The 68,403-nt window shown below is 53.6% G+C and overlaps 4 protein-coding genes across 7 annotated transcripts in view; 2 read left to right on the top strand and 2 right to left on the bottom strand.

Moving 5' to 3' along the window:
* Positions 1 to 526, bottom strand: part of LOC127461997 (estradiol 17-beta-dehydrogenase 8-like) — a 4,646-nt gene extending 4,120 nt beyond the window's left edge. Inside the window, exon 1 of the mRNA XM_051770258.1 lies at positions 395 to 526. Within this exon, the coding sequence (XP_051626218.1) occupies positions 395 to 446 (52 nt within the window). The 5' untranslated portion in view covers positions 447 to 526. The remainder of the gene's footprint in view (positions 1 to 394) is intronic.
* Positions 527 to 619: 93 nt separating this feature from the next.
* Positions 620 to 5,391, top strand: LOC127462000 (zinc finger protein with KRAB and SCAN domains 1-like). 2 transcript variants are annotated; one of them, XM_051770261.1, is made up of 3 exons: positions 620 to 850; positions 4,004 to 4,079; positions 4,757 to 5,391. In XM_051770261.1, the coding sequence occupies exons 1-3, from the start codon at positions 830 to 832 to the stop codon at positions 5,272 to 5,274; spliced, it is 615 nt and encodes a 204-aa protein (XP_051626221.1). In that variant the 5' UTR covers positions 620 to 829; the 3' UTR covers positions 5,275 to 5,391. The 2 variants fall into 2 exon arrangements, with proteins under 2 accessions (XP_051626221.1, XP_051626222.1); XM_051770262.1 differs by lacking the exon at positions 620 to 850 and adding an exon at positions 1,946 to 2,193.
* A 39,251-nt stretch (positions 5,392 to 44,642) lies between these two features.
* On the bottom strand, positions 44,643 to 56,313 carry LOC127461992 (ankyrin repeat domain-containing protein 26-like). Of its 3 annotated transcripts, none has more exons than XM_051770243.1 (11): positions 55,221 to 56,313; positions 53,676 to 53,790; positions 53,257 to 53,430; positions 53,062 to 53,168; positions 52,264 to 52,354; positions 51,832 to 52,007; positions 51,573 to 51,666; positions 50,829 to 51,110; positions 50,335 to 50,570; positions 45,207 to 45,431; positions 44,643 to 44,748 (listed from the first exon to the last, which is right to left on the bottom strand). In XM_051770243.1, the coding sequence occupies exons 1-10, from the start codon at positions 55,328 to 55,330 to the stop codon at positions 45,230 to 45,232; spliced, it is 1,587 nt and encodes a 528-aa protein (XP_051626203.1). In that variant the 5' UTR covers positions 55,331 to 56,313; the 3' UTR covers positions 44,643 to 44,748; positions 45,207 to 45,229. The 3 variants fall into 3 exon arrangements, with proteins under 3 accessions (XP_051626203.1, XP_051626201.1, XP_051626202.1); XM_051770241.1 differs by lacking the exon at positions 55,221 to 56,313 and adding an exon at positions 54,205 to 54,609; XM_051770242.1 differs by lacking the exons at positions 50,335 to 50,570; positions 55,221 to 56,313 and adding exons at positions 46,108 to 46,343; positions 54,205 to 54,609.
* Positions 56,314 to 63,568: 7,255 nt separating this feature from the next.
* On the top strand, positions 63,569 to 67,115 carry LOC127462011 (G2/M phase-specific E3 ubiquitin-protein ligase-like). Its single transcript, XM_051770267.1, has 4 exons — positions 63,569 to 63,649; positions 66,291 to 66,415; positions 66,493 to 66,849; positions 67,064 to 67,115. The coding sequence occupies exons 1-4, from the start codon at positions 63,569 to 63,571 to the stop codon at positions 67,113 to 67,115; spliced, it is 615 nt and encodes a 204-aa protein (XP_051626227.1).
* Positions 67,116 to 68,403: the final 1,288 nt, after the last annotated feature.

Below are 68,403 nucleotides of genomic sequence, written 5' to 3'. Positions count from 1 at the left end.
GGGGTATGGGAACCGCCCCTGGCGCCCCCTGGCGACCCGGAGGACCAATGACTGCCCGATGGCACCAGTGGGGACCACTTTAACCAGTGACCCCTCCCAGTGTCACCAATAACCCCCCCAGTGTCACCAGTGGGGTCTGTGACCCCTCCCGGTGTCCTCCCAGTGTCACCAGTGGGATCTAGTGTCACCAGTGACCTCCCCCAGTGTCACCAGAGTGGTCTGTGACCATCCCAGTATCACCAGTGACCCTCCTAGTATCACCAGTGTCACCTTTAACCCCTCCCAGCGTCCCTCCCGGGGGTCTCCCCGCCCTAAGTTCCCCCCCACTCCAACCCTGGGGGTCTCCCCTTCCCTCTCGCCCCCAAAACACCACAAAATCCCCCCCAAAACCCACCCGTGACCAGCGCCACGACCCCCGCCAGTCGCCCCGCCGACCTCCCCAACATGGCGGCGCCGGAAGTGAAAACCGAGACGGAGGCGCGCACGCCGCGCCGCTCTGCCCGCACCAACTCTATCGTCAGTCCTCCAGCCGCAGTTTTTCGGCTTTGCCCGGTTTTTTTTTCCCCCTTTTCCCTGATTTTTCCCCTCCCATAAACAACTGAATCCCATAAACACCTGAATCCCCTCGTGGCATCGCCAAGTCCTGGATTTCACCCTCTGGGCTCCTCCAAATGTTTCCATTTTAATCCACCAACCGCATGGTTTGCTACAACCCTGAATAACAGTATTAAGAAAAAAAACACTCCGGAAATTCCAAAAATTCTCCCGGAATTCCGCGATCCGCACATGTGAATCCCACCCCAACCTCTTGGGGCGACCCAGACCCCACATGCCGGATTTTAGGACGGGGGTGAGGCCGCGTTTTTGGTCCCAAATTGGGGGGGGGAGGGGAAGGTTGGGAATTGCAGACCCCGTTCCCGAGGGGATGATCCCATGGAAAACACAGGATGATCCCTTGAGAAAATTGGGATAAAGCATGGAAAAAGAGGCCAGAAAGAGGTGTTTGGGGTGGGAATCAGGGAGGATTTGGGGGTCTCAATTTGGGAATTCTGGATCTCATTTCCAAGGGGATGATCCCACGGGAAAACTGGGATTTTGGGGTCCCAGGCCGGGAATTGCAGATCCCATTCCCGGCGGGACGATCCCGGGACGCTCCCGCGGGAATACTGGGACACTCCCAGGGGAACACAGGGATCCAGGGGGTCGGGAATGGGAGGCTTTGGGGTGGGATTCAGGGACGATTTTGGGAATTGTGGATCCCATGCCCAAGGGGATGATCCCATGGGAAAACTGGAACCACTGAGTCCAGAACTGACCTCAGCAGTTCCAGCAGCGGGGAGGAGATGGAGGGGGGCTTCAGGTGGGCAAACCTGACAGTGCTGACAAACAGGGAGACCACAGCCAGGGGAGGGAGGCCCGTGGAAAAGGCTCTAAAAAACCCTCCCCGAAGTTCACTCCCTCTGCTCTCTGCACTTTGGGGTTCTGGGGGTCCCCCCGTTCAGGCTGTTGCAGGTCCCTCGTGTTTTGGGGGCCCCCTCTCCGGGTTCTGCCTTTTCCGGGCTGCTGCAGATGCCGGGAATCCCAGGGGTCCCCCCTCTCGGAGCCCCCTCTTCCAGGGGCCGGGGGTCCCCGGCCCCCCCTCTGGGCTCCCCCTCTCCGCGCTTCCCCTCCCGCCCCCCCAGGCTGCCGGGGGTCCCCCAGCTCCGCTGTCGCCCCTCTCTGCTCTCCCCACTCCGGGGGCCCTAAAAAAGGGGCTCGTCGCGTCCCCCCCCGCCGGCACCGGGCTGACAATGGGGGCGGCGGGGCCTGACCCCGCAACACCGACCCCCACCGCGGGGGGTCCCCGCATCCCCCCGCCCACCTCCCGCCTCTGCCGGGAACCCACCCCGGGATCCCCCCCAACAAAACCAAAACACCTCCCGAGGTCCCCCCGAGGGCCATTTGCGGCTCAGCCCCAAACATCCCCCCAAAACCCCCCGCACACCCCCAACCCACCGCAGCCGAGCTCCCCCTCCCCGCCCGCTCAGGGGGGCGATGCTCCTCCTCTTCCTCCTCCTTTGCCTCTGCCCGCTCCTCCTCCCCCCGCTCCATCCCCGAGCCGGGAGCTCGAGGTGAGTTGGGGGGCCCCGATGGCAAAGGGGCAGAGGGGAAGGAGAAGAGGGGCTGGGAGCCCCAAAGTGAGCGAGAGAGGGGGTGGGTCAGTGCCAAAGCAGCGGGGGGCGACGGGCAAAGGGTGGGAGAGGGGAAGAAGGGGAGGTGGGAGAGCGGCAAAGGGGTTCCCGTGGGGGTCCCTTCGTGTCCCCACAGCTCGATCCCTGGAGAGGAGGGACCCCCGGGCCCCAGCGGCTGATGGGGGCCGGGATGTTTGTTGGGAATTCCCGGCAGGCCGAACAAAGGCCCCGGCCACGCGTCGGGAACTCTTTGATTGTCCCCAACAGTGGCGGGAGTTCCCCAATTCCCGCCCCCCAAAGTGGGGAGGTGGGAGAGGGGGAAGCCTGGGAGTGTTTTTTGGGGTGAGTGTTGGGGCTGTCGGGGGGCAGAGTGCTGGGGAAGGGGGTTTTGGGGGATGCCAGGGCCGAGGAAAGGGGAGTGCGGGGCTCTGGAGAGGTGGGATGGGGGGTCCGGGGAGATCCCCTGCCCAGGGGTCGGCGGTGTGGGGGAAAGGGAGGTCCTGGGGGTCGGGAGAATGGGCAGAACCCGGGGTTCAGGGGGTCCCCCCGTGTTCCAAAGAAAAGGGTCCTGTGGGTTGTGGAAAAGGCAGGCCTGGGGGTGCAGGGGGTAGCAGCGTGAAGGAAAAGCAGGGCCTGGGGGCTGGGAGAGGCGGGCTGGGCGGGAAAGGGGGTTGCAGGGGGGTCTTAGTGCAGAATAAGGGGGTGCCAGGGGGTTCCTGTGGCCAGGAATGGGGCTTTGGGGGTGTCCCAGAGGGAAGGCAAAAGGGGGGCTGTAGGGACTGGGAGAGGAGGCCCAGGGGGTCTCTCGGGTCCTTGTGTCCAGGAAAGGAGGGTGCAGGGGCCTCCAGTGTGAGGGAAAGGGGGTTCAGTGGGTGGGGAGAGCCGGGATGTGCAGGAAGGGCAGTTCAGGGGGTGCCGGGTGTTGAGGAAAGGAGGGGTTGGGGAGTGGGAAAGGCAGGAGTGGGGGTGGAGGGGGTGGCAGGGTGAAGGAGAAGGGAGGGTGTGGGGACTTGGAGAGGTGGGATGGCTGGGAAAGGGGGTGCAGGGGGGTCCTGGAGCTGAGGAATGGGGTGAGAATGCCAGTGTTGGAGAGGAGGTGCAGGGGGGTCCTGATGGGCAGGAATGGGGGTCCAGGGAGTGGCAGGGTAAAGGAAAAGGGAGTCTGGGAGAGGCAGGATGGCTGGGAAAGGGGGTGCAGGGGGTTCTGGAGCTGGGGAAGTGGGTGCAGGGGGTGGTGGTCTGGATAAGGGGGTGCAGGGGGGATCTGATGTCCAGGAATGAGGCGTTCAGGGGGTCCCTGGGACACTCTAGGACTGCCCTGCAGGATAAGGCAGGAGTGGGGAAGTGGGGAGACAGGGAGATTTGGGGGTCAGGGTGGTCCCAGGGTCAAGGCAAGGGAGAAAGGGGGAGAGCTGTGAGAACTGGGAAGGGGCTCCAGGGGGGCCCAGGGTCATGAAACTGCAGGACCTCCAGCAACCCAGAGAAAGGGTCCCCCAGAATACCAAAGTGGGAAGACCCCTGGGATTCCTGGGACCCCCAGCAGCCCAGAGAGGGCGGGACCCTGGAGAGGGGGGCCCCCAATACATGTGGGACCCCCAACAGCCAAAAAAAGGGGGGCCTCCAGAACCCCAAAGTGGAGAGACTTGAGAGGGGGAACTCAAGGATGGGTTTTTTTGGTCTGAACTTTGGAGTTTCGGGGGGCTTTTTGGGCTGAAACTTGGTGTTTTGGAGGTTTTTATGCACACAGGATGCCCAGTGACTTCTAGAGATGGACTTGGGTAGGAGGAACCCCCAACCCAATGCGCTCAGCCCTTGTTTTTCCCCTCCATCAGGATTTCTCCTTCCCAAAGCTTGGCCAGATGAAGGAGGCTGCGAGGAAGAGGAAGATGCCATGGGCCCCCCGGGCAGGTGAGGAGGAAGTCAGTGCCCCTTTGCCCTGTCTTGTCCTGTATCTCCCAGCCCAGCATCGCCCCCGGCTGCAGGACAACCCCGCTGCCGCCGCCGTCCTGCCGGGGCCGGATTTGGGGGGATGTCCTTGGCCTTCCCTCTGGGCCGGAGGCAAATCCTTTCCCTGAGCTTCTTACTTCCACTTCTTGTTCCTTTTCCTTCCTTCTTCCTACTCCTTGTTCCTCCCTCTCCTTCTTCCTTATGTTTTTTCCTTTCTCTCCTTCTTTCTTCTCCTTCCTTTCTCTCCTTTCTCCTTTTTCTTTGTTCTGTCTTCTCCTTCCTTTTCATCATTCCTTGTCTCCTTGCTCCTTCCTTCTCTCAGGACCAGCGTGGCCAGCAGGACCAGGGCAGTGGTTCTTCCCCTGTACTTGGCACTGGTGAGGCCACACCTGGAGTGCTGTGTCCAGTTCTGGGCCTTCTTCATCTTTCCTTCTTCCTTCCTTTTTCTTCCTTTCTTCTTCTTTGTTTCTTCTTCTTCTTCCTTCCTCTCTGTGTTTCTTTTTCTTCTTGCTCTTTCCCTCCATATTTCTTCCTTTCCTTTTTCCTTCTCTACCCTCCTTTTTGTCTGTCTTCCTTCTCCTCCTTCTTCCCTCTGGGCCGGAGGCAAATCCCCTCCCTGTCCTTCCTTCCTGCCCCAGGCCCCGAGCTGAGGACGGAGGGCACGGAGGACAAATCCCCCCAGCAGAGCCTGGTGGGAGAGGCCGTTTTGAAGGGCTCCACGGCACAGGAAGGCAGCGGGGAGGAAAAGGGCCGGAGATCCCTCAGGAGGAGGGGCTCCAAAGCCAGCCCTGGGTGCTCTGAGGAGGAAAGACCCGGCCTGTGCCGGGAAGGCGGCCGGAGCGTGAGCCGGAGCTGCGAACTGGTGGTCCCTGAGCAGCCTCCCAGCAGGGAGAAGCCCTTCAGGTGCTTGGAATGTGGGAAGAGCTTCAACAGCAGCTCCAAGCTCCTCGCCCACCAGCGTGTCCACACAGGGGAACGGCCCTTCGAGTGTGAGGAATGTGGGAAGACCTTCCTCTATAGCTCCCACCTCCTCACCCACCGCCGGGTGCACACGGGGGAACGGCCCTACAAGTGCTTGGAATGCAGGAAGGGCTTCAGCGTCAGCTCCCGCCTGATCTGTCACCAGCAGATCCACACTGGGGAATGGGGGCCCTGACCCTACAAATGTGGGGAATGCAAGAAAAACTTCACATACAATTCTCAACTCGTCGCCCACCAGCTCATGCACACGGGGGAGAAGCCCTACGAGTGTGAGGAGTGTGGGAAGACGTCTCGGAGCAGCTCGGAGCTCCTCAAGCACCAGCAGACACACACGGATGAGGGGCCCTTCTGCTGCACCGACTGTGGGAAGGGCTTCAAACAGAACTCTGCCCTCATTACTCACCGGCGCATCCACACTGGGGAGAGACCCTACAAGTGTGGGGAGTGTGGGAAGAGCTTCAGGCAGAGCTCTGACTTGACCAGACACCAACGGACCCACCAGTAAGGGAAGCCCTGTGAGTACCTCGACTGCGGGAAGAGGGATCCATCTTGGGAACAGGTTTGGTGACCCACATTCCCAGTGACCCACCTTGGGAAGACCCCTGGCTGGTGGACTGTGGCAGGATAGTCCCAGCCTGGCCAGACCCAAGGTCCAATCAAGCTCATAATCAAGCTGTCACACAAGATCAACTGCTGGAGCCAGGGGGTTGTCTCAGTGTTAACTCTGCTCAAACCATCCTGATTGGTCCAACGTTGAACACACACCCTGCTGGTTGAAGTCTGAGTTGACAGATAAGCTGAGAGCTGGCCTGGAAAGGTGGGCCTGGCACTCAATCACTTTATCCTATAAAAAGTCCAGTCCCCTCTCATGCAGTCGGGTTCTTTCTGACAAAACCCTCCCTAGGGGGTGTGTGGAGATTCCTCCCTTGACTGGGGATGCCCTCCAAGGTCACTCCTCAAGGCTGAGAGAAAGAGCTCTCCCCACAGGCATTGGTCTGGGTGAGTTACATCAGATCTCTACTTAATAATTATTTCTGTTTGCCAGCTTTAATAGAACTGCTTCAATAAATGCTTTGTTACAGTGCCCTGTCCTACTTCATGCTGTATTAGACTCTACTAGTAGATTTTTAGTGTTTATATTGTTTTAATGTTTCTGTTGTGCAGTAATTAGTTCTGATTAAGGGTTTTTGTCTGATCAGTCGTATAAAGTACATTATTCATTTTATATAAATATTCTTGTTTTACCATCATTAAAACCTGCGGGACAAAGTGATTTAAGAGCTCTGTAATTCCTTTAAAGTAAACACAGTCCAGGGCTAAGAGAGGATTGAGCTGCACCCAAACCCTTCCCTGGGAAGGAGTTCAGAAAGCCAGGGAGTCCTTCCTGCACCTCCAGACTCTCTGGCAAGGCTTTGCTTTTTAAAACTTTGTTCGAGCCTTCCACTCTCCCATGATGGGGTCTCCACATCCTCCTGGTTCCCCTTGTGTCGTGGTTTGACCCTGGCCAGATGCCAGGGGCCTGTTGAAACCACTCCACTACCCTCCTGTCTGAGTGTAAATAGACTGGAATGTTTTGCTAAGGAGGATGAGTTATGAAGTAGACCAAAGTCCTCTCTCTCAGCAATTGTAAATCCAAAATTAAGAGGCTCCAATCGAGGAAGTATGGAAAAAAGGAAGAGATAACAGCCCTTTATTAAAGGATATTTGTGTATTGGCAAAACCAGCAAAAGAACACAAAACCAACTAAACAATAATCCTGTGCCCAAAAAGTCCCCTTCAAAAAAAGGAAAGAGTTTGATACTTCCCTGTGCTCTGGCGCAATTCCAATCCCGGTTGATAGGACAGGAGCTGTTGGATCCCCGGAGGGGCGGGGCCTGCAGTGCTGGGTGTTGGCCAGCAGGGGGCGCTGTTGGATCTCTAAGGGGCGGGGCCTGCAGTGCTGGGTGTTGGCCAGCAGGGGGCGCTGTTGGATCCCCAGAGGGGCGGGGCCTGCAGTGCTGGGTGTTGGCCAGCAGGGGGCACTGTTGGATCCCTGGAGGGGCGGGGCCTGCAGTGCTGGGTGTTGGCCAGCAGGGGGCACTGTTGGATCCCTGGAGGGGCGGGGCCTGCAGTGCTGGGTGTTGGCCAGCAGGGGGCGCTGTTGGATCTCTAAGGGGCGGGGCCTGCAGTGCTGGGTGTTGGCCAGCAGGGGGCGCTGTTGGATCTCTAAGGGGCGGGGCCTGCAGTGCTGGGTGTTGGCCAGCAGGGGGCGCTGTTGGGCCCCGGATCGCAGCAAAAGCCGAAAATGGAGATTTTCCCCCGAGGAGGGGAAGGGGAAAAGGGGAAAGAAGGGCGGTTTCTTTCCCACTAAACTCACGCTGTCTGTGCCTGGCTGTGGTCAGGACTCCCCTTGTTTCGTCGATGAGCACAAAACTCTCCGATGAAATCTGAGCAGATTGGGGCTGGAGACAGAGCAGTGTGCAGGCAAGCCGAGGCCGGAGAGCAGCCAGATGACCAGGTCGAGAGCAAAACGGCCTCAGAGCTTTTTCCAACACACACCCCCCTTGCCTCTGTTAAGGCAAAAAGTGAAGTGCCACTTTCCAAGGAGAGGAGGGGAGAAAAAACCTCCTCAGGAGCCCCCCCCAGCCCCAGAGAGAGCTGTCAGGCTGGAATGTAGTTCTGCCAGCCAGCTCCTTTGGGTAGGTAATCACCCAAGGCAGAAAACTGTCCTCCCCATTCAACATCCCTCCCCCACAGGCAGCAGGGGAAAAAAAATTCCTGTTCAGTTTTTTAGAACAAGTAAACCCGTGACACTGGGGAACAAATCCCCCAGTTTATTTCCCCCATCTCTACACTGTCGTCTCCTTTGAACACTAGGCTGGGCAGGGATTCTTACTGTCATTGGATCTCTGTGAACACAAACGGAGCTGTCCTTGGGGGCTGAATGACTGCAAGGCTCATAAGTTAACACAGCAGTGAGGACTTGTGCTCCACATCCCAGCAGCTGTGCCACAGGGAACTGTGTTACTGGTAAATTTCATTGAATCTGGCGCAGTGCTACAGACAGAGCCCATTCATCCTGGGTTTGATCCTACTAATTTTCTTCTCATCGAAACCCCCTTTCCATACTTGTTGGGTTTAACAGCCTTTGCAACACCTTGCAAAGCACCATGACACAAAAGAACTGGTTAATATTCAAGGATCACTTCTATCGAGCTCAAGAGAGTTTCATCCTAAAAAGCAGGAAGTCAGGCAAAAATTCCAGGAGGCCTGCATGGATGGCTTGACAAGGAGCTTGTTGTTCAAACACAAAAAGGAAGCTTACAGAGAGTGGACGCAAAGAAAGAAAACAGAAATGTTATCTGGGCATGCAGGGGTGAAGTTGGTAAAGCCAAAGCCCAAATGGAACTGAATCAGGCCAGTGATGTCAGAGACAACAGGAAGGACTTCTTTAAGTCTGTAGGTGACAAAAGGAAAAGCAGGGAAAATGTGGGCCCATCTCTCAACAAGATGGGGGAGCTTGTTCCAGAGGACAGGAAAAAAGCAGGAATACTGAATGTCTTCTTTGCCTACGTCTTTCCTGGCTTTTCCCAACCTTCAAGGATTGGGACAACTGACTCTAGGAAACCCTGTTCCAGAACAGGCCTTGGACTAGAGCACCTTAGTTTTTCAGTAATTAAGTGCAGAGGGTGAGCAGTAGTGTGAGAAAAATCTCATTTATTAAATTTAGACAAATGGCAAAAGTTTGCAAAACAAAATGAATGAAACGAAAAGGAAAAATTAATTACAACACATGTTGGGTGTCCTAGGCATGCAGGATTCCCAGGAACACACCTCCAATTCAAAAGTCCCGCTTTTTAAACATTCTTAAGGTTCAACTCTGATTATGTCATAGAAGAGGTGTTCCCCTCCCCCTGGTTGGCTGTGTCGTGCTGGGAGGTGGAGTGTCCAGCAGCACGGCGGCTTCCAGGACCAGCCATATGGTATAAGGGGTTTCCTTACCAATATTCATTTTACAGTTCCCTATTCCCGTCCCCAGGTTTCCCTGACACCGATTCCAGGCTGAATCTGGTGTCTTACAACTCCATGATATGCCTTATAGGTTAGTAAAGAAAAACTCCTACGTTAGTGATTTGTTTAATTCATTTGCTTGTAATAAAACCGATTTTTTATTTCCCACACCATCCCTCCCAGAGCACAGGGAAGGACTGAGGGGCCTTGGCTGATTGTCCCTGACCCTCCCCTGCCCCAACACCAAGCTGTGCTCCTTGGGGACGGTGCTTGGACAGCCCCAGTCAGACCCTGTTTCCCACTGTGCCCCCAAACCACCGGGTGCCCCAGGGGACGTGGGAACACACATGGACACGGGAAGGCACCCGTGGAGGTGGGAACACACACACCCAGACAGACACAGAGCATTTGTTTTGCTGCAGGGGTTTATTGATTCTTGCAGGGAAATTGCCAGGGCACCCAGGGGATCAGGGGGGTCCTCCAGGGATGATCATCTCCTCATGCCGCTGGAGGGGGCCAGGACAGGGGTGTCACCACCACTTCCAGTCCTGAAAGACAGAGCCCCAAACGTCACCCCCGGTGCCCACAGGGACATGGGAGGGGCCTTGTCCCCACCCTGTCTGTCTGCAGGGAGCTGGGGCAGGAGAAGGGAATTGGATGCTGAGATCCATGTGGCCCCCAGAGCCCCCCAGGCCGAGATGCTCTGACACCTCCCCGAGCCCCTCCCTGCCCTCCCGGTGAGCCTGGGGGTCTGCAGAGCCCCCAGTGCAAGGCCAGGCTTGGGGGCAGCTCTGTCCAGCTGCCCCGGGACACGGAGCAGGGACAGCCCCCTGCGTGTCCCTCTGCTGTCCCCAAGCTCTGCCCACTGCAGAGGGCTCAGGGACCCCCCAGGGCCCTGCCAGGCTCCTTTGGGGGGCTGAGGAGCCTCCCATATTTCTCACCTGGACATGCAGAGAGGCAGCCGAGCGTCACTCACGCAGCAGCTCCACCAGGTCAACTATGGGGGGCTGGGGACAAAGGCAGGGTTAGAGACACACTGGGGTAAAATGGGACACACTGGGATGTACTGGGGCACACTGGGGTGGACTGGGACACACTGGGCTTGAGTGGGACACACTGGGGTGGACTGGGGCACACTGGGATGCAAGGGAGGGTCATGGCCATGAGAGGGGAGGGTCTGGGCCCAGCAGAACTCGGGGTACCCACCTCAGACCTCTTCACTCGATTGGAACTTATGCTTCCCTGTAGAGAGAGTGTGAGGTGTCACTGGTCACTGGGGTGTTCCCAGGCCCAGGAGGGATGGGGGGACTACATTTCCCCCCATTTCCCACACTGGGGACATCCCAACTCCAGGACTTACCCCAGCACATCCACCTCCTGCTATTCCCCAGAGTGGCTGGGGAAGGAGAGCAAAGGTTTGAGCAGGATTGGCCCCTGTGGGGCTGGGGGAGGGACACGGGTGTCCCCAGACCCCCCAGCCCATGGTTGGCCCCTGGTCTGAGGGGGAAAATCCCTTCTGCTCCCCCCAGCCCCACTGCACCCAGTTTCCCCCGGGATCCCTGTTCCTGCAGGGCCCAGGGTGGGGATGGAGACAAGGAGAGCCAGGGGAATTCAGGGCCTGCAGGAGGGTGGGGGGAGGAGGAGGGGACCCAAAGAGGGTGAAGTAGGGGGAATTGGAGATCCCACAGGATGGGCATTGGGGTGTGGAAGGGATGGGACTGTGGGGGATGCAGGTGAGGAGGAAGGGATTGCAGTGGAGGGGACCCAGGGAATGAAGCAGGGCAGGGGTGGGGGCAGGAGAAATGGGGAAGGGGAGAAAACTGGACAGGATTGGGAGGGTCTTTGGGACTGAGGGGTCAAGGAAGGGGATTTCTGGACACGAGTGTCATGGGCAATGGGAAAGGGAAAGGATTAGAGGAGAAAGAGGGGAAGAAATGGTGTGGGAATGATGCCCTGTGTGTGTGTGGTGGGGTGGACTGGGGTGTGTGGGAATAGAGTGGGGGCCCTGAGGAAGGGCCTCCCCAGTGCACACTGGGGTGGACTGGGGAGCACTGGGATGGCCTGGAGGGTGGTGGCCACCAGAGGGGAGGGTCTGGGCCCAGCACAAGCCCTGGTACTCACGCTTATCACGGCTCCCTGTAGAGAGACAAGGAGACATCACTGGTCACTGGGGTGTCCCCAGGGCCAGGAAGGGATGGAGGGCCCAAAGTGCCCCCCACTTCCCACACTGGGTGCCCCCAACTCCCGGACTTACCCCCCCGCAGGCATCGCCGCTGGCCTGAAAGGGCTGCAGGAGGAGAACAAAGGCTTGGTTGGGGTTGGCCTTGTGGGGCTGGGGGGGACACGGGTGTCCCCACCCCCTCCAGCCCCGGCTGCCCCCCGGGCTGAGCGGGGCTCTTTGGGATTGCGGCTCCCAGGCAAGTTGGGGACACCAGTGCAGGGGGAAAGGCAAGGCATTGAGGGCAAAGCCTGGAGGAAAGGCCCTGGGAAGGGGCCATGGCAGGGCATTTCCCAGTTGGTGCCAGTTCAGCCTGGCCAGGCCTTGTCCCACTTGAGCCCAGGGTGGAGCTTGGGCCTGTTTGTCCTCCTTGGACTCCAGTGGGGCTTGGCCCAGTTCCACCCAGTTTGGGTGGGGCCTTTGCCTTGGCTGGGAAAGAGAGGAGATGGTGGGGAGATGCCCCAGGGGACCAAGAGGATGGGATGGGGAGTCCCAAAAAGGTGGGATTTGGGGTCAGAAAGAGCAGGAAGCGTTGGGACTGTGCCAGGACGGAGCCGGGTGCAAGCATCCCGTGAGGAAGCGGAGCTGCAGCAGCAGGAGTTGAATTGTGGGAAGGGGAAGGAGAGAGGGAATTGTGGCCAGAAGAAAGTGGCCTGGCCCGGGGCTGGGGGTTCTGAGGAGTGCTGGAGGAGCCCCTGGATTGGGAAGGGGCCCATCCCTGGGCCCATGGCCGGGTCATGGGGGCCTCACCTTGGCATCTGCCTGGGGGCTCAGCAGGATGGTGAAGAGCAGGGCCACGCTGAGCACAGCGACCTTCATCTTCCTCTGGGCCTGGGCAGCGCTGGCTGAGGCTGCACAAGGGCAGGAGCACATTTATCCCTGCCGGGACTCCTCCCTGCCCCCTCCCCGAGAGCCCCCGGGGCAAAGCCCGGCTGGGCACAGCCCCCAGCCCTGGCCACAAGCCCAGCCCTGGCACAGAGTCCATCCCGCCTGCGGCACCCATCCAGCCACCTTCCCCGGCATCCCTCCAGCTTCCTGCACGGGGCAGCTGCCCCTGGAAGGGCCCAGGGCCCTGGGGGTGCCAAGGGGGTGGGCAGGGAGCTGAAAGCAGCTGCATACCCTGTGGGGACAATCCCACACAACACAATCCATCCTCCAACATCCCCCAAAGCCTGATCCCCCCATGTCCTCCTGCCCATCCCTTCCAGAGCTTCCCCTCTGGGACACCCCAGAGCTCAGCCCAGCCCCAAACCCGGCGTGTCTGAGCACAATTGTCCCTGTTCCCACTCAGCCCCTTGGCTGAACGCAGAGCTGGCGCTGCCCCCCTTCTTGGGGCACCAGGACCCTGGGATCAGGGAAACAGGGAACTGGGAGATAAAGGGGCTGACGGGCAATGGGCACAGGTGGGTGACTGGGATCTCCAGTCTGGGCAGGCACTGGGGAGCACTGGGCAATGCTGGCCCTGGCACACAAGGGCTGGGCCCAGGGAAGTGCTGGGGTGGTGGCAGTGCCCGGCTCCAGCCCATTTGCGGGCACTGCAGCCCCCAAGTGGTGCAGGCCCAGCCACGGCCTCCCCAAGCAGAGCCCAGAGGGGCAGATGCCCTTTGCTGGCCCTGCCCCTGTCCCAGCTGGGCACACCGTGTCCTCCCGCATCAGCCGGGCCCCGCTCTGCTGAGCTGGCCCAGGCAGGGGGGGCCAGGGACTGGCAGCCCAGCAGGGCTCTGGCTCCACACTGGGCTGGCCCTGGCACACAGCTGCCCCAGTGCCCCTGTCCCCAGGGATGGCCCTGCCCTGCCCTGGGTCCAGCGCTGGCCCTCAGCAGGATGGCACCTTCCCGCCCCACTCTCCCTCCCTCCCCACCCGCCTCACAGGCCCCTCTGGGCTGGGACCCCCGTGGGCACAGATCAAGGACAGCCACTGAGCGGGGGCTCCCGGCACCTGCCACAGCCTCAATTCTCCACTCACCTTTGGCCACAGTTCCACAACACCTTCCATCCTTACGGGCCCCTGACCACACACAAGAGACCATTGTGGGGCAGCTGGGAAAACATCTCAGCTGAATGACTTGACTGTTTGCCTTGCATTTTCCCCAGGAGCCGGCAGTGACCTGGAAGATTTTCCTTTTGCCCTTTTCTGCTTCGTACCTCGTTTGTTGGATAATTGAGGAACGTTGACAGAGGAGGGGCCCAGGGGAGGTGAAGCCGCTCAAGAAGGAGGCATTTACAGCCCCTCAACACCAATGATCCCACTCTGGACCATCCAAATTGTGGCATCAGCAGCTCACTGGAAGAGGGAATTGTCTCCAGTTTGGTGTTTGAGAGAGAGATGGACGAGAGATGTGACCAGGGTGCCTGAGGTGCAGCTGATCCTCCCTGGACTGTCTCCTTCCTTCTCCCGAGCAGGGCTGGCAGCACCTGGGGAAATTCCTCTTGTTCCTGCAATCCCTGCTGTGGGATTTTTCCCACCCTCTGGTTCCAAATGGATTTGGGGCCTGGCCGTTCTCCTCAGGCCGTGACCCGCAGGGAGGTGTTGTGGTGACTCACTGAGGGAAAGGGGAGGAGAAAAAGGGGCCCAGTTCTCCCCACATTTACGTCTCCCGTCCCAATTTCCTGGTGCCCTCGGCTTCCCAGAGTCCCTCAGTAGCTGCACGAGGAGGACACCAGACTCAGCAGGAGGTGTCTGTCCTGTTGTCCTGGTTTTGACTGGGATAATGGACTGGTTTACAGTCACTGCCCACAACAGGGACTTGTCTCAGCACAGAATCCTGGAATCATGCACTGGGTTGGGTGGGAAGGGACCTTAAAGCTCATCCCGTGCCACCCCCTGCCATGGGCAGGGACACCTTCCACTAGCCCAGGTTACTCCAAGCCCCGTCCATCCTGGCCTTGGACACTTCCAGGGATGGGGCAGCCACAGCTTCTCAGGGTAACCTGTACCAGGGCCTCCCCCCTCACAGGGAAAACTTTCTTCCCAATATCCCCCTAAGCCTGCCCTCTGTCAGTGGGAAGCCATTCCCCCTTCTCCCATCCCTTCAGCTCCTTGGCCAAAATCCCTCTGCAGCTCTCTGGGAGCCCCTCGAGGCACTGGAAGGGGTTCTAAGGCCGCTCTGGTTCCTTCTCTTCTCCAGGATGAACAGTCCCAATTGTCCCACCCTGTCCCCAGAGCAGAGGGGCTCCAGCCCTCAGAGCATCTTTGTGGCCTCCTCTGGATCCACTCCAACAGGTCCATTCCTCCTGATCTGGGCCCCCCAAGCTGGAGGCAGCACTGCAGGTGGGGTCTCACCTGAGGGCAGCAGAGGGGCACATTCCCCTCCTCCCCTGCCCCGGGATGAGCCCCGCACACGGGGGGTTTCCAGGCTGGCTCGTGTCCCATTTGTCACCCACCAGCACCCCCAGAGCCCTCTCCCAGCAGGGACTTCCATCCCTTCCTCCCCCAGCCTGCACCGATCCCGGGGGTTGCCCTGACCCGGCTGCACCACCTTGGTCTTGTCCAACCTCAGCAGATTCCCGTGTGTGCCGGCAAACGGGGGGAAGGGGAATTCACCCGACTCTTGGGGATTTGTTTGTCTGCTGGTGCCCCAGGGAAAAACCAAACCCTGGCAGTCCCATCTAGTCTGTCCCATATTCCACCCAGGAACCCTCCACCAAACAGATCCACCAGCTGGGGGGAATTCCAGTGCCCTTTTTGGGGACTGACACGTCACAGCTAAAGGAAAACCCCTCAGTGGATATTTCCACCAGTTACTCCAGCATGAACAAAACTGGCAGCACCTTTATAAAGGACTCCCTCCAACAGTCTGAGGAATAACACTCTTTATTAATACAAATTGGCACAGGCTAAAGGTTCGTGGTGGTCAGGGACAGGGTCTGGCTGCAAAAACACACTTCAAACAATCTCAAAATTGTTGTTAAAGCAAAGCAAAGCACAACCTCTACACCAAACCAATCCACAACTACATTAGGTAGCAAAAGCCAGCTCTAGTCCTTCCAAGCAGTGACTAACACGCAGAGCTGACACTTCCCACCCAGCACAGGCGTCCCTGAGGGGGAGGAAGGCAGGTTCAACCCCTCCATTGATCCCAGGAGTTTCAATGGAAATCTCCCACAATTCTTTCCCCATTTTCAGCTATCTCTTATGCTATTTTTAAGGTTTTGGAGAAGTTTGAGGGTTTCTACTGAGAAGTGTTACAATTGTTTCTGAATGCCTGGGGAGCTTTGTGGGGCATCGTGACCTTATCCCAGCTGGGAAGCAGCAGCTGGAGTCTCTTTGCTGTCCGGGAAGCAGCAGCTGGTTTTCCTCTCTAATTCCTATTCTGTGTTAACTTTTAGCCTTATCTCTCCACACTCTGGGACCATTTCTCTGGCCTGTCCAGGTCCCCTTGGATGCCATCCCATCCCTCAGGTGTGTCACCTGCCCCGCTCAGCTCAGTGTCACGGGCTCAGGGTGCCCTCCATCCCTTGGCCTCCATCATTAAGGAAGATGCCAGATACTGGGGCAAAGAGTGAGGAACTGGAGGGTGTGGAGTCCAGCTGGGGATTCCTTGCTGGGGATAAGGACAGTGGGATTGGGAAGGGGGCAGCAGTCCTCAGCCTCTGGAGGTGTCTCCTGCAGAGAGGGAAGGACAGGAATGGCTTGGAGAAAGATCTTGCAAGCTCCCGGTGCAGGAGGTGCCCAGGATGAGATGGAATTCCCTGTGGTGGAGGCAATCACATCCCCTTGGGGTGCAGGGGCTGTAAATGCCCCCCCTGAGCGGCTTCACCTCCCCTGGGCCCCTCCTCAGTCAACGTTCCTCAATTATCCAACAAAGGAGGCACGAAGCAGAAAAGGGCAAAAGGAAAATCTTCCAGGTCACTGCCGGCTCCTGGGGAAAATGCAAGGCAAATAGTCAAGTCATTCAGCTGAGATGTTTTCCCAGCTGCCCCACAATGGTCTCTTGTGTGTGGTCAGGGGCCCGTAAGGATGGAAGGTGTTGCGGAACTGTGGCCAAAGGTGAGTGGAGAATTGAGGCTGTGGCAGGTACCGGGAGCCCCCGCTCAGTGGCTGTCCTTGATCTGTGCCCACGGGGGTCCCAGCCCAGAGGGGCCTGTGAGGCGGGTGGGGAGGGAGGGAGAGTGGGGCGGGAAGGTGCCATCCTGCTGAGGGCCAGCGCTGGGCCCAGGGCAGGGCAGGGCCATCCCTGGGGACAGGGGCACTGGGGCAGCTGTGTGCCAGGGCCAGCCCAGTGTGGAGCCAGAGCCCTGCTGGGCTGCCAGTCCCTGGCCCCCCCTGCCTGGGCCAGCTCAGCAGAGCGGGGCCCGGCTGATGCGGGAGGACACGGTGTGCCCAGCTGGGACAGGGGCAGGGCCAGCAAAGGGCATCTGCCCCTCTGGGCTCTGCTCGGGGAGGCCGTGGCTGGGCCTGCACCACTTGGGGGCTGCAGTGCCCGCAAATGGGCTGGAGCCGGGCACTGCCACCACCCCAGCACTTCCCTGGGCCCAGCCCTTGTGTACCAGGGCCAGCATTGCCCAGTGCTCCCCAGTGCCTGCCCAGACTGGTGATCCCAGTCACCCGCCTGTGCCCATTGCCCGTCAGCCCCTTTATCTCCCAGCTCCCTGTTTCCCTGATCCCGGGCTCCTGGTGCCCCAAGAAGGGGGTCAGTGCCAGCCCTGTGTTCAGCACAGGGACTGGAGTGGGAACAGGGACAATTGTGCTCAGACATGCCGGGTGTGGGACTGGGCTGAGCTCTGGGGTGGCCCAGAGGGGAAGCTCTGGAAGGGATGGGCAGGAGGACATGGGGGGATCAGGCTTTGAGGGCCGTTGGAGGATGGATTGTGTTGTGTGGGATTGTCCCCACAGGGTATGCAGCTGCTTTCAGCTCCCTGCCCACCCCCTTGGCACCCCCAGGGGCCTGGGCCCTTCCAGGGGCAGCTGCCCCGTGCAGGAAGCTGGAGGGATGCCGGGGAAGGTGGCTGGATGGGTGCCGCAGGCGGGATGGACTCTGTGCCAGGGCTGGGCTTGTGGCCAGGGCTGGGGGCTGTGCCCAGCCGGGCTTTGCCCCGGGGGCTCTCGGGGAGGGGGCAGGGAGGAGTCCCGGCAGGGATAAATGTGCTCCTGCCCTTGTGCAGCCTCAGCCAGCGCTGCCCAGGCCCAGAGGAAGATGAAGGTCGCTGTGCTCAGCGTGGCCCTGCTCTTCACCATCCTGCTGAGCCCCCCGGCAGATGCCAAGGTGAGGCCCCCATGAACCGGCCATGGGCTCAGGGATGGGCCCCTTCCCAATCCAGGGGCTCCCCAGCACTCCCCAGCACCCCCAGCCCCGGGCCAGGCCACTTTCTTCTGGCCACAATTCCCTCTCTCCTTCCCCTTCCCACAATTCAACTCCTGCTGCTGCAGCTCCACTTCCTCACGGGATGCTTGCACCCGGCTCCATCCTGGCACAGTCCCAACGCTTCCTGCTCTTTCTGACCCCAAATCCCACCTTTTTGGGCCTCCCCATCCCATCCTCTTGGTCCCCTGGGGCATCTCCCCACCATCTCCTCTCTTTCCCAGCCAAGGCAAAGGCCCAACCCAAACTGGGTGGAACTGGGCCAAGCCCCACTGGAGTCCAAGGAGGACAAACAAGCCCAAGCTCCACCCTGGGCTCAAGTGGGACAAGGCCTGGCCAGGCTGAACTGGCACCAACTGGGAAATGCCCTGCCATGGCCCCTTCCCAGGGCCTTTCCTCCAGGCTTTGCCCTCAATGCCTTGCCTTTCCCCCTGCACTGGTGTCCCCAACTTGCCTGGGAGCCGCAATCCCAAAGAGCCCCGCTCAGCCCGGGGGGCAGCCGGGGCTGGAGGGGGTGGGGACACCCGTGTGCCCCCCAGCCCCACAAGGCCAACCCCAACCAAGCCTTTGCTCTCCTCCTGCAGCCCATTGAGGTCGACAGCGTCCAATGTGGGGAGGTAAGTCTGGGAGTTGGGGGGCACCCAGTGTGGGAAGTGGGGGGCACTTTGGGCCCCCCATCCCTTCCTGGCACTGGGGACACCCCAGTGACCAGTGATGTCTCCTTGTCTCTCTACAGGGAGGCGTCATCGGTGGCCCGGTGGGTACCAGGGCTTGTGCTGGGCCCAGACCCTCCCCTCTGGTGGCCACCACCCTCCAGGCCATCCCAGTTCTCCCCAGTCCACCCCAATGTGCACTGGGGAGGCCCCTTCCTCAGGGCCCCCACTCTATTCCCACACACCCCAGTCCACCCCACCACACACACACAGGCCATCATTCCCACACCATTTCTTCCCTTCTTTCTCCTCTAATCCTTCCCCTTTCCCATTGCCCATGACACTCGTGTCCAGAAATCCCCTTCCTTGACACCTCAGTCCCAAAGACCCTCCCAGTCCCTTCCAGTTTTCTCCCCTTCCCCATTTCTCCTGCCCCCACCCCTGCCCTGCTTCATTCCCTGGGTCCCCTCCACTGCAATCCCTTCCTCCTCACCTGCATCCCCCACAGTCCCATCCCTTCCACACCCCAATGCCCATCCTGTGGGATCTCCAATTCCCCCTACTTCACCCTCTTTGGGTCCCCTCCTCCTCCCCCCACCCTCCTGCAGGCCCTGAATTCCCCTGGCTCTCTTTGTCTCCATCCCCACCCTGGGCCCTGCAGGAACAGGGATCCCGGGGGAAACTGGGTGCAGTGGGGCTGGGGGGAGCAGAAGGGATTTTCCCCCTCAGACCAGGGGCCAACCATGGGCTGGGGGGTCTGGGGACACCCGTGTCTCTCCCCCAGCCCCACAGGGGCCAATCCTGCTTAAACCTTTGCTCTCCTTCCCCAGCCAATCTCGGGACAAGGAGGAGGTGGATGTGTTGGGGTAAGTCCTGGAGTTGAGATGTCCCCAGTGTGGGAAATGGGGGGAAATGTAGTCCCCCCATCCCTCCTGGGCCTGGGAACACCCCAGTGACCAGTGACACCTCATGCTCTCTCTCCAGGGAGGCATGGATATCGGTCGAGTGAAGAGGTCTGAGGTGGGTACCCCAAGTTCTGCTGGGCACAGACCCTCCCCTCTCATGGCCACCACCCTCCCCAGAATCCCAGTGTGTCCCAGTCCTGCCCAGTGTGCCCCAGTACATCCCAGTGTGTCCCAGTTCTGCCCAGTTTGTCCCAGTCCAGTCCAGTTCGTCCCAGAACCAGCCCAGTGTGTCTCTAACCCTGCCTTTGTCCCCAGCCCCCCGTGGCTGACCAGGTGGAGCTGATGCGCCAGTGACGCTCGGCTGCCTCTCTGCATGTCCAGGTGAGAAATATGGGAGGCTCCTCAGCCCCCCAAAGGAGCCTGACAGGGCCCTGGGGGGTCCCTGAGCCCTCTGCAGTGGGCAGAGCTTGGGGACAGCAGAGGGACACGCAGGGGGCTGTCCCTGCTCCGTGTCCCGGGGCAGCTGGACAGAGCTGCCCCCAAGCCTGGCCTTGCACTGGGGGCTCTGCAGACCCCCAGGCTCACCGGGAGGGCAGGGAGGGGCTCGGGGAGGTGTCAGAGCATCCCGGGCTCAGGGGCTCTGGGGGCCACATGGATCTCAGCATCCAATTCCCTTCTCCTGCCCCAGCTCCCTGCAGACAGACGGGGTGGGGACAACGCCCCTCCCATGTCCCTGTGGACACCGGGGGTGACGTTTGGGGCTCTGTCTTTCAGGACTGGAAGTGGTGGTGACACCCCTGTCCTGGCCCCCTCCAGCGGCATGAGGAGATGATCATCCCTGGAGGACCCCCCTGATCCCCTGGGTGCCCTGGCAATTTCCCTACAAGAATCAATAAACCCCTGCAGCAAAACAAATGCTCTGTGTCTGTCTGGGTGTGTGTGTTCCCACCTCCACGGGTGCCTTCCCGTGTCCATGTGTGTTCCCACATCCCCTGGGGCACCCGGTGGTTTGGGGGCACAGCGGGAAACAGGGTCTGACTGGGGCTGTCCAAGCACCGTCCCCAAGGAGCACAGCTTGGTGTCGGGGCAGGGGAGGGTCAGGGACAATCAACCAAGGCCCCTCAGTCCTTCCCTGGGCTCTGGGAGGGATGGGAAAGGGGATCAAAGGAGCCAGTGGGTGTCAAATGCCCCCAGATGTCAAGGGCCAGGCTCGGGGCTGAAGGGATGGAGAGCAGCCCTGCATCCAAGGCCATGGGGATAGTGGGGGATGAAAAGCAGAATGGGAGCCAGCAATGGGAGCTCACAGCCCACAGCCCCCGTGTCCTGGGCTCATCCCACAGCGTGGGCAGCAGGGCAGGGGGGTTCTGCCCCTCTGCTCCGCTCAGCTGAGACCCCCCTGCAGTGCTGCCTCCAGCTCTGGGCTCCTCTGGCTGTCTGCAACGCACCCACCCGCAATGGCAATGGCTTGGGGGGATTCCCCTGCCAGCCCTGGCATCTCCTGCAGCTCCATGGGCTCCTCAGCACAGCAAAGACACGCACCTCTTGGGGCACTTCCAGAGGAGGCCACCCAGGGGATCCCAGGGCTGCAGCACCTCTCGCATGGAGACAGGCTGAGAGAGTGGGGGCTCTTCAGCCTGCAGAAGAAAAGCCTGTGGGGAGACCTCCTTGGGGCCTTCCAGTACTTCAAGGCAGCTTTTTAGAGGCAAAGGGTTCAATAGGGCCTGTCACAATAGGACAGGGGGTGAGGGAGTTAAACTAAAAAAGTGCAAGTTCAGACTAGAGATAAAGAAGAACTATTTTCTAGTGAGAATGCTGAAACACAGGAACACATTTGCAGGGAGGTGGTGGATGCCCCATCCCTGCAAACATTCAAGGCCAGGTTGGATGGGGCTCTGAACAAGGTGATCTAGGAAAGATGTCTCTGCTCCCCCTCCAGGGGATCCCCCGCCCTGTGCTCTTGGCTACCACAGTGATGGGCAGCTCTCAAAGGATGCAAGTGCCCAGAGAGCAGAGGGAACACACAGGACCTCTGTTAGCAGGGACATCTTCAGGTGAGATGGGAATAGTTTGGATCAACACACTCAGGCTCCACTGTTTTGCCTCTCTGTAGTTGCACATGTTTGGAAGATATGGCATGGGCCCCTTGCACAACAAGGAATAAATGACGCTCTTCGTGCGGTGGTGAGACAAAGAGAAAGTTTATTCAAAATTCCCACTCTTAAATCCCTGTGTACCATGTGACTTCTTCAGCCAATAGAGTTATATGTGACTGCGCATGTCCCCTCGGGCCCATCGCCCTGGCACATCCCCTGTGCATCCAGACACGCCTCCTACAGAAGACACTGATAACCACAAGGTCCCACAGTGTCACAGAGTCCCCTTGGTGACAGGAGGTCATCAAGTGTCCCACAGACTTGTGAGTGTAGAGTGTTTGGAGGTGTTCTCTGACCCAATCTTCCTTGAGCAAGGTAAGGTCTTCCTTCCAACATTCCTATAGCCTGGTCTCCCGGGCCAGAGATCCCTGAGGTCTTCTCAGTGCAAAGGTGTTCAGTAACTCTGCCTTCTCTGCATCCTTGCCATGAGCAGAGCAGCTCAGGGGGCTCCTGGGGGTCTCTGCACACGAGATCCCCCTCACACTCTTAAGGGAACTTCCCAGGCTCACCATTCCCAAGACTCCCTGGCTGTCACTCTCCCACCAGCCCAGACTGGCACTGCTGACACTCAGGCCCCTTCCCAGCAGCAGCAGCTCCAGTGACCCGACGGATCCCCTGTGACTCCCCACACCCCCCACTCTCACAGTCAGACCAGGTTTCCTCACTGCTTCCACCCCAGGTTTCCCATGGCAGAGTCTCATGTCTTAGAAACAATAAAACAATTTATTTCTTGTGAAGAAACACAAAAACAACCTGAGCTGGTGCCTCAAGGAGGGACCCCCTAAAAAAACTCCACGAGGTTTTATTCCCTCACACTCCAAGCACATAAAACGTTCTTCCTGCTGAGTCCTGGGCTCCTGCTGTGTCTCCAGGGTCAGCAGCTCACGGCCTTTGGGCTGAGGCCCCTCACCCAGAGCTCATCCCACAGCTCCAACTGCAGCTGCTCCCTGAGCCACCTGCACCCACGGGATTCCTCAGTCCTGGGCACCACGAGGCTCCTGACAGTGTCCCAGGGTCCCTTGGGTTCCATGAGCCCCCACAGTGTCCCAGGGTCCCTTGGGTTCCATGAAGCCCTGTGGTGTCACAGTGGCCCCTTGGTTCCATGAGGTTCCACAGTGTCCCAGGGTCCCTTGGGTTCCATGAAGCCCTGTGGTGTCACAGTGGCCCCTTGGTTCCATGAGCCCCCACAGTGTCCCAGGGTCCCTTGGGTTCCATGAGCCCCCACAGTGTCCCAGGGTCCCTTGGGTTCCATCAGCCCCCACAGTGTCCCAGGGTCCCTTTGGTCCCATGAGCCCCCACAGTGTCCCAGGGTCCCTTGGGTTCCATGAGCCCCCACAGTGTCCCAGGGTCCCTTGGGTTCCATGAAGCCCTGTGGTGTCACAGTGGCCCCTTGGTTCCATGAGGTTCCACAGTGTCCCAGGGCTCTAAATGGGACATGATGGGGGAGGGGCACAAGATCAGGCTTGTTCTGGGAAATCTGTGGGATAACATGAAAAACTTAGAGGGACAAGGTACCCGTGAGGGCCCCTCTGAGGTGACTCTGAGATGGAACAGCCACACTGGAGCACAGCTGATGTCTCACAGAGGTGAGCCAGGGACTCCTGGGATAATGGAAGCCAACAGGGAACCATCAGAGAAATCCCCTCGTAGCAAAAGGAGGCTCCAGAGGGAACAAACACCTCGATCAAGAAATTTCCCACTTCAGTCAGTTTGGTGCCAAGCTTGTTTTCACAGACAGTTACTGTCAGAGTTTGATCATGAGATCACTGAAACTTTAAGTTTCAAACTAACCGTGAGAAACTTCAATGAAGAAATCCTGGGGGAACTAAAATCTGGACACATGGAATCCAGAATTTAGAGCCCTCCAAGGACATGTGAAGCAACCACAAGATAAAGAAGAGACTAACAAAGACAATTCATCCTGTGCTGGAAACTTCCTGCCTGGTATAAGTAATAATAAGACTGTTCTTGCAAAAGTTGTACTACAGTCCTAATTGGTTTAGCAGTAGAGTAGAAAGTTACAGTTTATGCAGCCTTTGACCCCATTTTGAAGCAGCCTTTGACCCCCATTTTGAAGTATCTGTATAGTTTGCTGAGGAACAAGAGAACCCAGCAGCTGCAAGGGATAGGGAAGCCCCTGCGCTGAAGTTTGGTGATCAACTCCCTTCATTTGTGGCCAGAATGGGACAGTTCATCGGGTTCCTGAGACTGTCCAGAGACAGGCGAGAGGGGAAGAAAGGGTAAGGAAATGTCATAATCTGGAAAGGAGTCCACAGGGAAAGACTGAGGAATCTCACCAGTGAGTAAATGTGGGAACTGGGGGAAAGCAAAAGGAAAATGTCCAAGGGGCACAAAAGGCCAGTGCCCATGAGGGGCAAAAATCCAGATAGGGGATGTGGCAAAAAGGGTGACAACTCTTATATTCCTCCAGATATTCCCCTCGGTGAAATGTTGGAATTCTGTGGTGATGCATGGTTCAAGCAAATTTCTCCCATAAAACTAGAGCATATGAAAGAAGGAGAAAACCAAAGCAAGAATAAATAGGAAATGAACTCAACTCAAAAGAGAGATTATAAGTCAGAATAACAATTTAATAAAATAATACAATAAGTACAATTATACAGACAAACAATTGGTTTTAACCCACAAAACCCAAATATATAACCCAGCACCCTGGGGCATGAACAGAGTGGTGTTCTTTGGGCCCCCTGAGTCCAAAGGAAAAGGTGAGGGGAAAACCTGTGGTGAGAGTGCTGGTGCAGTCTGGTCAAAAGTGGGGATTGCAGTCCAGTTGAGGGTGGTGGTCTCAGTCTGGTTGAGAGTGGTGAGCTGCAGTCTTCCTCTGGATCCCACGAGTGGTAAAAAAGGTTCCAAAACTCCAAGTTTATATATTCTCCAGTTCAGGCAGGAATGCTCAGTCCTTCCCTCAGAGTGGGGTATTCCATAAAAAGGTGTGAGGACAGGAACATATTCCTATCTTGCAGGCCTCTTAATGCCTAGTTTATAGCCTGAGGAGTCAGGCTCTATGTGCAGATGGTGTAAATGCTCTATTGATAACAGTTTCTGGGAAATGGCATGGAAGGCCATAGAATACACAATTTTGGGTTACACCCATCCAGTGATGAACTGGTCTCAGCTGTCCTAACTAGGACATCGGGACACTGCAGAAACTCCTGAAAACAGAGGAACCTGAGACTCTGCAGAACCTGACAGCAGAAAGGAGCCCTCGGGACACTGCAAAACCTCGTGGAATGAAGGGACCACTGCTTCACCTCTGGGTCTCGTGGAATCAAAGGAAACCTGGGACACTGGGGAAACTCATGGAAGCAGGGAGACCCTGGGACACTGTGGAGCCTCACGAAATCGAGGGGCCATTGGGACACTGCAGGACCTTGGGGGGCCAAAGGAACCCTGGGCTGCTGCAGAACCTCACGGAGCTGGGAAGCTGCTGTGTGGGGCCCCCCACGACGAGTGGCTGAGGCTGCTGAAGGAGAAGGTGAATGAAGCCAATTTGCAGAAGTGGAAGCCGTGGGCAACAGCACTGAGCCCCCTTGCCACGGTCAGTTACCATGGCAACCATCGTATGTTCCCATCGTGTGTTGGGTTAAAAGTAAACCGGAGGGAGAAATGAACCCACCCGAGGGATTACAAGTCAGACTCACAATTTACTGAGAAGATGACAAGAAATACAATGATACAGAGAAAACTGGTTCTAACCCACACAAATAGCTGTATAAGCCAGCAGCCTGGGACAAGAACAGAACAGTGCTGAGCACCACGTGGCCCCCCAGGGTGCAAAGGACAAGGGAAAGCTGTTGGTGCAGATGATGGTGGCAGTTGTGTTGAGGTAATGATGGCAGTCCTGTGGAGAGTGCCAATCCCAGTCCTGTTGGAGTTCTGGTCCTCCTCTCCATCCCACGAGTGGTAGCAGAAGTCCCCAGAGCCCAAGAGTAAATGTGCTCAGGTTCAGGTGGGGATGTGCAGCACCTCCCCCAGGGCGGGGAGTTTCCCAATGGATGATTTAACTCTGTGAGTCCCGGGGTATTTTTGGAGCGTGTGATGGTCTGGGTGTGCAGCTGCCTGTTCTGCCAGTCCAAGGCGGCCCATTGGCAGAGATGACCCCTCAGGCTGGGGGTGAAGGTGCTAATGCCTCCCCGAGGGGAGTTCTCCCAGCTGAGTCCTGGGTGTGAAGACAAAGGAACACTCCTTGCACAGTTCTTTCCCAGCCAGCTGGTAGGCTGAGGTGTCAGGTGGTCCCTGGGCAGCTGCTGCAACAGATCCATTGTTAAGAGTCCATCAGAAATGCCACAGAGGGTGTAGAATACACAGTTTTGGTTGTAGCCACCCAGTGATAAACTGGTCCCGGTTCTTGCAACTAGGAGAGATTGCTAGGGTCTGTTACCATGGCAACCATCATACACTCCCATTGCAATGGTCAGTTACCATGGCAACCATCAGACATTCTCATTGCTATGGTAAGTTACCATGGGAACCAGCATACATTCTCACTGCCGCGGTCAGTTACAATGGCAACCATCACACATTGCCATAGCTGTGATTGGTTACCATGGCAACCATCATACATTCCTGGTGCTATGGTTGGTTACCATGGCAACCCTCATACAGTGCCATTCCTACAGTCAGTTGCCATGGCAAACAGCATAGATATTCATTGCTATGTCAGTTACCATGCAAACTATCACACATTCCTGTTGCTACAGTCAGTTACCATGGCAACCATCATACAGTCCCATTGCTATGTCAGTTACTATGGGAACCATCATACACTCACACTGCTATGGTCGGTTACCATGGCAACCCTCATACATTCCCACTGCTATGGTCAGTTACCATGGCAACCCTCATACATGCCATTGCTACAGTAAGTTACCATGACAACCATCACACATTCCCATTGCTACGGTCAGCTACCATGACAACCATCATACATTTCCATCACTACGGTCATTTACCATGGCAACTATCATAGTTCCCACTCCTACGGTCAGTTGCCATGGCAACCATCACACGTTGCCATTGCTACGGTCACCATACGTGATGGTTTCCCACCATTTCCACTGCTACGGAAACCATAAGTCATTGCCGTAACTACGGTCGGTTACCATAGCAACTGTCATACTTCCCACTGCTATGGTCAGTTACCATGGCAACTATCATACATTCCCATTGCTATGGTCGGTTACTATGGCAACCACCCGACATTCCTTTCGCTATGGTCAGTTACCATGGCAACCATCAGACATTCCCATTGCTATTGTCAGTTACCATGGCAACCATCATACATTCCACTCCTACAGTCAGTTACCATGGAAACAATCATACATTCTCATTGCTACGGTCAGTTACCACGGCAACCATCATCCACTCCCATTGCTACGGTCAGTTACCGTGGTAACCATCAGACAGTCCCATTGCTAGAGGTCAGTTATCATGACAACCATCATACTTCCCACTGGCACAATCGGTTACCATGGCAACCATCAGACAGTCCCATTGCTAGAGGTCAGTTACCATGGCAACCATCAGACATTCCTGTCACTACAGTTGTTACCATGGCAACTATCACACTTCCCACTGCTATGGTCAGTTCCATGGCAAACATCAAACAGTCCCATTGCTACCGTCAGTTACCATGGCAACCATCAGACATTCCCATTGCTATGGTCGGTTACCATGGCAACCATCAGACATTCCCATTGCTACGGTCAGTCACCACAGTGTCCTGGTTAGGGAGCAGAGGGGGCAGTTTAGCGCTTTGTGGGTGTCACCAAGTTATTTATCCTGTACCATCCATGCCATCCCTAGGGCTGTGCTTCCAGCAGGAAAAACCGGGGCTCTGCACCGCAACTGCTCCATCCTGCCCCGCTCTCTGCAGGGCAGGGACTGTCAGCATCACTCCTGTGCTCCCCGTCCTCTGTCTCGCTGCTCCCCCTCATGTTTTCCCCGGATTGGGACGATGGACCTTTGGTGCTGAAAGGGGAAACCACGACGGGTTGTGGTGCTGAACCACAGCTCTGAGCAGGACGGGACGGTTGGGGGGCAGCCTCAGCCCCCTCAACCCTTGGGTTGGGAGGAGAAGAGAGGAGCCAGCGCGGGACTGAGCCCAGGGAGCGGCTGCGCCACACGGCCCGGATGACCCAGCTCCCGGGGCTTGGCTTGTCCTTGGTTCTCCTTGTTGTCGGGCTGAGGGGTTGGACACGTTACCCTTGGGAGCTCCCCCACCGCACTGCCTTTGTCCGGGGGTGCCGCGCGGACACGTCACTCGGGGAGCACCCAACATCTTGTCTGTGTGCCCCATGGTGACCCCCTTTTGGGAGTGAAACACCTTCTCTTTCTGGATACTTTTGCTGGTGATATTGCTGTTGTGACTGTGCGTGTCTTATTCCATTGCTCTGTGCTTTTAGTGAATTGTTATCTCCACCCAGAGTCTCTCATTTTTTGTCCCTCCCTCACCGGAAGGGGCGTGAGAAAGGGAGTGACTTATGTGAATTTTAATTTCCTGATGGTGCTAAAACCACCACACCTGCCATGCACCAGGAAAGATGGAATGATGCAGTGGGTGCTGGGACCTGCCAACATTGGGATGCACATTTAGCAAAGGCCCCCTGGTCACTCAGCACCGGGGGATGTGCCAATCAGGCTGGCCCTGTCCAGTCCAAGTTTTTACGTGCCATGGAAAGGGATAAAGTTCCTGTAGTGCACATTAAAAACATGCTGAGAAGACAGTCTGGGTTATTCCTGCTTCAGGCAAAGGGAAGTGCACCCGTGGGATTCACGTTGCTCAAGGACACGGATGCGCTTGGTGGGGAAGGAGGGAAAGATGGGAAATCCAGTGTGTGCCTCGAAGGGACTGGATTTTGGGTGAGAACAGCCAAGGAATTCAGGTGTATTACGGTGGTAACTCTCTAACACTGCATTCTCACTGCTGTGGCGACTCTTTGCCGTGTCAGGGGTATTACAGTGAAAATCACTGAGAGAAATGAACAATGAGCTTGGAGGAGACCAGACAAGCACAGTGGTGATGGAACAAGAACTGGCTGCAACAGGCAACAATCCCACAGTAGACAGCATTTTTCCTGCCCTGAAAGAGTATTTTGGCAGATGGAGCCTAAAATCCTGGACTAAATGAACTCAACAGACTTTCATAGACTAAGCAATGAGATCTGTGGGTTTATATCAAATGATAGGAAAGGTGATGGTGGAATGTATTGGAAAGTGTGGGATCTGACATGGTGTAAATGGTGTGGAACAAGGGGTGGACACCAGCCTTGTCTTGGCTGTTCTTCCTAGGAGATAGAGTTAATCTTCCTATAGATTAACTACAGATTAATGCTGAGATAGAGTTAATTTTCTTCCTAAGTAGAGAGTTAATTTTCTTCCTAGTAGCTGGTGCAGGGCTGTGGTTTGGATTCCATGAGAGAACAACGTTGATCACACACTGATGGTTTGGTTGTGCTTACCCTAATCAAGGACTTTCCAGCTTCCTGTGCTCTGCCAGGTGCACAAGAAGCTGGGAGGGAGCAGGGCCAGGACAGCCGACCTGGACATTCCAAAGGGATATTCCACACCACAGAACATCATTCCCAGTGGATACATGAGGAGGGGTTGTGCAGGAGGGGCAGATCACTGCTTGGGGTGTGGGGCACTGGGCAGTGTGTGTGAGCAATCATGCTGAGCATCACTTGTTCCTCTGGGGTTTTATTCCTCTCTCTCTTTCTTTTGTCTCCCTTTTCAATACAGTTATTATTACAGTTACTACACTTACTGTTATTTTCATACTTTACTTTGTTTCAGTTATTACATTTTTCTTAACCCACAGGTTTTGCCTTTTCTTGATTCTCCTTCCCCTGTCAGTGCAGGGGGAGGTCGGGGGACTGAGGGAGCAGTTCTGTGGCACTTGGCTGCTCACTGGGGTTAAACCACACAAAAAGGGAATGCACAGGAGTGGAGACCCTGCTGGGATGTGCTTTTGATATGGTTTGAAGCTGGCTCCCTGCCAAGTCTCCAAACCTTACCAACAGAAGTGTCCCCCCCCAAACCTCAGGGAGAAGAGGGAGAAAAAAATACTAAGAAACGAGAGAGAGACAACCAAAGTGAGATATATAAATATATTTACACTTATACACAATTAAAATATACAATTTCACAAGGGAAAGGGAAGGGGGAAGGGAAAAAAGGAACAAAACTAAAATAAAATATATAGATATCCCAATTAGTGACCCAATATCTAACAACTAAAAGAGTTAGCAAAGAAAATAGCTCACTACTCTCCTGGGACAACCGAGAGTTGCTCCAGAACGATCGCCGGCAACCTCTGTCTCCCAAGGTCGGCAAGGCCTAACCAGGCCTCGCTCCCAACACGGCAGATCAACAGCAGGGAACCTGCACCTCCAAGCCGCTGGAAGGAAAGAGAGCGAAGGCCTCTCCTCCTTTCTTCTTATAGTCTGGCTTACGTAAAAATCGTAGGGAATACTGGGTAAATCTGGACCCTTCCTTGGTTACAAACTGGTCACCAAGGAAGGCCTCGCCCAAACCACCACAGCTTTGTATTCAGGAACTGCCCAGCACCAGCTGGATAGAGAAGGGCCAGACCTTATGTCCCTGCAGGGCTGGGATTCACTCCCTGCCCCAAAGGCACCCAATGTGTCTGAGGAGCCCTGGGTGGTGCCTGTCACACAACTGCTGGGAATGGGGATGGGGTCCCTGCACAGGCCCTGTGCTGTCCATGGCAGCTGCTGCACTTGTGCTGCAGAGCCCTGGCACCTCCCCTGGCACTACAGGTCCCTGTTTGGGTACGAAATTCAGGTTCAGCTGCCCTGAATTTTGTTCAGTAATGAAGGGATGTCCATGAGACAACTGCCATTGTACCCTAAGGATGTGTAGAAAATACCCTGATAAAGAACAGGAGAGAGACCTCCCTCCCTGCATTTGGTCAGCTGAGCACCTCTGTGGGCTGCCCTGGACAGAAGGAACAGTGACAGGTTCCCCTGTCATACATGTGGGCACCTTCTGCCACTGAAGTTGGCCAAAGCAATGTCCCAGCAGCCTCCAAGAAGATCCCACAGCTGCTGCCCTGTCCCTAGGAACTGCTCCATTGGAGCCTGCAGTTCCCAGCAGGAATCTCGGTCACCTCTGGCCCCTCAGAAGTGACCAGGGCTTTGTGTCCCAGCAGGTGACTCCTGGCTTTGGTCTTCATTCATTCCCACGGGAGGTGGGACAAGGAGTCTAAGACAGTTTAAATAATTGCACGATCCACTTTGTGGGTACAAAGCTGAATTTGACACAACTCTAGCTATATATAGGGTTCAGGGAAGGGGGGACATACATTGTATTCACATTTGAGGTTGAGGGTCCAGGAAGCACAGGGAGATATTTTTCTTCAAACAGATAAACAGATATTTCTTTATCACAATTACAACAGGAGATGGGGTAAACAAGGTGGTAAAAGGATTTTCGTGGAGACAGCAAGTCTGCTTAATTAAAAGATAGTATAAAAATATCAGGTGGTATATGTAAACAAGCTTTCCTTGTCTGTGTTTCAATTCCATGGTTTCTGGCTAAGATAATTTCTTATCTCTGCAGTGTCATCTGCCCCAACAGGAGTCACCTGCAGGTGCCTGTTTTGGGCCCACTGACCTGGGGCAGGAGGAATCCCACCCCATGGGAGCTGTGGAGGGAGCTGAGTGTCCTTCTGGCCCCAGGTCTGCAGAGCCACAATGAGACACCTCTGTTGACTCAGCTGAGTCCCTTCCCTCAGTGCAGGTGAAGGAGATCCCTCCTGGGCACTGTCTGGGTTTCCTGTCTAATGATGGGACAGGAAAAGGGGAATCTTGAATTTAACTCAGTGTCTGTTTGGAGAAATGACCCTGCTGAAAGAAGTGTCTGTGCCCAGCTGAGAGAAGGATCATCATTATTTCCTTTAGCTGTGTCCCAGCAGAGTCCCCTGGAGCCCCAGGGACACTTGGAGCGATCTCTGAATGGCAGAAGTGCTGCCTGATGAATCCGAAAAATCGGTCCAAGAAACTGCTCAGAGACCTTTTTATCTTTAAGCAGCAAGGTATTTGTTTATTCAACGTTGGGAGCAAGCCAGCTCGCGCTGGACAAACTTGCTCACCGGCTCCTCAGAAAATCAGCACTTTTATACAATTTTCAGATGTGATTAAATGCATATTCAAACGACTACAACATCTATCAATACATATTAATAATAGGTGGAGTATAGGCGGAGCTTGGGGCGGTGCTTCTCTTGGCTCCCCATTTCGAGGGGTCGTTCCTATCTTCATCCATAGGGCAGGGGTCTCTAACTCATCTTCCTCAGCTTGACCCTTCTTCTTTTCCATTGTTCTTGACCCGCTCACTGAAGCTTGGAAAAGGCCCTGGCTCCAAGCCTATTTCTTCTATTCAAATGTCTACCTGATCCTGCTGTATTTCTAATTTATTGCTTCTAAGTCTATTACATGTTCTTGTACTATACTCTTAAGCTTTGGTCCAGTAAGTAGAACAGAACGAGCACAGATCGTTTTGGATGTTGGTAGCTTGTTAGCAGGCCCAAATTTCTTAGTTAACTCTTTTGGGCCTAGCCTCCTGTTTCATTCCCCCCTTTTTGTTTAGAATTTACGAATTCTTTCATCAAGTTCTAATGGATTTTGATAGGTATTCATCACAGCCCACATTATCTGCATCCTTCTAACCATGATGCTTGATTTGTACCATAGCCAAACAATTAGGACCAGTAGTGGAATCATGCTAGCTCCTAATACCAATATTGGATGTATCAAATAGTGGAACACTTGTGATGCTGTAAGGGAGTATCCTGTAAAGATGTCCCACCAGTCATGCTCTCCCACTTTTTCTACTTTGGTTAAAATGGTTTTTATGTTTTCAGTGTCGTGTTCCACCTGCCAGAGCATTCATTTAGTCGTTCCGTTTACTTCCTGGACCAGTTTTTCTATATCAGGATGTTTAAGCATTGTTTTAAAAGATTAGTGTTCATTCCTATCTGCAATTTCAGCACATCGTGATACGTTGTATAATCAGCTTCAATCAGTTGTCTGGTAGTCACTAGAATGATATAATCAAAGTCACAGCCTATTATTTTAGTAAAACAAAAAAATTAGTACCACTCACTACTTCATGACAAATATCTATGGTAAAATTAAAACAGAAGATTCTAACACATGCATATCCATTTCCTACGTAGTAGACTTGTGATTGGGTTTTAGCATGGGGAAGCATTTCAAAGGTACACACACTATCTTCAGCATCTAAGCATAAATCTTCATTTCTTACGACAGCATTTTCACAGATATATCCTAATTGTCCTTTAGGAATACATGCCTCAGTACTGACTGATTGTCACTTTTTCTTGGTGTGATTATAACTTGCCCAGACATTATGGTCTATGGGTCTGACAATTACATTTTGGTGTATGGCTCCTAATGTCAGGATAGGAAAGATGGTCTTTTCTTTAGCTGCACTGATAGTGAGTACATAAGCTTCAATTTGTTCATGTTGAGGGTTGTAAGTAAAATTTACTAACTGCCACCACGCTTGGTAATCTTTCTCAAATTGTGTAGTGGAACTGTTTCTAGCTATTATTTCTCTTACTTCTTGTGGTAATATTCCTGAGGTTCCTTTCCTTAATATTCTTGCAGCTACAGATTGTACCCACTGTTGAGTTTGGAGACATTGTATTGCAAGTGCAAACCTTTTATGGATGGCACCAGCATAGTCAATAATTTTGGCGAAATCTTTTGCAGTGTGGTTAGCTGCTAATGTTAACAATTTAACTGCCAATGACTGTGTTTCTGCCAAAGTGAGCAAAGATGATCTTAAAGGGACTTTGAATTTTCCTAGATCAGATGTGACAGCACTTAGTTTATTCACTAATACCTTTTGATCTATGGTGTTTAATACACTTAATCCTGTGCCAAACTATCCGGTTACATCTCTTTGAATTCTGGTACGAGGGGATCTGGCCATCATCTATGCATGCCAGCCTTTAAGGCTTTGTTGAATACAGGGCTGACAATCTTTTTGTATGTTTGATATGTTTACTTGAAGGTTTATTCGAACCCTCTTCAGTGAATATGTGGGATCTAACAACAGCTTCTGCTCATTTGAGTGTCTAATCATGTAAGGTCCAGCGTAAGTTAAATTGTGGACACTCTCACAGGCTAAAGAAGGAGTTGTAAAACTGGTGGTGTTCTTAGTCAATGGGGTGGTAGGAGATTTGCTGGTTGGAAATCTCCTGGTTATTTTTCCTTCCCTGAATGTCCGCTGACACATCACAGAAACTGATTTATCTAGAGTGAAGGTGTGCCAACACTGATCAGCCACTAATTACATTTCACAGTAACGTCAGTTCTGGGTGACCATCTAATCTGTGCCTATTAAAACACTTGCATCGTATGGGGTACCAGGATTTTACCAATTATTCAGTACCCTTGTTCCTTGGAGGACTATAACAGATGCATTGTATTGGTTCAGTTCAGATGAATTCAGAATATCTGTATTTATAGCAAATCATAGACTAGAATTCCCATTATAGGCCTGAGACCATAATAATTTTGGGGCAAGAGTTTGATTTAACACCAATGTACTTATCAGTCCAAAGATCAGCATTGAGGAGGCTTGATAGTAGATGATTCCTCTCCCCAGGTCCATGCTTCCTCTGGAACTCTCTTGACTCGAGAGCAGTGGATCCACGTGGGTTTCTCTTTCACCCAGATCGTGTGGAGGTGGTCATCAGCACCTGCTGGGGTCCATCCCACTTCTCCCGTAGTGGATCTCCTGAAAGATTCTTAACATATACCCGATCACCAGGGTTGAATGGATGTAACTTACAGTCAGGCTGCTTGGGTTGCTGTTCTAACACCACTGTAGCATTTTTCTGCAATTGTTTTCCTACAGCCATAACATGATCATACACATATTGATTACCAATTTGATCTACAGCTTCACTATTCACAGTTTGCATCATATAGGGTCTGCCAAATAGAATTTCAAATTATCTCAGTTTCTTTTTTGATCTTGGTTCGACCCTTAGCCTGATTAAAGCAATAGGTAAAGCTTGATACCAATGAAAATTTGTTTCTTGACATATTTTAGATTCATCTTTTCTACTTGCCCATTTGCTTGGGAGTCTATAGGGCATATGCAGTTGCCAATTGATTTTTAGTGCTTTACTTATTGCTTGTACAATTCATGCACAAAAGTGTGAACCTCTATCTGAAGAGATGCTCTTAGGCATTCCAAACCATGGTATAATCTCATTCAATAAGACTTTAACCACTCCTTTTGATTCATTTTTTTTTCTACATGGGAAAGCTTCAGGCCATCCAGAAAATGTGTCAGTCAAAACTAAGAGATAACAGGACCCCCCCCTTTTCTTGGGAGCTCAGAGAAATTAATTTGCCAGATTTCACCTGGGAAATGCCTTTTGTTTATTGCCCCTTGTTGTATTTTTGTTCCAGTATTTCAGACAAAGTCCACATTGAGATGTGACTTGCTCTATTGTGATAAATAAATTTGGTCCTGCTACTCTAGTCCTTAAATGCTAATAGAGTGAGTCTAAGCCCCAATAAGTTTTATCATGTTTTACTTTTACAAATTACCACACTAATTTCTCTAATAGTATTAACTGACCTGTTTTTAGTTAACCTCACCCATTGTCTAACACCTTACCTTCATTTTCATGTATCCACTTATAATCTGTTTCTTGACATTCTACCTGTTGATCTGTGTCTAGTTCTTCTAGCACTAAAGCGGTTACTGATAGTTCTTTACTTCTTGCAGCAGCTAATTCAGCTTCTGCATCAGCTTTTCTGTTTCTTATTTCCAGGACAGTGTTACCTTTCAGGTGTCCTTGGCAGTGCATAATTGCCACTTGAGAGGGGAGTTGTACTGCTTCTAATAATCATAGAGTTTCTTCAGTATATTCCACAACTTTTCCTTGAAGAGTTAAAAGTCCTCTTTTTTCCAAATTGCTCCATGAGCATGAACTATGTCAAAGGTATATTTGGAGTCAGTCCAGGTGTTAATTTGTTTTCCTTCTGCCAATCCTAAAGCTCGAAAGAGAGCCATCAGTTCTGCTTTCTGGACTGAGGTTCCTGCGGGCAAAGGATTTGATTTGATTACCTCAGTAGTGGTGGTCGCAGCATACCCAGCCATCCTCACACCTTGTCTTATGAAACTGCTGCCATCAGTAAACCAGTCTTCTGCATCCAGGGGTGGTTCTTCTTTAAGGTCCAGGCAGCTGGAGTGCACTGTTCAATGGTTTCCAGGCAGTCCTGCATGACAGGTGCAGCCGAGATTCTTCCTCCTAGGAATGAAGCTGGGTTAACAGTGTTAGTCACCTGAATGGTTATGTCATCTGATTCAGCCAGGATTACCCGATATTTCAGAAATTGGGAGGGTGACAGTCAATGATTTCCTTTCTGTTCCAGTACTGTAGATACTGTGTGGGACACTAACACAGTCATTTTCTGTCCCATTGTACATTTCCTGGCTTCTTCTAGATTTATGATCATTGTTCTACTGCCCTTAGGCAGGTGGGTCATCATTTGCTTACTTCATCCAATTGCTTGGAGAAGTAGACTACTGTTCTTTTGTATGGCCCTTGTTGCTGAGCCAGGACCCCCAGAGCCATTCCTTGTCGTTCATGCGAGAACAAACAAAAGGGCTTCGTTACGTCAGGCAATCCCAACGCCGGGGTCCTCATGAGTTCTCATCTCAGTTGTTTGAAGGCTCCACTTGCTTCGGGAGTCCAGATGAGGTTGCCCTTAGTCATTTTCAGCAGGTCATATAAAGGCTTTGCAATTAGCCCATACTGATATATCTATAAACAACACCAACCTGTCATTCCTAGAAAGGCTTGAAGGTTTCTCACTCTCTGTGGTTTCGGTGTCTGGCAGACAGTTTCCTTTCTTGTTGTCCCCAGTGATCATTGTCCTTCAGATACTTTGTAATCCAGGTACACCACTTGTTTCTGCACCGGAAGTGCTTTCTGTTGAGAGACTTGATACTCAATTAGGTCCATAAAGTTTAAGAGGTTTACTGTCCATTGGACACATTCTTCTTGTTTTTCAGTAACAATCAATAGGTCATTCACATATTATAAAAGTACACCCTTTCCTGGTGGTGACTGCCATTGTCCCAATTCTTTAGCTAATTAATTCCCAAAATTGTGGGAATATTTTCTAACTCTTAAGGTAACACTGTCCAAATGAGATGAGTTTTCTTTCCTGTGGTGGGATTTTTCCACTTGAAGGCAAATATCCTTTGACTTTCCTGTGTTAAGGGAAGGCAGAAAAAGGCATCTCTTAAGTCTAATACTGTGAACCAAATTATACTTTCTTTTAATATTGTTAATAAGGTATATAGGTTTGCAGCAGCTGCATGTATGTTTTAGCTATTTTATTTACTGCTCTTAAATCCTGAGCCAGCCTATGTGTTCCATTTGTCTTTTTGACTGGTAAAATTGGCGTGTTGCAATCTGATTCACACTCTACAAAACCTTAATTCCAAAAAGTTGTCTATTATTAGCTCAATTCCCCTTCTATCTTCCAGCCTCAGTGCATATTGCTTCCTAACTACTGGGTTTGCTCCTGGCCATAATTCTATTTCAATGGGAGCTGCCCTGTTTTGGCTTTCCTGGTGTTTCAATAGCTCAAACTCCGGGGTATACCTGATCTAAAATTTGATTGACATTTGCATTACCCTGGCTTGGCTCCACATAGCTCATTGCTAAACTCAGAGCTGCTATTAATTGTTCTTCCTTTACCTTAAGTTCAATTTTACCTTGTTTGAATTCTATTACAGCTCCCAGATTATCTAGTAAGTCTCTGCCCAATACGAGTTTGGATAAATTTGGTAAATACAAAAACTGATGCACTCCCATTTGTTTTCCAATTTTGAACTTTAGGGGTTTCAAAAGAAAGCTTTTCTGATTGGCCAGTGGCACCCACAACTTAAACATATTTATCACTTTTAGGTATTAATTCAAAACAGAAAATGTAGCCCTGGTATCAATTAGAAAATCTAATTCTTCTTTTTCTTCCCCTAGCTTAATTTTTACCAGCAGGTCCCCCTAGCACTGGCCTGCCGGGCCCCCCTTCACTCAATACTCTGTAAGCAACAACAGCCTCTCCTGTGCCTGTATTTCCACCTGTTAATTCAGGGCATTCTTGCTTCCAGTGTCCCTCTTTTCTGCAATATGCACACTGGTTCTACCCAACCTTGTCTGTCGGGGAGGCAAACCTTACATCTGTTACACAAGGCTCATACATATAACTAACAGTTGCAAAACTGACAAATCTTAATTCTAGGTCTTATCCAAAGTGATGTGCTTATAGTTAACTCTCCAGCACTACCTCTCATACAGCAACTCTTAGCATGATAATACCTTTAACTATGTGCTCCTGGATGTTTCAAGGTAAGCAAGATATATCAGGTACACAATAACAATATTTGGCCAAATACAAACAAAACCAGACTAGAGGGGATATTCCCCTGGGAGAGCGTCCTCTCCCGTGTCCCCTGCGAGACGGCGTCCCGCCTCGACTCACGGGTACCCAGAACCAGAATAACCAGAACCAGAAACCAGATACAAATACCTTTTATCAATAGGCAGTGTTCTTGTCCAGCCCCCGCAAGAAGCCACCAAAGAAGGGAGCCCCTTCGGGTAAAAAGACTTACCCGAGGGCGCCCAAGGGGGTCCCGTCCTCCGGGGGATTCCGCAGCCGGGTGGAGAAGGTGTCCTGCCGCGGTCGCCAAATGAATCACTGAGGCTGTTGCTGTGCTGCTGAGCCGGGCCGGGCTCCTGGCACACAGGGAGCTCCTGGCAAGCTCTGCCCAGGAGCAGCTCCTCTGCACAGCCCAGCAGGGCTGAGGGCACTGCCTGCAGCACCCAGGGCACAGGAGAGAAGGCAGAGAGATGAGAGGCAGCCTGGGCTGGGAGGTGACTGAGCTCTCACTGTGGGAGAAACCTTCACGGGATTTGAATGAATATTTCTCTGGCTGCAGGAAAGTTCAACTTCCCTTCCTGAAGGCATCTCCTAAAGCTGCCACATCCCACAGCTTCTAGGATCTTTCAGAAGGACTCTCTCAGTTGCTGCAGTGCAGGGGAAGTGGCCATATGGCAGAGCAGAGCAGGAGCTGCAGGCAGCAAGGGCAGACAGGAGAAGTGAGCAGGAGGTTCAAGGGACCCTGGGGTGGGAGGACAGGGGAGAGCTGCTCAGGGGAGGAACCTTGCCAGCCCTTTGCCATGATCAGGCTGTGGCTGCAGAGCAGTGCAGGTGAGTTCCTGCAAGTGCCTCTGCCAGCTGCCAAATGGCAGCAGTGGCAGGAGCTGTCAGGATGGCTCTGCTGGATTTGCTGGGGTGCAGCAGGAGAAGCTGCTGCAGAGCAGGACTTGCTGCTGCCCCCTCAGAGGCCCAGGGCAAGAAGGTTCCCTGTGCCAGGGCTGGCTGTGGGGTGGGAAGGTGGGGGTGCAGCCAGGGGTGCCCAGGGCTGTGGTGCAGAGCAGGGTCCTGCCCCCAGGGCTCTGTGTGCTGGGGCAGGGACTCTGCTGCCTGCCAGGAGCAGCTCTCAGCCCGGCCAAGGAGCTGCCACAGGGCTGGGGGAGAAGGGGTGGGGGGAAGGAGTGACCCCTCAGGGCAGGGTAGGGCAGGGCAGGGCCCTTCAGCTGCAGGGTCAGGGCTCCTCACAGCTTCAGCTCCACCTCCTCCATTTCCAGGGGCCCTTCTCAGGAAGCACATCCCCCCAGAACACCTCCCCCTTCCCAGCCACCGCAGGCTGTCTGGGATCTGCTCTGCAGCCCCTGCCCAGGCAGAGCTGCCCCTGGGCACTGGGCTGGGGACGGCTCTGGCAGCACTGGCAGGGAGCTGAGCTGGGCACAGGGAGGGGCTGCTGGCAGGAACAGCTCCTCACCCAGAGACAGGCAGGCAGGGACAGGGAGCTGCTGCCACAAGTGCTGGGCAGGGGGATGGGGGCCCCTCCCTGCTGTCCCTGTGGCACAGATCCCTTCCCTGAGCAGCTCCTCCCTGGGCTCCTTTCCCAGCCTAAGCAGAGCCTGTGCCCTCAGGCCATGGCCCCTGGGCTGTGCATTGCCCTGCAGCAGCCAGAGCCCAGGCAAGGACAAGGCCCCCATTTCCATCTCTCTCTGGGTGTCCCTCCTCCCTTGGCAGCCGCATTGTGGCATTTCCCTGCCATCCCCTGTTGTCTGGGCTGTTCTTCTTCTCACCATTGGCTTTTCTCAGGCAGTGCAGGGGCTTTGGGGTGGCAGGTTCCTGTCCAGACACAAACCCTTTGGGTGCTGCTGTGGGGATGTGTCTGTGGGAGCAAAATGCCCAAGTGCCCTCCAGGCAACTTCAGGACATTCAGCTGCTTCCCCGGGTGCCCTGCAGGGTGTCCTCCAGAAAGGCACAGCTCTGCCATAGTATCTCTGTGCTGTCTGGGATCCCCATGGAGAGGACACCTCAGTGGTAGAGCCATAGAAATGCTCTGGGCAGCTGCATTGATCCCTCTGTGTAGCAGTCTGGGAGAAGAAAGAGGAGATCCTAATCAGGCACCCTGAGAAAAGACAAGGAGTCTGTCAATCTGCCCTTTGAGCCCAGATTCCTCTGCTCCCAGAAAGGCCCTGTCTCTTTTTAAGGGAGCTCCTTAGTGTGATCCTCCCTCAGCTCCAAGCTGCCAGCGAGGGGTGGCTGAGAACAGGAGTGATGGCCAGCGTAGTTCTTCTCTCTGCACTGAGACCATCCCTTTGCCTCCCAGGACCCACGAGATTTCACTTGGAGAACATCAGAAACGTCAGGGATTTCACCCATCCAAATTAACTCCTAAATGTGCCAAGTGAAACTGTAACAAAACTACAGCAAATCCCCTCAGCTCTGCTCTGCAGTTGGGCAAACTGTGAACAGCAGGGCTGGAAACGCTTTGATGTGTCACAGGCACATTTAATCTCGGATCACCCCGTGTCCCGAGCTGCCTCTCACAGCAAGGAGGATTCCTCGGGAGCCTGTCACAGGGTCCCTGCTCTCAAAGCCCCCATCAGCCAGCAAAACCCAGAGCTCAGGGGAGGGGGATGCAGAGACGTCTTCCTAAAAAGAGAGACACATTTTGCCAATAGAGTCTGACCTGACTCAGTCCTGCCTTTTCCTCCTCAACAGAAAACCACACCCTGAGGCAGCCCCAGAGCTGGAGGCAGCACTGCAGGGGGGTCTCAGCTGAGCGGAGCAGAGGGGCAGAACCCCCCTGCCCTGCTGCCCACGCTCTGGGATGAGCCCAGGACACGGGGGGTTGTGGGCTGTGAGCTGCCATTGCTGGCTCCCATCCTGCTTTTCATCCCCCACTATCCCCATGGCCTTGGATGCAGGGCTGCTCTCCATCCCTTCAGCCCCGAGCCTGGCCCTTGAGATCTGGGGGCATTTGACACCCGCTGGCTCCTTTGATCCCCTTTCCCATCCCTCCCAGAGCACAGGGGAGATCCAGGTGCTCCAGGGGTTGCCCCGTGTGCCCCTTGCCTGTCCCAGCCCCCAGCAGGGACATTCCACGATGCCCCAACCTGCACTGCTCAGGATGCACATGGAGGGGGTGAAGGGGATCTCGTGTGCAGAGACCCCCAGGAGCCCCCTGAGCCTCTCTGCTCATGGCAGGGGAGCGGCCAGAGAGGCACTGGGTGTGCAGGGGCTGGAGAAGGAGGGGACAGGGACATGGGAATGCAGGCACGGAGATGGGAACACACCCATGGAGATGGGAACACACACATGGAGATGGGAACACACACACAGAGATGGGAACACACACCCATGGAGATGGGAACACACCCATGGAGATGGGAACACACCCATGGAGATGGGAACACACCCATGGAGATGGGAACACACCCATGGAGATGGGAACACACACACAAGATCAAGCAGAGTAGCTTTGCTGAAGGGATTTATTGATCATTCAGGGGAAATGCCCCTGGGCTCTGAGGGAAATCAGGGGCTTCTTCCAGGGATGATCATCTCCTCATGCCACTGGAGGGGGACAGGGCACGGGTGTCACCACCAGTCCTGAAAGACAGAGCCCCAAACGTCACCCCCAAAGTCCACTGCAACACGAGAGGGGCCTTGTCCTGACCCCTCTCCCTGCAGGCACTGCTCACCTCAGCCATCCAGGGATGCAGCCACGCCTTTCTCACCAACAGGACCCACCACCTTCTCCACCACAGGGGCTGGGGACAAAGACAGGCTCAGAGACACACTGGGTGCAGTGGGATGTATTGGGAGCCTGGGGGAAGAAATGGGATCCTTGGGGAAGGTGCACTGGGGTATACTGGGGCAGACTGGCATGGCCGGGAGTGTCATGGCCATGTGAGGGGAGGACCCGACTCAGGCAGAACTCCTGGTACCCACCTGAACCATCTTCAGGATCCCAACGTCCACTAAATGCAGCTGGAGAGAGACCAGGAGCCCTGGCTGGTCTCTGGGATGCCCCTGGTGCCAGCGAGGGATGGGGGGACCAAAGTGTCTCCCAGTTCCCAGACTGGATGCCCTCCAGTCCCCCCCGGCCCACTCACCTCCCGCAGATCATTTTGGGTTCCTGCCAAGAGTGCCTGGACAAGGAGAGCAAAGGGTTGCTCAGGATTGGTCCCTGTGGGGCTGGGGGAGGGACACAGGTGTCCCCAGCCCCCCCAGCCCAGGGCTGCCCCCATCTGAGGGGGAAAATCCCTTCTGCTCCCCCCGCTCCCACTCCACCCAGTTTCCCCTGGGATCCCTGTTCCTGCAGGGCCCAGGGTGGGGATGGAGACAAGGAGACCCAGGGGAATTCAGGGCCTGCAGGAGGGTGGGGGGAGGTTGGGGGGGACCCAAAGATGCTGAACTGGGGGGAACTGGGGAGCCCACGGGACTGGGATTGGGGTGTTGAAGGGGCCCTGTGTGGGATGCAGGGGAGGGGAAAGGAATTCAAGTGTAGGGACATGGGGACTGCAAGGGAGAGGCTTGGTGGGGACAGGAGGAGGATGATGGAGGAGGACAAAAACGAGGGCACTGGGAGATGGTTGGGAGTGGAGAGGGAGGCAAGGAATGGTCTTGGGAGGTACCAGGACAGTGTTCTGGGTGAAAGGCAAAGGTCTGAGGGGAAGGATGGAAAGAAAAGCTTTGGGAATGATCAATGGGAGGATGTTTGGGGATCCTGGGTAGGACACAGAGCAGATGCTGGGGAGGTGATGCCTGAGGGGACCAAAAAGGATGGGATTGGGAGGTCCAAGGGGTGGGATTTGGGAGCACCATTAAAAGAAACAGGTGGGGGCCCTCCCAGCAATTGACAGTGGACCTCCCTTGTCAGGGATGGCTGAATGGCTTCCTGCCGTTGCATCTTTCATTTCTTATCAAAAATCACCCAAATAGTTTTCAAACAGTGCCTGCCAGTGGAGCTTGAAGGCACTCGTTCCATCAAAGCCATATCTGTAATTCAGAGGCATAAATAGAGAATGTAGATTTGTCTCCTAAGGTGCTGTCTCATTTCTACTAGAGGTCAATTAGTATCATGTAAAACATGATCATTAAAATTAAAAACTCTTACCCTTCTATTTCCCTTTGAAAAATAATTCTGCTGTTAAAACACTCACTTCTGTTTGATTGTTTAAAATCAAAATGAATGTGTGTACTAGTGGACACAGACAGGGCTCCCTCACAGAGAAGCCCATGAAGTATGGGCTGGATGAGCAGACAGCAGGCTGGTTGAAATCTGCTGGCCAGGGTGGTGATCAGTAGTGCAACATCCAGCTGGAGGCCAGTGATCAGCAATTCCTGGTGAACATCTCCATTGATGATCTGGATGATGGGATATAGTGCTCAAGTTTAATGGAGTTGATGAGTTTACATTCCGACTGCAAGGGACATGTTTTCACATCTGAAGCAGGGGATGGGAAACCAGAGACTCACTGTGAACACCAAATGATTTCCAGAGCCTTTCCAGAGCATTTCATTCAAATCTGGGAATTTTGGATTAAAAAATCACGGTGCTCCTCCATTACTCTGGAAAGGGGACCCTGGTCTGTCGGGAGTGAGGACATTGCTGAATCTGAAAGCTGGAGAAGACAACAAGAAATGTGTGACCCTCCAGAGGATGAAAGCCCTGGATGAAGTTGTCAAGAAGTTCAGACCCAAAGCCTTTCGAGTTTTACGGTTGTGTCTTAACATTTCTTGTAGTTTTTCCCTTGTTTGTCCCCTGAAGTTGTTTGATGAAAAATCCCCTTGATGTCTGTATCCTTAGACCCCGCTCCCCGATTGGCCAAAGTTTGCTGCATTGCAGTATTTCCTTTTTTGGTCACCCTTTCCCTAAAATGGATAAACCCTACCCCCTTTGTCCCTTATCTAGTTACACTTTGCATGCTGGGGTCCCATCTGGGGTGCCAAGAAGAGCTGTGCTTTGGTACCAATTACCTCTGAAGCTGCTCCTATGCCTTCATAGGCTGCTAAGATTTCCTTCTCCACAGGGGTGGAATTGGCCTCAGAACCTCTGTAGCTTCGGCTCCAGAAACCCAGTGGTCGCCCTCACGTCTCACCAGGCACCTTTGGCCAGAGGCTCCAGGAGGGACCTTTATCTCCAGCTGCAGAGTAGAGCACATTCTTTACATCTGGTCCTGTCCTGACTGCTCCAAGAGCCACGGCATGTGCAATCTCTTGCTTGATCTGCCTGAAAGCTTGTTGTTGTTCAGGACCCCACTGGAAATTGTTCTTTTTACGGGTCACAAAGGAAAGAGGGCTCACCATCTGGCTGTACTCTGGGATGTGCATCCTCCAGAAGCCAATGGCTCCCAGAAAAGCTTGGGTTTCTTTCTTGTTTGTGGGTGGAGCCATTGCTACAATCTTGTGGATGACGTCTGTTGGTATCTGGTGTCGTCCATTTGCCATTTCAGCCCTAGGAACTGGATCTCTTGGGCAGGGCCCTTGACCTTACTCTTCTTGATGGTAAAACCAGCCCTGAGGAGAATCTGGATGATCTTCTGTCCTTTCTCGAAAACTTCTTCTGCTGTGTCCCCCCACACAATGATGTCATGGATGTACTGGATGTATGGATGGGGGTCACAGCATCTCGGTTCCTCCGATACTGTTGCCTGTGTACAGTTGTCGTGGCCCTTGGCACTTCTTGTCCCCAAAGCTCCAGCGATTCCTTTCGTACAACAAGGGGACCAATGCAGCACCACCTCTCCAATTTTAAGTAGCATTTTCGCTGCCTTCACCACTAGGATCATTGTCACTGAGCAATGTAGGGGTGGGTTAGAGCTGATCTTGGAGTCTTTGCAACCAAACCTTGAAGGCCACCATTAAGGAAACTGGCTACTAGGTCGTGGATGTCCAAATTAAGGAAAGGAAGCAATTTGTTCCATCCATCTGAACGGTCCCTTACAGGATGTCCTAGGACAGGCACAAAAACAGTAAGAATCAGGAAAAAAATTAGTAAAAAGACCATTGTTATTATTTTTCTTTCTCCTTGTTCCTAAACAAAGCTATGTTTAGATAAACACAATCCTTCTTGGCAGCTCTCCCAGGAGTGTCCCAAAACAATGGTGGATGTTTACAAACAAACCTGCTCTTGGCAGCTTTCCCAGACAACGTTCCCACAACAAAACCAAAGGAACCAAAACAATCCCACTTCTGACACCAAAACCATCTGTAGCCAGTTGGAGTTGGCTTCCTGCCAAACCCCACAGACTACAGAAGATTACTACGTGTAAATTTAGGGTAGAACTTAGGTGGGAGGTTCCTGTGCCACAGAGCTCTTGCCCACAGTTTCTCTTGGGAAAGAATGGAGTTCCACAGCTCATTGCTTCCATTTCAATCTTTTTTGACCACTCTGGAAAATCTGGACAAACCTGATGAGCAGAAGTCTTGGGCTTTACCACAGGTGTCTGGGTGGTGTTCTGAGAGCCAGACTTCTGCTCAGTCCCAAACTGATGCCAAGATGTCCCAGGCCAGGTGAATCCTGAAGTGGACTTGCAGTCAGATGTCCGCTGACAGCGCTGCTTGGGACTGCAGATCTGCTTCTGTGGCGCTCCAAAAAGAGCTTGGTGTTGGCCACTGCAAGTCTCTCAGTAGCTCTGAAACATTCACAAGCACACACAGAGTCATCTTTGGCAGGAAGGCTTTTGCAAAGTTACCCTCCACAGCCTTGGCTACTACTCGACTTCTAAAAGCCAAGGGCATGAAGAGCGTCCAAAACCAGCACATCCTTTGATCTGAGCTTGTTCACAGGGCCTGTTTCTAAGAAATCACACCAAGTGCAAGGAGTAGGCAGTGTCACCTCCAGAAGAACTCTGGCCTACCCTGGCCTTCTCAAGGAAAGCTCAACCCTCAGACCCGCTGCCAAAACAGAAGCCAAGAAAGAGCCGCCTTATTTTGGATTCACAGAATCCAACTCTCTTCTCCCAGAGGTCTCTCCTTATTCAAACAGGAAAGGGCACAAGATTCATCTTCTCTGTCACCCACGGGATGAGGAGAGTAGAGACTGGCAGAAAGACTGCCTGCTAAAACAACCTCAACTTGAAAAGACACCAATAATGCCATAGTGGTGCTGCTGTGGGGTTACTGCTGGAACTCTAAAGAGAAAGGAAGACAGGTCTGAGGAAGGGAAGGGTCTGAAGGAACGTTCCCCACAAAGATGCCACGTTCTGCTTTCACACCTGACGCTGGCCAGATGTAGAAAAGGGATTTCCAAGGAAAACGCAGGAGGAAAAAGGAGTCTGTTCTTACCAGTCCAAAAAAGCAGGGACTTACCTTTCCAGTCTCTTGGCGAAGCTTTTTCTTCTTTGGGCTTCCACCAGATACAGCTCTTTGTACTTGTCCACTTCTGCCTGGGTGGATTCCTTTTGAAAAGGTCTTTCTGCTTGGTTGCTTTTTGTCCTTCCCAGTGCACGTTCCAGATCTCTAATTCTGTCTTCCAGCTGCTTTTTCAGTGAGTCCACATGACTGGTTCTGATTTCTTCTAAGGTGTCCTGGTGGGCTGCCTGTGCCTGAAGGAGACAGTGCACCTTCAACCACCACAAGAAAAAGAGAGCTCTGCCCAGCACAAAATTGCACACACCCACTTTCAAGGGCCCAGCCTTACTCAGAGAGGCGGCTCTGCCTCCTCACTCCCAGCAGCAACCAAGGCAGAACCCAGGAGCTGCCAGGGCAAACAATTCTTTTCATTGGGAAAGAAGCCCAAATGAGCACTCTGCTTCAAAGCTACTAATGAAGAGACACTGGGTCTGTAGGGCAGGGCATGTCCAAAGGGATTCTTCAAAGACAAGAAGAGCTTCCACCTCCACCTCCACCCCCTCCCTCCCATCCCTGGAATTTCAGTGACTCCTTTTCTGAGCACTTTCACCCCCTACAAGGACAAAGCAGCACCTGTAGGTCTGGCCATGACAGCTGGAAATTGCCAAACCCATTCAAGGATGAGCAGTGAGAAGCAGAGCAGTGCACAGAGATCCCCCCAAGCACTGCAAAGTGGGAATCTGCCTTGGGCAGCCTTTGCATTCAGGGACCTGCCGGCACATTCCACACCCATGACAGCACTCCTGCCCAACCAGATTGCCTTCTGCCACTGCCTTCAGCAAAGACAGAAGCTAACCCACAGAATACAGGAGCAAAAGAAAAAGACCAAACACCATGGCCACAAGAGAAGTTTAGGAAGTGCCTGTGGACACTGGGGAGAAATTCACTTACTTGCAAAAACTCATTGACTTCTTGGAGTTTTTGTCTTATTTCCTGGTCTGCTTCTTCTTCCACCTCTCTTTTACACTGTTCGAGTTGGCTGCGATCCACCACGTTGGTCTCCAAATGATGGTGGAGTTTTGCCAGCTCTTCTTGCAGCTGGCATTTGTCCATGGCCAGGTTCTCGCACTCCCCACGCAGGGTAGACAGCTCTTCTTGCAAAGCCTGATTTTTGGCCTCCAGCTGCGTGCACTGTTCACGTTCCCTGTCCAACTGCTGGGAAAGTTCAGCAACCTGCAGACAGAAAATAAAAAAAGGAGCTCAGCGTGGTGTAAAGGCAGTGAATTCTGGGAAAATCCAAAACTGGCTGCCCAGGGAGACTTTATTCATCATCTGCTGGCTCAGGACTAGACACAAAGTGCAACCAGGCTTTTCTTTTCCAGCAAGAACAGCTTTCCCATCATTTGCCATAGGATTCCTCAGCTTCCCAGCCTTTTGGAGTTCCTCATGCAAAAATGCTCCACGCTTCTGGACTCCAAAGGAATCACTGCAAAGGCAGGAAGCCATTCTACAGGGATGCCTTCAAACCCAGGCGTGACTCTGACAGACGCCGCTTTAGCAACGGATCCGAGTGACGAGCGGAGAAGGGATGAGAGGTTCTGTGCCACTGCTGCACAGGCAGAGCAGCCTCAAAAGCACTGCTGGGAACAGCCCTTCTGGCTCCCCACCACAGGATGGGCTGAAACAGCTCCCCGTGAGCAAGAAGGGACAGATTTTCCCCTGGGAGGTCCCTGTCCTCCTTGGGCCCTGGGCAGCAACAACACTGTGCAGAAAAGCAAAGCCTCAAGTGCCTCCTGCTCAGCTCGTGCCTGAGACAGGGCTCAGGGGCTGATGGTGCCCTGCCAGTGACAGTGCTGTTCCTCCCCTCTCTGCCAGGGCAGCAATTCATCTGTCACACCCAGAGGACGCTGTCACAGCCTCCCTCCAGCTGCAGCCAGGCCTCAGCTGGGCCCCACTGCTCTCAGCCCATGGACGTGATGTCCTGCCAGGACGGCAGACCTGCCCATCCCTAGGGCCCAGCTGAGGGATCTGCACTCTTGGCTGACCCCGCTCACTGTCAGGGGGCCTGTTCTGCTCTTCCTGCTCAGGGCCTATGGGACGGCTCCCTGGCCCGGGAGCTCACGCACCCTGCCAGGCTGGCTGCCACTCCTGGCTTGCCCCTCCTCTGCAGGACAGCCTGGCCTCCATCAGCCTTACACCTACTGCTTTGCCCTCAACATTTGCATCTTTCCCCAGAAGGAGAACTACCTCTGGATTAGTTCGAGTCATCTCCCACTGGAACAGCAGGAGGAGCATTAAGAAAAGCCCATCACATCCAAAATGCAGCCAAGGGGAAAAAAAATCATCAGCATGACAAGAAACAGAGGGAAAGCATCTCCCAGCTTTCAAAAGAAGGAACACCACAACCAAAGAGCCCCACCCAGAGCACAGCTCACCTCTCTTTGGAATCTATCAACTTCCTTGACCTTTTCAGAATATCTCTTCTTCATTTCTTCCAGCTGGGACTGACTTCCTTTCTCTTCATTAACCCGGAGTTTCCTCCTCTCTATCCTCAGAAGCTTTTCAAGCCTGCACAGCAAATTAGTCAAGAAAACCATGAAACACAGGAAGAACCAGCCTTTCCCCCACAGTCTCACAGAAACAGCACAGACAGCATCCAAGCCTAGAATGGCTTGGCTTGGCAGGGACCTTAAAGATCATCCAGTTCCAAGTCTCCTGCTCTGGGCAGGGACACCTTCCACCAGACCAGCTTGTTCACAACCCCACCCAACCTGGCCTTGAACACTTCCAGCCATGGGGCATCCACAGCTTCTCTGGGCAACCTGTTGCAGTTCCTCACCACCCTCACAGCAACCAATTTCTTCCGAGGATCAAATCTAAACCTACTCTCTTTCCATTTGAAGCCAATCCCCCTTGTCCTCTCACCACCTGCTCTTTTAAATGCACTCTCTTCATCCTTCTTGTAGGCTCCCTTCACACCCCAAAAGGTCACAATTAGGTCACCCCAAAGTCTTCTCTTTTCCAGGCTGAAGTGTTGCAATTGTCCCAGCCTTTCCTCCTAGCAGAGGTGCTCCATCTTTCCAAGCACCTTGGTGGCCTCCTCTGGACTCTGTCCAACAGCTGGAGGTCCTTGCTGTGCTGAGGAGCCCAGAGCTGGATGCAGCACTCCAGCTGGGCTCTCCCAAGGGCAGAGCAGAGAGGCAGAATGCCCTCCCTCCCTACACCCGCTGGCCACGCTGCCTTGGACACAGCCCAGGACACAATTGGCTTTCTGGGCTGCGAGCGCACATCGCCGGCTCATGTCCGGCCTCTCCTCCAGCCCAAGGGCTTCTCGGCAGGGCTGCTCTGCCCCTCTTCATCCCCCAGCCTGCACTGATACAGGGGCTGCCCTGAGCCACGGCCAGCATCTTGCACTGGCTCTTGGTAAACCATCAGCAGATTGCCATGGGCCCACTTCTCCAGCTTGTCCAGGGCCCTCGGGATGGCATCAGTTGTGTCAACCACACCCCTCAGCTTGGTGTCAGCTGCAAATTTGCTGAGGGTGCACTCCATCCCTTCCTCTGGATCATTAGTGAAGACATTAAAGAACACTGGGCCCAGTCCAGACCCCTGAGGGACACCACTCGGCACTGATGGCCCTCAGCACTCTGAGCCATTGGTCACCACCTCTGCATGGCACTGTTCACCCAATTTCTTCTCCATCTAACAGTCCACGCATCCAATCCATCTCTCTCCACTTTGGAGAGAAGGATGTTGTGGGGGACTGTGTCAAAGGCTTCCCAGAATGACAGGGAGATGACATGGGTAGCCCTTGTCCACTGAGGCAGTCGCTCCATCTTAGAAGGCCACCAGGTCGGTCAAGCAGGACTTGCCCTTGGGGAAGCTGTGCTGGTGCTTCCAATCACCTCCCTGTCATCCACGTGCCTTGACAGAGCTTCTAGAAGGATCTTTTCCATCACCTCCCCAGGCACAGAGGGCAGGCTGACACGTTGGCAGTTCCCAGGGCCCTCCTTTCTACCCCTTTCAAAGATGGGCACAGTGGGTTTCCCTTTTCCCCCTCACCTGGGACTTCCCCTGACTGCCACGACTTTTCAAATATCAAGGAGAGGGTCTTGGCAACTCCATCAGACCCTGTTGGCCAATGGAGGGCAATAATGCTGGCCAGATGTAGAAGATGGATTTCCAAGGAAAATGCAGGAAGAAAAAGGAGTCTCTCATTACCACTCCAAACAAGCACGGACGTACCTTTCCAGTTTCTTCTCAAGGCATCTTCTGGTTTTCACTTCCTCCAGATACAGCTCTTTGTACCTTTCCATCTCTCCCTGCGTTGCTTCTTTACGAGAAGCACTCTCTTGTTGGGTGTTTTTGATCCTCTCCAATTCACTTTCCAGATTTCTAATTCTTTCTTCCAACTGGATTCTCATGGATTCACAATGAATGTCTCCAGTTTGTCCTAGTGGGGCCTGGTGGGCTGCCTGTGCCTGAAGGAGACAGTGCACCTTCAACCACCACAAGAAAAAGAGAGCTCTGCCCAGCACAAAATTGCACACATCCACTTTCAAGGGCCCAGCCTTACTCAGAGAGGCGGCTCTGCCTCCTCACTCCCAGCAGCAACCAAGGCAGAACCCAGGAGCTACCAGGGCAAACAATACTTTTCATTGGGAAAGAAGCCCAAATGAGCACTCTGCTTCAAAGCTCCTAATGAAGAGCCTGTGGACACTGGGGAGAAATTCACTTACTTGCAAAACGAGGCTGACCTCTTGTAGCTTTGCACTTCTTTCCTGGTCAGCTCCTTCTGCCACCTCTCTTGTACACTGTTCTCTTTGGCTGCCATCCAGCACCAAAGTCTCCAAATGGTGGTGGTGTTTTGTCACCTCTTCTTGCAGCTGACATTTGCTCTTCTCCAGTTGTTCACACTTCCCAAGCAGAGTGGACAGCTCTTCTTGCAAAGCCTGGTTTAGGGCCTCGAGCTGCATGCCTGTTCCAGGCTCCATGTCCAGCTGCTGGGAAAGTTCACCACCCTGGACACAGAAAAATAAAAGAAAAGGAAACTCAGCGTGATCTAAAGGCAGTGAATTCTGGGGAAATCTCTCAAGGGGGTGGCCATGGCAACTGTATTTATCATCTACTGGAAATGAGCGTAGGAAACACTTGAAAGATTCCCTGACAGAAAGAAGAAACTTTACACCTACTTAAGAATTTGGGAGACACTTCTGGCAACAATACTTCTGGGTCCCTTGGAGCTCATGATGAAACTCCTCATTTAGAATCTAAGAATTCCTCCAGTGTCCAGCACACCAAATACCCTCAGGGCTTTTGTAGCAGCTGGGGAAAGGACCAGGCTGCTTTCTGAGCAGCCTCTGCCGAGGAGAAGGCAGAAGCTGAGCTCCCCAGGCTCTCCAGGAAAACTCATTTCTGACAATTGCCCCTTATAAGCAACTAGGCTCCAGAGTCACAAAAAGGCAAATTTAGGACCAGCTTACTGAGGCAGAGGCTTGCAGGGCTCTCGGAAGGGCTTCAACGCTCTCGCTTGGCTGCTGGACAGTGGCTTCCAATCCGCTGTTCTCACTTGCAAAGCTTAAGAAGAAATACAGCTCTTATTACCAGAAAAGTCAATGCCAGACAAACTGTGCTAAGGAACAGAAGCCACAGCAGAAGTGTCCTTCAAAATCCCACTGACTCTCCCCCTGTTTCCACCCAATCCCCAAAGCCACAGACCCCTTCACTGGGTTCCTCTCTTACTCTTGCGCGTCTTCTTCCAGTTGGTTCACAGTCAGATTGGTCTCACAAGATGCCAACAGGAAGTCCTGCAGTTCCTGGGAAGAAGTTACTGCCTCTCTTTTCTTGGCATCCAAAGCAGTCTTCAAGTCAGGAACACAATGCTCAGACTGAAGATGCTTTTCTTCCTCCTCCCTCAGCTGTAAAATCACGGGAAGAATGCACAGTTGTCAGGGGAGCTTTTCCAGAGAGGAGCCAGCTGCTGCTGAAGAACTCAGGTGCTGCATGTCTGTGTGCATCCCCTCTGCCCAAAGAACTGCAATCCATTCAAGTCCCTTCAAAGCTTCACTTCTGCTCCCCAATGAACACACTGAACACTGTTTTGTCCATTTTCAGGATGGATAGGAAGCAACAGGCACCCCCAGGTTTCTCCCTGTGGGGACAGGCTTTCCATACCTCCGTGCCAGCCCTGTCCAGCTCCTCCTGCAAGCGCAGATTATCTTCCTCCAGGTGAGCCTCATGGCTTCCAGGAACCACAAGAGCAGTCCTAAAGCATGCAAAATTTCATCGGAAACATGTCTGATCCTGCATCAGTTTTCCCCTGCTTGCTCCCAAAACAGCTCTTCCCCCCTTTCCTACAAGCTCCGGGAAAGCAAAGCCAAGTCCATGGAAGCATTGGAGAATTTCTCTTACCAGGGGCTTCCCTAAAGCAGCCTCAGCTACCAGCTCAGGCCATGCTGTTCAGGGCTCCTTGCACTGCTCTTCAAAGTCCCCCCAGATGCGGCTGCACAAACTCCCAGGGCAAGCCCTTCGACCCCCTGACCATCTCCATGGCAGGAAGTTTTCTCCTTCTGTGCGCTCGGAGCCCCTCGTGTCCCCTGGGACAGTGTTGGTTCTCTTTCCCCCAACGCTTCCCTTCAGAGCACTGAACGCACCGACTCTGCCGTGCCTTAAACCCCCCTGGCCTGCAGAGCAGCCACGCTGCTGAGCTACTGGCAAGTTTCCCCGGGGCTCTGGCTCTGGGTGGGGAGAGGGCACCACAGACAAGGCTTTCTTGCAGACCTCAGCGGGCAAAGGACGAGAGCCCCTGAGGTAGGAGAGCAGCCAAGGGCAGACCTGCATTTACCAGTCCCACGGGGAACTGCTTCCACGGGGCTGCTCCTTCTTTTTCCCAGCTCATTGCCACGCCCCTCGTCTGGGTCACACTTGCAGACTACCCAGAACACCCGGGTGCTGTTCTGACAAAGCCCTCACCTTTCCCCCTGGGCTTGAGCAGGCCTGTCAGCTGCTTTGTTCACAAGGCACTCCAGAATCTCCTCGTGCTGTTGCAAGGCTGCAAGTTTGAAGGGGGTAAATCCCCACTAAAAGGAGAAAGAATCCCCATTAGAAAGACACAGACAAGCTCTGCAGCTGTTGGAAAGAGCAGCTTTAGCCCCGTGCCAAGGTTACCTGGTTCTGAGCATCACTGTTGGCATGATGCTCCAGTAACAGCCCTGCTACAGCTGTGTTTTTAGAGAGGACAGCCAGGTGAAGGGCAGTGTTGCCGTCAGCGTCTGCCAGATTGGGGTCGGCACCGTGTTCCAGCAGAACAGCAACACATTCTTCCTGCTCCTGCTGGACTGCCTGGCAACAACACACCAAAAGGGAAAGGCTTCCAACTTTTCCATCCCCCTCTGTCACAACTCCCTCAGCTCCTGAGTGCTGCCATAGAAGACCATCTTCAAAGATCAGCTAACAGAGGCTGTGCCGTGCCCATTGCAATAGGTGTGTTTCTATGGCCCTGCCCTGCAAGGAATCCTGCCAGACACCTCCCCTTTAACACCCCAGCACTAAGCCCCACCTCCAAGCTCAGAAGGCATTGCACACACCTTCATCAGGGCCGTTCTCTTGAAGCTGTCAGCGAGGTTGGGCTGGCTGTTCTTCCTTAGCAGATATCTGACGACATCTGCATGGCCATTGGCCGAAGCCAGATGCAGAGGTGTCCTGAAAATTAAACAGACTCTCTTAACCCAGACAGACAAAGGACGAGCCCAAGCTGTGTCTGTACCCAACACCCTGGGGACCCTGCCCGGACTCTGCTCCTCCTGCTGCTGCTGCTGCTGCTGCAACCCTGCCCTGATGAGCCAGAGGGCAGAAGAGAACAGGTGAGGGCTGAGCAGCTGCAGAACAGCCCTGCAGAGAGAGCACGGCCAAGGGGCAGGTGGGCAACACGCGTTTGCAGCAGCGCTGGAGCCCGGGCGGCAGCTGCAAGCAGTGAAAAGCTCAAGAGTTCCCTGTCCCAGCTGACAGGGCAAATGTCACTTTTCAAGCCTTGTCCCTAAGAGAGGGCTGGCGAGGACTACTGCAGCTTGGCTCAGGAGCAGGCAAGGTGTGCCATCAGCGTGGCCCAGAACTCACCGCATCTCCTGGTCTGGCCTGTCGATGCCGACTACCTTGACGTACCAGCGCCAGCGCCTCAGCCAGCCCAGGTCACCGCGGGCGGCCGCGCGGTGCAGCCTGCCCAGCCCCTGCTCCCGGAGCTGGGAGGCGCTGCTGGAGCTGGTGGCAGCCCAGGGCTGCCCACTGGGGCTGCTGGAGGGCGACTGCCGTCGCTTCTTGCTCAGAAGCCACGGCATGGCCCTGCTTGGAGCTCCCAGCAGCAGGAAGGGCAAGAAGGCCCCGGCGGGCTGCCGGGAGCCAAGTGGGGATGAGGAATGGGACGGGGCGAGGTTTAGGGGGAGGGTGACAAAGGGGCGAGAATAAGGACGGGCACAGGGTATGAAGCACAAGGCAGACGAGGTCGCCCTGCGCAGTGGTCGTGGCCTGCAGCTGCCCAGACGGCGATGCAGGCGCGCAATGCTCCCCGAGCGGGATGTGCTGCTGCTCCCCGAGAGGCTACAGCAGCTCTGAGCGCCGGCTGCGGGCACCAACAAAGCCGTGCCCGACTGGCGCCTGTGGCGTCACAATGGCTGGTGGAAGGCTCAGCACGTCAGCGTGGGGTGTGACAGAGGCCACGGGGCAGGGTGGGGCCGGGCGGGACAGGGCAGGGCGGGGCAGGTGTGAGGGCGGCCCTGCTGGGCCTTGTGGCAAGGAGGCGGCCTGGGCCTTGTGAGGGCGGCCGGCGGGAGTGGGCACTGCCCCGCCTCAGGGCGCCCGGGGCAGGGCCCGGGACGCTCCCACCGGGCCGGAGGCTGCGGTAGGCGCTGGAGCAGCTCCCGCATCACCCGCTCTGGCTTTTTGCTTCAGCCTGGAGCCGGGCTGCCTCTGGACACACTGCCATCAATGAGGCTCAGGAGGAAGTGGGGCCACCACAGCTCTCAAGAAATGCCCACCCAGCGCTCGAAGCCTGCCAGGCCAGAGTTCCAGGACAATTCCCCAACTCCTTTGTCTTGTCCCTCTTGAAGAGCAGACACCTCACCCCCTCTCCCCCTCACAACTGCTCTCTCCTGCTGCTTTGCCAGATGCCAACAGTGAATTTCTGCTCTGCTCCTCCACCAGCCAACGGGCAGCACACAGCAGGGCAGGAAGAAACTTTCAAACACATCTTGTCCCACTTTGTCTCGATGACAACACCAAGTGAAGGCCCACAAGTTCTGCACCAGCTTTCTCAGGGGAGGGACACTACAATGCACCGCAAGCAGGCTGAAGAAATTTCCCTTTTTCTTTGCGGGTGTATCAGGGTTGTGTTAGATGTTGATACTTTTGGTCTGTCTTTGGCCCAGCCACCTGAGAGAGTCTCTCCTTTTCCTGCCAAGTTAGGAGAAAACAAACACTGAGAAACTGGAACTTGGTCTTTGAAGGAGGCATTTTGTACAAACTGCAATTAACTGGTGTCTTCTTACTGGCTGATGGCCTTCCAAGGGCATTTGAAGAAGAAAGTGAAGAGGAGGGGGATGAAGTACGCCCCCAGACTCATTTAGAAAAGACCCCCTGAAGTACAGCATGGAAGCATGGGGGGAATTGCAAAGGACACGCATGCACAGAAGGGGCACCACTTCCAGAACGTTGGCAGGGACTGAAGGCCTCTGGCTGGGTGGTGCTGGCCACACCTGCCCAGGCAGACCTCACCAATTAATTGGGTAAAAAGCAGATGGCTGGTGCTCGGCAGACACAAGCTTCACATGAAAGGACAACGTTGCCTTTTGCGGGGACGCTGCGATCTTGTGAGCCTGCCGACTCTCCCAGAATGCAGCTTCTGCTCTGGGCAATTCTGGGCATTCTGGGTCGGTGAGATAACTTCAGAAGCAACACCTGGGCGACTGGGGGAGTCGTACTGAGGGCTTATTTTTCTCCTCCTTCCTCTCTCTTGGTTTTTTTCGTTTTGTTGGCCACCTCTTGCTAATAAATATTGGTTTTGTTCCTTCTGAACTCTCCCTGATACAGCTGCTAAGAAATTAATTAAAAAACAAAACAAAACAAAACAAAAAAGCCCCCCCAACTAGAGGAGAACTGTTACATATTCAGTAGTACCTGCACAGATAGGACCCCAGCCGGCAAAAAGCAGGATTCATTGGGTCCAAAAAAGAAATAGAAGGAAGTCAGGACATAACCTATAAGGTTTGAAGAAAGGAAACCCTCATCAATCATAGAATCCTAGAATAAATAAATTTTCTCCAGAAATGGGACTACCCAAAACTTTCTCAGTTAAAATAGAGCTTTGCTCAAAAGCTGTCAACCGAACCCCAGAATAGCTCTGGGTATAATAAGAGACAGGGTGCTGAGAGTGTTCCAGCAGGTGAGGGAAACAAGGGGCAGCAAACGAAGTTAAGAAGTGACAGTCCCCAGCTCTGGGAAGTCTGAATTTGTAACTGGACATCAGCTTCCCATTGTCACTGTTATGTGCTATCTATGCATCAATAGGAGGTTTTGTGAGGGTGGTTTCCAGAGGAAGATGCAAATGAGCTGACACTTAAGGGACCAAAGAGTTCCCTGCACAGTGGAGCTGCTGGTGCAGCCTCAGCAGCCCAAGCCAGAGGTGGAAGGAAACAGCTTGCAACTAAAGCTGCAGACATGAACAACTTCCATGAGTTGCCACCAGAGCAATGGGACATTTGGGATGGCTTCGTCCTGGAAAGGAGACCTTCCCTATTTCCATGGGCAAAAAACATACATGACAGGAAAAAGGACCCATGACAGGAAAAAATACCACTGTAGTTCCATTACAGTGTCAAACCACCAGATAATGGAAGCCACGAGCTTGTCCCGTGGTGCTTGTTCAGGGGGTGACAGATGATGTGACGGCAGCTGTGAGTGACATCTGGGTGGCTCTGGCCCGCTCCTGCTCCCACTGTGCCCTGTCCAAGCTCCAGAGCCACCTGAAGGCCACGGGGAAGGGCCCTGGTGAGGCTGTGCTCCTCGCCTTGGGCAAAGTGGCCACAGCTCTGGCACGGCACTCTCGGCCCCCTGGTTTGGGCAGGGGTCTGCGGTCATGGGGACGTCCCTCCCCTTTCTCTAAAGCTCCCTGTTGGACTGGGGGCTACGAAGTTGCTGTGCCTCCTTGCTCTGAGCCAGGGCCAGCCGGCTGCTCTGCCTTACCAGCCCAATCCCAGTTCCTGCAGGGTAGGAACCCGCTGGGAAAAACCTGCAGGGTCTCTGCCCCTCTCTGTCCTCCTCATTTGCCTCAAGGGCTCCTCTGGGTCCCCCTTAGGAAGACAGCTCTCCCACACCCCCTGGCTCATCCCGCACGGCCCAGCAGCCCCAGCCTTGCCAGGGAACAGCCCCAGCCTCCTGTGTCTCTCCCTACTCCTCTCAGTGCCTGTCTCTGCCTTCTCCGCAGCCCCCGGTGCATCCCCTTCGTGGCAATGCCGCTCTCGCCCTGCTGTGCCCAGTCGGGTGTGGAGGGGCCGGATCCTGTGCCCGTCTGCAGTGCTGAGTGTCGGCTCCTTGGCCGGGATCCCGGGGACAGGGGTTGGAGTGACCTTGGATGCCTCCCTGTGATCTCAGAGGGAACATGGGGAGTGTCAGCCTGCTGCAAGGTCAGGCTTTGGAGATCCCCAACTGCTGTGAGTGAGCAGGAGGAGCGGGGGAAGCCTGGGAGGTTCCTGTGGGCAGGATGTGGCAGTGCTGCGTGTGGAGGAGCTGCAGGGTCCCTTCCCCAGTGCTGGGGTGGAGGAGCTGCCGGGTCCCTTCCCATGACTTTGTTCCCTGGCTTTGCTTTAGGGTTAAAAGGGTGAGTATTGGGAGGGGAAGTGCAGGGGTGCAGTGGAAGAGGCTGGAGGGGAACAGCCACTTAGGAGGAAAAGGTGCAATGGGGAGGAGGAGAGAAACAGCCAGGGGTTTGAATCCAGATACCTCAGGGCACAAAGCACCCCAAGCCAGGAGCCTGCCAGCACCGTGCCCGAGGCTGGGGGCTCCCTGGAGGGACACAGCCCAGTCCTGGGCCCCTTCTGCAGGGAGGCCTGGGGGGCCAGCATGGGGAAATGCTGCTTTCTCTGCTCTCCAGGGAGCCCTTCTCCTGCAGGCCAGAAGGCAAAGGGAAACCCCTCCCAGCAGGGAGGACAGACCGACCTTCAGCCCTCCCAGCAGAGCCTCTCCTTTCCCTTTCCAGGACAAGCAGCATGTCCTCAGGGCTGGGACTGCCATGACACAGCTCCTTCTGCACGAGGAGCAGCACTGAGAGCAGACCTGGGAGCAGCTCCTCTGGCTCCAAGACCAGGAGGGCCGAGACACCCCCAGATCGCTGTCGCGGGTGGGAGTGGAAGGCTCAGACAACGTTTATTACAGAAGCCCTGCTGGGGAGTCACAAGGGGCAGAAAGGACCCCCTTGCTTTCTGAAGTCCTTCTCAGAGAGGAGTCTTGGTGTGGCTGGATCCAATCTTAGCCTCGGATCATGTCAATGGTTTAAATCTGAGGAATTACAGAGGTGGGTGGGATTGAACCACTTTTGTCCTGCAGGTTTGAATGATGACAAAGTTAGACTATTTCTATAAAATGAATCATTTATTGATACAAATGATCAGACAAATCAACAGGTGAACAGAGGGAAGATCTTTATGAGAATTATTTACTGCACAATATAAAGGCTACAACTACTACTAGTACAGGGTAGGATAGGATAGTGCACTCTATTGAAGCAATTACTGAAGCAATTATATTCAAGGTAGCAGAAGGGAAATAATCATTAAGTAGAGATTGGATGTAACTCACCCATACCAACACTTGTGGGGAGAACTCTTTTGCTCAACCTCAAGGAGTATCCTTGGGGGGTCCCCAGCCCAAGGGAGGAATCTCCACACAGTCACCCCAAGAAGGGTTAGGTTTGAAGAACCTGACTGCAGAAAAGTGGACTGGACTTTTATAGTATAAAGTGATTGACTGCTAGTCACAAATTTACAGGCCAGCCACCAGCTTATCTGCCACATCCAACTTCAAAAAGCAGGATGTGTTTGGGGTTTGGTGAACCAGGCTGGTTTTAGCCTCATTCAACACCAAAACCCACCACTGTGGCCCCACCAGGAACTCACCACAGCCAGCTTGCATGAGAGCCTGCACTGTGGGCATTTTCTGATGGGCTTCTGGGCCTTCTCGGGGTAGGCCCTCCTGCCACAGCCCCCCCTTGACTACAGTCAATCATCTTTACCTCATGAAGTGGTAGTGCAGGTACCTCTTGCCTCCATGCTATAAAAGTGTCCGCTGCAGATGTGAACCTTATGGCTGAGTATGGTGAGATACATCAACCTCCTAAGTTTTACTGCCTTACTTGAACTCATGGAGTTTAAAAGGGGCCTAGATCCCATTCCCATTACTTGGGATGGCACATGTGTGAGCAGTTGTTTCCTTTCCCCCAGGCTGCCACAGTGGGAACTATTGTTGAGATGCAGGAAGGAGGAGGTTCCCCAGATCTGCCTCACCACCTGCCTGGAATGAGCTCTTTCCTCTTGCAGATTCCTCCCTTCTGGGCTCATCTCAAGTTCTCACCGTCTGCACAGGGGGGATTTTTTGTCCAGTGGCTTCTCTTACAGCAAGTTCCTTCTGTGGCTTTGACAGGGTTTGGAGAGAGGCAACTGCATTGAAGTCCTTCCCCCACCCCATGGCTCAAACACTCTCTGCCAGGGACTTTTCCTCAGTTCACGGGTTTTCCATCAGGGTGATGTGCACGTAGACAAGACAGAGCAGAAAAGACACAAACAGCAGAAACAACAACAAGAGTAATCATACCACGGACATCAGCTGTTCCAATCATGAAAAATGTAAATCCAATTGCAACCATCAACCCAATCCTCATCAGCCACTGCCCCCACCCCGCGAGTCCCAAGGATTAGAACATGGACATCAGCCAGGAGCTGGGGCCAATTCCTTGAAGCCAGTCCTTGGGTTGGAGTGATTGCAAAAGTTCTGATGTTTGATCAGCCATTGCTTTCATTTTTGGCTCAGGTTTTTTCAATTGCTGCCGTTACATTGTGAATGGCAATACAACATTCAGTAAGATTTAACATTCCACACCCCCCTTGTTCCTTTAACAGTAACATATCTAACGCCAACCCATTTTGTAAAGCCAGTTTTGACACCTGCTGGACTCCCAAGTTCAGCTCTCTGAACACACACCTGGCCCAATTACTGAGGGCATGCACCTGCCCTGGGGTACTTTCCAAGGCCCACTGGTGGTGTGTTAGAACTAGAGAAGGTGTAAAAAATACCCAAAGATGAAAATCTATCCTTTGCCCGACCGTACAATAATCTGGGGCACGTGTGTCAGTGATCCAGTCTCAGCTTTGTTCAGGACAACTCAGTTCCTGCCCTGTCCTTCCTGCCAATGGGTAAGGAGAGACACGATTTGGGCAAATGGATGGCAGCACTCCCCCCACCTCAGACCTGCGTGATGAGTCAGGAACACCCCAAGCTAACCCAAGTGGGGCACCAGAGCTGCTTGTCTTGCAAGTCCAGGGGTCTCTCAAGTACATCTGGGGCTTGAAATGAGTCCCAGAATTCCACAGCAAGTATTGATTTTTCAATCCCATCGAGGGGGATCCCCAACAAATACACCTCACATATAAGACACGTGTTTTTCAGCCAAGACTCAAAGGGGATCTCCAGGTCTCACAGTAAATTGGTTCCCTTTGCACACCAGAACAAGTGTGACTGGGTTTGTAAGGAGGTGTGTTCATACAGTTCAAAGGCTTTAAAACAGGGTTCTCTCTTGGCCACATCCACATCGAGTTGGAAGAATTTCTAGGCAACGTTCCTGCCCCACAAAATGTAAAAGAGTGTTCATATAAGCACATCTTTACATCAGGTCTATGCTCCATTCTCAGGGGACAGAGCACAGGGGAGAGCTCTGTTGTGATTTAGTCCTGACACAGAACAAAAAGCTGTGGTTCTACTGGTGGTGGGGTCATAAATGAAATTAATTCCCTTTCAAATTTAACTGTATTATCCCCAGGTGCTTTTCCTTTTTTTTTAATTTTAGTGGGCAAATTCCCCTCATCACATTCCTTTACAACTGCTGCTACAGTAAATTGCACCCAAAGTTTAGAAGCATGTGGGGTGCACAATGGACTACAGTTACCATATTGATTAGCATAAATGAAAGAAGAGATGCAAAGTAAAAAACCTGCTTAGGACACATGGTAGGACACCCAATAGTACATCAGACACATTCAAGTGAGAATACAAGCGTTTCCAAAACTGGTTACAGGTCTTGAGAGCTGGTAAAAGACCTTCCTGTATTTTATCCATGTCCCCTTTGCAGTCCGTGGCCGTCCCTCCTTCTGGTTTAGGAAGGGGGACTCAACCATTTCCCACGTAATGTTTTCTTTTGTTAAGATTATTTAGTTCACTCATTAACATCTCTGAAAAATTTAGCCAAATCATAATAAATCTAAATCCTTCTGAAGCAGAATGGGAAGGTTAATACATATTTATAGGATTCCAAATAGGCATAAATTCTTGTACCAACTCCCAGGCTAAATTTGATTGAGTTTTCTGAGACAAACTTATACGTCCATAAGATAAAAGCTTTCCCCACCCCATTCTTTTTAGTAAAAACACAAAATAAACTTAGTAAAAATCAAACTTGCAATACATAGAACAGTCTGTCTTATAAAATCCTCCAAATATTTTTAGTTCTCAACAAGTTGCTTTCCATGGAAACACAAACAAATCACAAACATTAATAAACTGACAGCACAAGCAATTATGGGGCAATTAAAAGTTCCATCGGTTTCAGGCAGCTGGGTCTCACCTGTCAGCAGGTTCCTAGAAAAAGAAAGGGAAAATTTGGCCTAATATGGACCAATCCTTAAAAAGAAGAAAGAATGTCTTGTCTGGCAGGATGCTACTCAAGCAGCAAGTAACCAAAGTTCAAAGGGCCTAAGGGAAAAATGATTATCCCATCTTGGCTGGCTGTGAGCCTTCTCGGGGAAATCCGCTGGCAGCTGCCCTGCTTGCAACTCGTTCCTCTCACCTTCAGTGGGGGGAGTGCTGGCACTCCTGGGAAAAGGAAACAACACAAACTTCCCCTATTTTTCAGGGGGGTCCCCTCTGGTTGGCAGAGCAGCTGGTAAAGGCCAGGCATTGGTATTCAACTGTCTGTAATAAACTGCCCAGGGAGGAGAATTAGAAGGGAAGGCTGAGACCACTCCTCCAGGGCTGAAGCACGGGTGTGCTGCTACTGTGGCTCCTGGGTTTGCAACATTTAATGCTGCAGCTGTCAGTGGAGCCAAATTAGCTGTAACTTCAGAAATTCTGTTTGGTGTTGCAGCAAACCCCAGCACTGTGAGAGCACAGTCCCTGTGTTTCCTTTAGGGTTAAGATTACCAGATTGCCACTTTTCAACCGGGAGCCATAAAGTAACTCAGCAGTTTGGCAGATCCCACTTGCTCTGTTTACTGCAGTGATTTTAACTCTTTGCTACCCGGGAAGCACACCTGGCCTCTCAGCATCCCACTGCTTTAATACTGGCCAGATTTCAATCCCACCTCATTTATGGCCAGACCTTCACATCTCCATAGCTGTACCTGGCACCATTTTAGTAGCAGTTTGCTGACCCTGACAATCGTTTGTGGTCTCAGTTTTAATTAAGGGTCGTAATGGTACTTCCTCGTCATCAGCTGTCAATGCAAACGTTAGGTTTTGCTCTTTATCAGAATTACAGTCATTCACCATCTCCCAAACTCCTCCACTGAACACAGAAGGTCTGAGTCACAGGTTCTACATCCTGCAATTCTTCCCTCGGATTCTCTCTCATGTGCATTCCAAAGCTCTGGGGGAAGCTTTCCAACACGGTGCTCACCAGCAGCAGCCCCTCTACCTGCATCTCTTTTTCCTTCTCCTCATTTAACTGAAAGTACAATTCCTTCACCAGATCTTCTAAAGAACGTATTATTTCATGTTCGGATTTCTGAGTGACCAATCACTCATTATCCCAATTTACTCGTGTGGAGTGGTTTGAATCTTGTTTTCCCCGAGAGACTAAGAAAGTGGTAGAACCCCAAGGGGTAGAAACCCCTGGAAGTTTTGAAGTTTTGTCCAATGGGCGCTCCTGCAAAATGTCAACATTCCACAAGCTGACTGGAAGAGAAGGGTTGTAGTTTTCGGTTGTGGTAGGAAATGGTGGCCATGCTGTAGAGCCATGAGGAAGGGGCTCAGAGCCCCACAGGGGGGCTTTGGCCCCCAGCCCCCAGCGGGGGCCTGCAGGGACCTGGAACAGCCTAAAGCTGAGCTAAGTGCCTGTAGGTGAGAGCTGAGGCACTGTGAGCAGAGACAGCAGCGGCAGACGCAGCGTCCAGAGACTCTGGCAGAGAGCCAGGGCAGATAAGAACTGAACCGGAGAAGCAGCAGAGACATGCAACTGAGTGAGGGAGACACCGAGTTGTCCCGGAGAGCCGAGAAGGAGAGTCAGCAGCAGAGCTACAGAGTTCTGGGGGTAAGAACTGTACCAGACCCTCCAAACTCCTTTGAGACCTCCGAGAAAGGAGGAGTAGATGGACTCCTATTTGAGAGGAGCCTTGGAGTACAGCAGCACCAGAGAGAGAGAGGAGCTGAGAAGCTCAGTCGTCCTGAGAACTGAGTCAGGACGGTGTGGGAGGTTGGCCTTAGGGGCCCTCCCTTGCTGCAAGCTACAAAGAAGCTCGCAGCCTGAGGCAGGGCACAGAGGCCCTGCAAGGAGCTTGAATCTCCTGGAGATACCAGACCGTCACGAAGACCCCCTGCGTCTCGAGATACGACCTTGTCTGGGGTGAACGTAGCCCATGGAAGACCCCTTTGCTTGCATCAAGGGGCCGAGGGAGCTTGGAGGCCTCCCTCGTGAGTGCTGGCAGAAATCCAGCTATCAGCTGCTGCATGTGGAGAGGACAGATGACTGCTGCTGTAGAAGAGACTCCTGCTTTGAGACTGGAAGGGATCTGTCCTTCTTTCCCTCCTGGACTTTTATTTGGAGGGGAGAAGAGATCTGATCCACTGTAAATACTATATGTCACGGTAGAGATAGTTGTGATGGTGTGTATAATGTGTTATAATATTTATTTGTACAGTCATTGTAATATATTCCCTTTCCCCTACTCTGAGTCTGGCGTGTTTTGTCTGGAAAGCCCATCCCACATTAGGTTGAGATGGGGAAGGGGGCTAGGACTAGGGAATTAGGATTTTGGGGCTATCTCAAACCATGACATCGTGCCAGCTCCACCCCAGGGTGGACCCTCTGGGTCTGGAGGGTTCCCGCTCTGCCCGGTGGGGACACATCAGCTCCACGGTTCAGGTGGGGAGGGTCCCCAGAGGGGGCCCCACGCCAGGGCCCCACCTTGGCCAGGGCTCAGCACCAGGCTCGGACCTGGTGCGGACCAGGGGAATCCGACTGGTTAATTAAAGCCAAGCATCGCCAAGGCCCATGGCGGGGGCTGACGCGCTGGGATTTCTGCCCAGAGCTCTCAGTGGCAAAGGGAAGAAATTCAGTGAAGTGCAGGTTAACGGTGGGAGTAACTATCACTCTCCTAAGGTGGGAGCAGAGTTACTGACTGGGCTCAGCCGCAGTGGTCGCACCTCCTCGTGGTCCCGCTGGATGCCCTTTACAGGTAACTGAGTCGGCCTCGGCCCCAGTTGGGAGGAGGGGTTAAAGCCTCTCTCTCCCTATCGTCCAGATTCACTACCCAGCAACAGAATTAAAACTAAAGTGATGCACATTTTATAGGTAACAACTTACACAAAGTCTGTTACCCAAAGCCTTGCCCACGGGCTACAGTTGGGTACAGGTTCACAGATATTGAGGGAGTACTGTCGACTGGACATCCCTCACACCTGTGGGAAACAACTGGGCTGCAGACAGCTTAGGCCTTGAATTTGGGCAGTTACAGCTGTGAGGTGGTAAAAGAACGTAAACACTGAGACTTAGAAAGCAGAAAAGGAGGAAGAACTGCAGTAAATAACAGGTGTTGTTTTGAGACTTGCCAGCACGCGAAGGGATGCCGACCGCCTATTAGAGGATGGGCCTGGACAAGAACATATAACCGATGAGATATGGTATTTGCACGTGGACAGAAGAAAAAGACTATAAAACTAAGCCTGCTGTAAAGAAAGTGTTTGTTGTTCCTTGCCTGCCAACTTGCTGTCTGAGTGCATCTTCAGTCTGTTGCAACACACACTGTCAGAACATCTAACCTGATGTCACAGTTTGAAATTGGCCCCCCGTGAGAGTTCGAGGGGCTCAGAGGTGATTGGGTGCCAGGGCAGTGTTCCCCGGAGAGCCAATCACTGTCCATGTGGTTCGCTTCTGCTCAAAATCACATATCACAGCACCGGAAACGGTTGGCAGTGCTGTCTTGGTTGTTTTGCTGTTGGTGTCTGCTGCGTGTAGGTGGACAAGGCCAGGGGGTGGCTGGGCTCCCTCTCTTCCCCTCTGGGGAACTAGAGTCAGCATTTGGAGTGTGTGCTGTGAAGGAAGAGATTCACAGCACCTGAGGAAAGAGGGAGGAGGTCAGGCCTTCTTTCCCCCCCTGCAGCTGCGGGACGCCTGGGACAGTGCAGAACTGAACCGAGCTGCCTGTGGCCAAGGCTAGGGGGCTTTTTTTCCCCCCACTGCATTTGGGCTGGTGGGGGGTGGATTTTGAGGCTCAGCACTTGAGCAGAGCCAAGTGGACGGGCTGATAAATCAGCTCAGTGCTTGGGAGAAGAATCCCAGGCGAAATGGGAGACGGGCCAAGAGAGGCTCGAGAGTTGCCCGCTGAAGCTGACCGGGGGCAGCCAAAAACTGACTTAGAGGAATGAAGATTCCAGGACACGTACGTTTGATAAGCTACACTGCAGCAGCCTACGAACCGAGGTGGGACACCGAGAGGGAGAGATCACCAGCAGCAGGAGAGCAAGGACTCAAAGCTATCTTCTTGGACTTCATGAGGAGAGACTACAACGAACAACTGCTGGAAGTTGGTGAGGAGGGAGTGTTCAGGAGCCCAGAACACTCCCACAGCAAAAGACTGTTATATATCAGCCTGGCGCTTTGGGAACGGCCGCGGTTGACGCTCGGGCATGAGGGAGTGCCCTGAGGCTGCTGCTGATAGGGCTGCTCTTTCCAGAGCTGTTGCATCTGTGGCCAGAGCGGGGCCACCATTTCCTGCTGTGGAAGACACTGTGACCTGAGCTTCCACCTGCCCCGTGCCAAGCAGGGAGGCTGTGTCACTCAGTTCCACAGACCATTCAGGTACCCCCTGTCCCTTCCTTGCCACCACCAGGGAAGGGCCCAGCACTTCTCACCTCACCCACCCCTTTTCCCCCCAGCTCCTACTGCCCCGCACACAGCCCACAGCAGGCAGTGGAGGTGACTCCAGAGCCGGGCACCCAATGCCTCATCTGCTTGGAGCCTGTGGAGGACAGAAAGACCTTCCACACCCTGGTGTGCCCAGCCTGCAAAACCGCCTGGTTCCACAGGGACTGCATCCAAGTAGGAGTGGTTCTGTCACCCCGAGGGGCACAGCAGGGGCTCAGCAGCACCAGGGCCTCACTCGTGCTACTTGTGTCTTTCCTGCAGGGACAGGCTCTGCATGCTGGTCTTTTATCCCTCCAGTGCCCCCTCTGCAGAAATGATGACACATTTCTCGGGGATATGTTCACCATGGGGATCCAAATCCCCTTCAGGTTGGTGTCCTTCTGCCTGGCTCCCAACACAGGGGGTGCAAGTGCTGTGCCGTGCCAGGGCCTGCCCCAGCAGTCCTGGCCCTGCCCTGCTCCGTGAGTCCTGGGTTCAGCTTCCCTCAGGAGCTGGAAATGGCACAGAGGGAAGGGCAGGGACACCCTGCACCTGCCCGATGCCAGGGCAGAGGGAGTTCATCAGTTTTCCTTTTCCCATCAGACCACCATCATGGGAGGGCATTAATGCATTCAATGAGCTAGGAGACAGCTAATCCACTCTCATCCACTAAAACGACTATCACCTGGGCACACAAATTTCATCAGTCACAAGATGGCAGGAGGGAGAATGAAGCTGCGTCATGTTGGAAGGGATGAAGACGAGTGGCAAAGATACGAAGCCTGGAGGAGAATCTACAACCCATAAATGGACACTTATATGTTGGACTTGACTCATTTATACCGGATGTGACACCCCATGAATGCGACAGTTTCACCCCAGTTCTTCCCAGTTCACCACTGTATTGTTGTACTGTCATGAGTACCCCCAGTTGTTGTTTTTTAAATTGTCCTCCATGTTGTCTCCTTCTCCTCCCCTCAGTTTTCCCGCCTTTTCCCTGTTTTCCCGCTCCTCTGCCTGCCATTGGTCAGTGTTTGGTGCAGTGCAGAGGTAGCTGTCATTGGTCCATTCCCTTAGTCACGCCCTAACTCCGCCCCTCTTTACCCAGTTATCCAATCACCTTTATCCCCAAGTTGTCAGTCTCTTGCTCCTCCCTAACCCAAACTCCACCCTAAAACCTACCCTATATAAGTTGTTGTTCCCTCAATAAACTTTGGCATTGCACCTCGACCTCCATTGTGTAAAGAACCCTTCTTTGCAGTGCTCGACCCCATTCCCTTTTTCCCGCGGGTCGTGGCAGCGTCACAGCACCAACCAAATGGCATTGGGAAGGAGGGAGGCGAGGAGCGAGGAGCGAAGGCGGGAAAAGTTGCTGCGGGAAACGCCAGTGCGGGAAAGAAGGGGGTGGGTTCCCTCAGCACCACCCCCTAGGCCACCTCTGCCTCCACCTGCGTGTGTCAGGGACTCCACCCCTGACACACCCACACCCACGGCCTCTCCCTCCAGCTCCACCTCCTCCCCAGAAAGTCCTCCCTCCCGGGACAGAAGGGAAGGGAGGGGCGGGGCCAGGCCAAAGGTCAAGTCCAGCTTCCGCAAACATGACCGTGCCCATAGGGCCCGTTCCACCGAGGCCTACCCTACCTACCAGTTATCCGACACCGACTCGGACTGTTTGCAGCACTCCCCTGAGAGACAGGCAAACCATCCAAACACCTGGAAGTCTTTCAGGGAGGAGGCTGCTCAGGCCAATGACAGGGACTTCCTAAAGGCCTTTCCAATTTACTTAGAGGAGGGTAAAGCTCCAGAATGGAGGCCTATCTCTTACCCAACGCTGAAGCACATTAAAAAAGCTCTTGTTCAGTATGGGTTAGGAGCACCCTTCACGGTTGGCCTGCTGGAATCATTCCTTTTACCTTATAGACTCACACCTTATGATATTCGTG

The sequence above is a fragment of the Manacus candei genome, unplaced genomic scaffold, assembly GCF_025592945.1.
Source record: "Manacus candei isolate 608988 ecotype Guabito, Panama unplaced genomic scaffold, ASM2559294v1 h1tg000118l, whole genome shotgun sequence".
NCBI classification, from domain to species: domain Eukaryota; kingdom Metazoa; phylum Chordata; class Aves; order Passeriformes; family Pipridae; genus Manacus; species Manacus candei.
This window is presented reverse-complemented; position numbering and strand designations above follow the sequence as displayed.

Coding starts and splice junctions, on each gene's coding strand:
- LOC127462000 (XM_051770261.1), top strand. CDS start 830: ATGCCGGATTTTAGGACGGGG. Junction 851..4,003: donor TGCCGGATTTTAGGACGGGG/GTGAGGCCGCGT, acceptor CCCCTCCATCAG/GATTTCTCCTTCCCAAAGCT. Junction 4,080..4,756: donor GCCATGGGCCCCCCGGGCAG/GTGAGGAGGAAG, acceptor TTCCTGCCCCAG/GCCCCGAGCTGAGGACGGAG.
- LOC127461992 (XM_051770241.1), bottom strand. CDS start 54,422: ATGCCGTGGCTTCTGAGCAAGAAGCGACGGCAGTCGCCCTCCAGCAGC. Junction 53,431..53,675: donor AGAGAACGGCCCTGATGAAG/GTGTGTGCAATG, acceptor TGTTGTTGCCAG/GCAGTCCAGCAGGAGCAGGA. Junction 52,355..53,061: donor GCTCAAGCCCAGGGGGAAAG/GTGAGGGCTTTG, acceptor TGCATGCTTTAG/GACTGCTCTTGTGGTTCCTG.
- LOC127462011 (XM_051770267.1), top strand. CDS start 63,569: ATGCAACTGAGTGAGGGAGACACCGAGTTGTCCCGGAGAGCCGAGAAG. Junction 63,650..66,290: donor AGAGCTACAGAGTTCTGGGG/GTAAGAACTGTA, acceptor TGCTCTTTCCAG/AGCTGTTGCATCTGTGGCCA. Junction 66,416..66,492: donor CAGTTCCACAGACCATTCAG/GTACCCCCTGTC, acceptor TTTTCCCCCCAG/CTCCTACTGCCCCGCACACA.